The sequence below is a fragment of the Parasteatoda tepidariorum genome, chromosome 5 (assembly GCF_982258835.1).
Source record: "Parasteatoda tepidariorum strain Cologne lab strain chromosome 5, Ptep-v5.0, whole genome shotgun sequence".
NCBI classification, from domain to species: Eukaryota; Metazoa; Arthropoda; class Arachnida; order Araneae; family Theridiidae; genus Parasteatoda; species Parasteatoda tepidariorum.
Genome location: NC_141759.1, coordinates 111,821,420 through 111,893,508, shown reverse-complemented (window position 1 = coordinate 111,893,508; position 72,089 = coordinate 111,821,420). Strand labels below are relative to the sequence as shown.

The following is a 72,089-nucleotide window of genomic DNA, read 5'->3' as shown; positions in this document are numbered from 1 at the left end:
TTAAGACTAAAAAAATTCTTTAAAAAGTGTTCATGTTGACAGACATGAAAAATTCTTCTATATACTTGTCTAGTGTCTCAACATTGAACTAAATTCGGTTCTGATGAAATCTTAATGTGCTTTGATAACTATCCGTAAAGTATTTCTATAGTTCTAGTAACATAATATTTCCCTGATGCAAATTTCAAATAAAATCTCAAGATAAATTTCTGAGTATCACTAATATCTGTAAAGTGGCAATTTAAAACTGAACAACTTATTAATCTGGAAAAAAAGAAATTCTTATGCATAAGAAAAGTATAACTAACCAATTTGTTGATCAAATATTTTTATTAAAACATTTTATAATTACATATATTTCAAACTGCATCTAGGCATTACATGTTACTCTCATTTACAAATTAGTTTTAAACAATATCTTCCTTATTTTTACATGGAGCTCTAACAACATTTACAATGGAGTGTTTTTTAGCAGCATTTCACATTAAACTTTCGCTTTATTTACACATCAAATGAAATATTAACATGGATTTCTTAAAGTGTACAATAAGCTATCATATATACCATATATCTTTGATATTTAATTACCCAATACAAGAGTCATGAATATTTATATCTATTGAAAATTCTCCTTGTAAAAATATGTATCAGAACAAAAAGAATGAACCTGAATGCATTAAAATTTAATTCTCAATTTTGTCATTTTAAATAGTATCTAAAAATATTTAAAAAAAGTTTGGAAAAAAGATTTAAATTTTAAAATTAAGATGTCTCTATTGCACCTGAAGCCTAATTTCTGAAAAAATTAAAAATTTTATTTTTCAAAATATAATATAAAACAAATTTATATAAAAGGCAGATTTGCTCATTGAGTTTTTCACTAGACTAGATTTTAGACTGAAATTTTACATAAAATTGGCACTACCTTTTACTTTCAGTTCATAAGGCTGAAAAAAATTTAAACTGTTAATTTATAACTTTCAGAGGAGAGCACAGATAAAAAAGTAAATTTTTATAAAAATTTCGCTTCATTTTTCTAAGAACGGATTTTTTCACCTTTAAGCTGGTGTATATTAAAATCCTAGCGATTTACTGCTACTTAGTGTTTTGAGCAAAAAATGGATAAAGCTTGATTTCTGAAAACATGATCAGTATATTGTCGGAAGAAATCGGAGAACTCTCTTGCGTTCGAAAAGTCATTGTTGTATCCTATTTATTATGTTAAGAGTCACAGCTGAACGAGTACATATAAAAAAAAACTAGTTTCAAGTTCTTAAAACAAGACACTACCGTTACAAAGATTTATTAGGGTTTCTACACAGCACATGAATACTAATCCACTACAGAAGCGCACATGTGTGAATCGAGAAGTTCCGAAACGGCTGGACGAGTGTGAAATATGACGAGGAAGCAGAACGGCCGTCTACCACTTCCACGTCATATTCCACTCTCGTCTAGAACATTCCGATTCACACTTGCACACTTATGCTGCATATCGATATTCCCAAATTGCGCAGATCTGCTATATCATCAACTATAACTGAATGTTTTTCATTCAGCTGTCTTTCAATCGAAGTCTTAATATTTACGTGCGAACAGGTTTAAATTTGGATCTCGACATTTATAAAATTATACAGTTGAAATTTTGATGTAGTATCTCAAAATTTATCCCGGAGGATCAGATGTTTATAGCATCCGTAACGGCATTAACATGTGAATTTGGTTACTACGCTGTTCTTTGTTTGCTTTGAGTTAAGCGGTACTATATTAAAAGTTGAACCTACATCTAAAAGTAGATAATGAGAATTTCATAGAAATTGTACTTCAGACAATTTAACTTAATATAAGTAAAAACTATGAGCGATTCCTAAAGTTAGTTTAACGTTTTGTATTGTATGACCCTGATTTCGTATCATCTATAACATTTTATTGAATTTATATTTGCATAGAACAATTTTTCGCCAGTTTTAACAATGATCCTCTTAGGATAGAACCCATATCAATGAATTTGAAGATTAAAGACTCATTTCTTGGAATTTGCAAATCTGCATTTCATATAATAGTTCAAACACACAACATTTAATGATTAAACAAGCTTATTGTTATCTACGGCGTTAGTTTTTAAAGTATTAAACGTAATTGCAACTTACTATGAAAATATGAAAATTATTCAAAACTTTGCTGTCGGATTTAAAAATGAACACATTAAGAAAGCTTGTCTCATGGATTATTCGGGTATCTGACCCAAGAACCTATATTTGTAGCACTTTTGCACGAGATCGGTATAGTTAAAAGAAATAGTTCAGTTTAAAAATATGAGTTAGAGAACTTTTGAAACACTCATTTGAGTCGAAATCTTTTACGTAGCACCAAACTTACGATTTTTCAAATCTTAAATTGGCACCACTTAATTTCTAAGTAAATACGTTGAATCTGTTATTTTTTTTAAAAACACATACTAAATACATAGTTCATTTTATTAGAAACATATGAACGTTGAAAGATTTAAATCACTTCCTTAAAAATATATTTTGAAATTTTAATAAATTATCTTGAATTTGGGTAGGCCAAATAAATTTGGTAGTAATACTAAGTTAATATTCTCAACCCAAATGGTTTTAAATTTTCGAAGAGATATATACTTTTGGTGCAATATTAAATTTAAAATCTAATTTTCTCATCTAACTTATATTTAAACTTTGCTTTGAAGTTAATTTTATAATTTATTTGGAACTTGAAGTACCTTATAGTTTTTGTACACATTTTCGAAATGATCAATTAAAACAAGTTTCGTTTATCAGGATTATGGAATATTCTGATATCTGTTATAATTAATTTGTGTACGAACCTTTTTAAAATTAACTCTACCATTTATGCTTTGAAAACTAATTTGTCTAGTATCCACTTTTTTAGTTAGAGATTAGCTTTATGTCAAGTAAAGGATCCAGTATAGTTAGATAAAATAACAGCCTAGCAGCTGGCATGCATTATCATTTCTAATAGCTATAAAAGTTTTAAAGTACTTTCCAGAACCTGGTTTATGATGTGGATCGACGGCTCTATGTGTAAAACCTATAATTTTGAGTCATACTTAATCAAAAACAGCGAAACTAGTTTAATACACAAGGTTTTTGAAGTCTACCCGTATTACAGCCACGACAGACTGCAACGAGGAAGATTAGGATTTTATCTTAACATTGACGACCAATACAGCATATGAATAGTGGCTGACATAGCGAGAATTAAAACTATAGTTATAATTTGTCAAAAATGAGTATTCTCCATCCCGAATTAAAGTTTATCCAGATACACAAATACATCGTTCAGTTCGAAAACGGTATTAGCCAAACAGTACAAATCACTAGAACTTAAATAGGCAGAGACTTTTATGCTTTATACGCAATATAAGAACAAGCGAACCGAGAAGTTCCGAAACGGCTGAACGAGTGTGAAACACCACGAAGAAGCGGAACGGCCGTCTACCAGCTCCTCGCAGGGTTTCATACTTGCCCAGATGTTACGGAACTCAATTACACTCCACTTTCTGAACAATGTCCCAATATTACGTAGAAAATGTAACTATTTCAGCATAGTCATTTGACTCAAGTCTGCGAATACCTTTGCGTTTTGACAACTACAATTAACAAAAATTCAACGATATTTTGGCTTAAATACCTGCCGATTCAAAATTAATCTACGCATTAAACTAAGATTTGCTTTATTAATTTATGCACTAAACGCATAACAATTCCACATACCCGCCTATCAATTCTGCATTGGTACGCACTCTGCCAACGTGTTAAATTGTGAATTTAGATTTAGTGCGTCACTTTGTAAAGCTAAAATATTACTCAACTAGGGAATAGCCCCTCAAGCTCGAGAATTTAACATTTGGAGCCGTGCATCCACTCTGCGAATTTTATGGTTTGTGATAAATCCGGGAAAAATTTCAACCATGCGCCATTTTAACATGTTTCTATTTTTGATCGAATTTTGCAACCAATTAACATTTTTTCCTGAATTGCGCACCATTATTTAACACTTCACTTTTAATAAAGTATTGACTAAATAAACATTTAATAAAGTATAAAATTTTAGACGCTTATTTATTCTTCAAAAATCTGACGGCAAGAAAACAATTCAGAAATGTGGATGGACAAGACTATGCATTTAAAAACTATGCATGAACTGTTTCAGGGTATTTGTTGTTTATGTTACTTAATAGACATCTTCAAAATTAAAGTTAAAAAGTTTAATTTGAGTTTTGTTATTAAAATAGATGTACGTTTTTAAAGCTTTGTTGGTATTGTTAACATTGTTCTCCTTTGCTTTCTAATTAATATTAAATACTGCATTTGAAGGGGTCATTTGGCGGACACTTTAATGATTTTTTATATTTTTTGGGCTCACAGGAAAACTTTCGAATTAATTTTAAATCATTGCACGGGTGTCAAAATTTCTAAAAATATATACATATGAAGAAAAATATTTATTAAACATCGATAAAAAAATATTTTTTTGTCCATACCACCCTAGATCATTACACAGGTGTTGCTAAAATCGACAGTGACGCAAATATGATATGAGAAGGGTGAGGAGTATTCTTTTTGGCATACTTTTTTAGTACACTATATGTCCATTTCAGTTATAGACCTTGTTCTCGTTTGCTTTCTAATTAATATTAAATATTGCATTTGAGGGGGTCATTTGGCGGACACTTTAATGATTTTTTATATTTTTTGGGCTCACAGGAGAACATTCCTATTAATTTTAAATCATTGCATAGGTGTCAAGATTTCTGAAAATATATACATATGATGAAAAATATTTATTAAACATCGTTAAAAAAATATTTTCTTGTCCATGTCACCCTAGATCATTACACAGGTGTTGCTAAAATCGACAGTGACGCAAATATGATATGAGAAGGGTGAGGAGTATTCTTTTTGGCATACTTTTTTAGTACACTATTGTCCATTTCAGTTATAGACCTTGTTCTCCTTTGCTTTCTAATTAATATTAAATACTGCATTTGAGGGGGTCATTTGGCGGACATTTTAATGATTTTTCATATTTTTTGCGCTCACAGGAGAACATTCCTATTAATTTTAAATCATTGCATAGGTGTCAAAATTTCTGAAAATATATACATATGATGAAAAATATTTGTTAAACATCGTTAAAAAAATATATTCTTGTCCATGCCACCCTAGATCATTAGCACAGGTGTCGCTAAAATCGAGAGTGACGCAAATATGATATGAGAAGGGTTAGGAATATTCTTTTTGGCATACTTTTTTAGTACACTATTGTCCATTTCAGTTATAGACATTGTTCTCCTTTGCTTTCTAATTAATATTAAATATTGCATTTGAGGGGGTCATTTGGCGGACACTTTAATGATTTTTTATATTTTTTGGGCTCACAGGAGAACATTCCTATTAATTTTAAATCATTGCATAGGTGTCAAAATTTCTGAAAATATATACATATGATGAAAAATATTTATTAAACATCGTTAAAAAAATATTTTCTTGTCCATGTCACCCTAGATCATTACACAGGTGTTGCTAAAATCGACAGTGACGCAAATACGATATGAGAAGGGTGAGGAGTATTCTTTTTGGCATACTTTTTTAGTACACTATTGTCCATTTCAGTTATAGACCTTGTTCTCCTTTGCTTTCTAATTAATATTAAATACTGCATTATTGAATACTGCATTTGAGGGGGTCATTTGGCGGACACTTTAATGATTTTTTATATTTTTTGAGCTCACAGGAAAACTTTCGGATTAATTTTAAATCATTGCATAGGTGTCAAAATTTCTAAAAATATATACATATGATGAGAAATATTTATTAAACATCGTTAAAAAATATTTTTTTTGTCCGTGTCACCCTAGATTATTAGCACAGGTGTTGCTAAAATCGATAGTGACACATGTGTGATATGAGAAGGGTTAGGAATATTCTTTTTGGCCTACTTTTTAAGTACACTATTGTCCATTTCAGTTATAGACTTTGTTCTCCTTTGCTTTCTAATTAATATTAAATACTGCATTTGAGGGGTTCATTTGGCCGACATTTTAATGATTTTTTATGTTTTTTGGTTCAAAAGATAACTTTGGTATTAATTTTAAGTTAGTGCATAGGTGTCAAAATTTCAAAAAATATATACATATGATAAAAAATAGTTATTAAGCATCGTTAAAAAAATTTTATTTTGTCCGTGTCACCCTTGATCATTAGCACAGGTGTCGCTTAAATCGATGGTAACGCAAATATGATATGAGAATGGTTAGGAATATTCTTTTTGGCCTACGTTTTAAGTGTTCCGCTGTGGACTGATTGTTAGGACACGGTTCCCTGCAGATCACCGAAGTAAAGTATCACTGGCTGCGGTCAGTGTGCGAGTGGGTGACCACTTGGATCAGTCTGCGTAGGGACCGAGGTTGTGCGGTATTGGCCCTCGTTAAACTCGATGATCGATTGACGGAAAACCGATTTTGTAAGTAAAGACTATTTGAAGTGAGTAATTAAATTTTTTTATAGTTTTAATAATAATAGTTTTAAAATTGGATGTTATGTAAGATTCATAGACTAGTTCTGAATTTGTATTTAGTTCATGCATAAACAAAAAACGAATAAAATAAATTGAATTTAAGGGAAAACAGACAAATGTTACAATCATTGCAATTGGATATTACAGATTTTACACGTTTTTTTAGAAAAAAATATGTATATTTTCTTTTTATTAATAATTTGGTTAAAAATAATTAAATTGCAATTATTAAAGAAAATAATCCCAAGACTCAATCAGTCGATTTGATGCCGTTACCTGACTTACTTCATTCTCTATAACATTAGACATAACAGGAAATAACAGTCGACATCAAAATTTATTTTTTAATTTTAAAGTATATTTTTAAATTACATTTTTGATCTGTATGTAGATGAGCCCTTATTTTGATAATAGAGATTAAAAAAAAGTATAAATATATTAAATAATAAAAACAGAATTAATTTATTAAATAATTTTAAAAATATTAAATAATTTTAAATATTTTTATTTTAATCATAATGTGTGGTGTTGTATGTGATATTACCTCTTCCCTTCTCTCCAAACATAGAGGTTTTGGAACATTTTTAACCTATACTGATTTAAAATTATATTTCATTTCAAAGCAGTGAATGATCTTTAAAGCCTTTTTTTTTCTAGACTCTTTTTAAATCCCCCTATATCACGAAAGTTTTATCTTTCTTTAAAATTAGCATATATATTCTTTAAGCTTTGAACAGAAATTATATTGATTTTGTAACACGTTATGAATAAAAGAAAGAAATAATAAAATTGAAAACGTCTAAAAAAGATTGAATTAAAATTTGAGTTTAAATATCAAGTTATTGTTTTCAAATTCATGGTTTATTACTTCTTTGGCCGCATGCCAACTTTTTAATTTGTGAAAATGTGTGAGGAGGGAGTTTTTCTTTTTTATTTTCTCTTGTTTAAAATCAACAGATGCGATTTTTTTTTTTCGGTTTCCATATTTATGATAGAATCTTTTTTTTTATTAGTTTGGCGAAACTAACACTTCCAAGTAATAGATTTTTTCGCTATTATCCCGCCCATTCAAAATCAATTTTAATGATTCTAATAGTTTGTTAAAGTTCTAAGCGCAAAATAAAAATTATTTAAAAGTAAGATTTAGAAAGGACTGGTAAGTATGCAAATAGGACTTCAGAAATGTTAATAATAATAATAATAACAATAATAATAATAATTGTTTTCGGAAGGTGTATTTCAAGATAACAAATGTGTTTTGTTTTATTTTAAAAATGAAAAATAATAATCAATAAATTTTATACTTGATTTTAAAATAATAATTTAACTCAATATTTGTAAACAGCTTCTAAAAAAGGGTGTTTATAAATTACCGTCTTCTTAATATATATTTGAAGAATTTTTCTAAATCGGAAATAAACAAAAGGGATTGCATAAGGGATTGCAAATTAATATTCAAGTGAGGGAAAAAATCTGACGAATAATAAATTATGGTACAAAATTTTCTTTAAAAATTACGGCATAAAATTTTACCGCAGAAATAGATCTTACTGTGAGCATGATTTTACAGATAATGCACTCAGACGGTCAGTACTTTTAATCGTAATTCAATTCAAAATTTTTTACAGTGTTTTCTGGGCAAATTAGATTATATCTATAATTGGACAAAGTGACATCTTCTAAATTCTTACTTAATTTTACAGAATTATTTTTTTTTCATCCAAGAAAAATTTTTCAAACACCTAGGCATCAATATTATAACAAATGCTCAATATGAACCGCGATGGCTCAGGGGATAGAGCGTTCGACTTCTAATGAGGTGAAAAGGTTCGAATCCCAGTCGTTACGAATTCCGCATCCGGCTTACACCGACCACAGTGCTGACGTCAAATGTCCTCAGTGGTAGACAGAGCATGGGTTAGAGTCCTCTTGCAATCAGGTAAACCGTGAGAAGTTTTCGTGGTCTTCCTCTCCGTCTAACGCAAACGCGGGCTAGCTCCATCAAAAAGTACTCCACGAAGGCAAATTTCTCTCAATACTCGATCCATGAGTTCCCTTGTCTCTTGGATTGGGTTCAAAATTACAAGGCTACGGAGTTGAACATTAGTAGGCGTAAACCCATAAAATTGGGCCGACTGTTCAACGACGGTTATAAAATAAAATAAAATGCTCAATATATGTGTGATTTTTTTTGTTAAATGTTTAAGCTATTAAAAATGTGTATTATATTTTCCCTTAAAAGTAGCGCGTGGCTCAACAGCCTATTGTGAGCCAGAGGAGGGGGTCATGTAGATTAATGATCCACACTTTCGTGTCCAACAACATGATTGAAGCGATGAAGTCATCAAAATACTCTCAAGAAAAAGGTATTTTCTTCCTTGTATTTATTTATATTTTCGCATTCAATCAGAATAAGCTGTCCCTTAGTTTAGTTATATCTGTTTTTACTCATTATCAATGTATAATTAAATTAGTCACTAGGAGGTAACAGTTTGAATAAAATATGAATAAATAACTAGTATGCCTCCTTATTCTTCTAATTAGAGTGAAATCTGATAAATTTTCAGAATTGTAGCTTCTGAATTAGCTTAGAGGAAAAAATATTTTCATGCGTCTTTATTACTTCTCCCTTCTGAAGTAAGTTTATTTAATATTTTATAATTAATCATTCTTCGAAAGGTTTTTTTTTAAAAAAAACTTTGTTATTACGCCTAAATAGTTTTTGATTAAATAGTATTTTTTAAGAAAGATTTTGGCAATTTTGTCCCGGTCGCTGCTACCTCATAAAAATATGTTTTCCTTTCCTTAATTAATGTTGCGTCGGCCATTAAGGTGCCATCCAGTGGAGCCATCTACGGCCAAGAATTAGACTTCTGCTACACCCATGCGTCATACCCGTTTATAGAGCTGACCCATTCATTTATTCAAAGATAGTAATTTTGACCTGAACCAGAGAACGATCCATCTCCAATTCAGTACACCCAGAGGTATCGGTTTGTTATGGAAGAATGGAGGACTTTGTGACCCTACAGGTTTACTGTACACCAGCCACCATTTACTACACGGGGAGTCTTCGGCCGGCTGTTTCTTTAATTTATACCAAAGTTATATGATTCTTCAAATATTTGTAATGCGTTTTCATTATGGTCAGTAAAGTGTGAATTAGATTTCTTATTACTATCATTATCGAAAAAAGTACTTCATTAATCATTGTTTACTACTAATTGAATTATCACTCTTTCTCAAGATTCATACTTATATGTTCTTAGATTCCTTATAAAAAAAATTATAAAAGATTACAGATTACGATCAGCAAAATAATATTTCAGGCAAAGGAAAGCGATCGTGAAGGTGGGACTGAATGAATCACAACTTGTTTCGATTACCGGAAAAAAACACGAGAAGAAATTTTTTTTTCTTTTTTTGGTAAAATTAAGTTATGTAATGTACATTAAGTAATTTAGTAATGTCATTTCTAGTAAGGGAAAAAATGGTATTTTGGTAATATTTTAGCATATATTGTAAAACCATATTTTATAATAAATTGTCAAAATCCCCTTAGCGCTTCGGTAAAAATTATTGAGCTCTTTGGTGTTAACATGGAGCCAGGAACATAGTAAATTTTGCCAGATTCTGAAAGTTTTGACCATACCTTCTTCCAATTGTAGAGTATAGTTTAAAGATAATTATTAAAAACACCCACGAACTTTAAAGTGCAATCAAACAGGTTTTTATGTTTCTTCCTCACTCCAATTCGTTTTTCGAGATTCGTTTTTAAAATATACCGGCACCCTTGCTTTTTACCTTAGTTTGATCCGAGAATTTTCACAATGAAAGCTTAGACAAGGATAACTATCCCAAGGTCCTGGAACTCCTGAAAGCTATTTTCAACTTCCTTGCAAAAATATAATGTTTTGAAATAATTTTTATGAAAAAAAAATTGCCGAGAATTTTTTAATAAGCTTTATAAACTACAGTTTTGAGAAAGGGTTTCTAAAACTTTGTGACTCTGTTTTTAGCCCTCAATAAAATTTGTCCCGGGATTCATAAACAGGACCCGACTTTGCCTAATTATGGCCCGGGGCAAAAACTTCTTGAGGGGCCCCCCGCTGCTTCACTTTTTCAGTAATGAAGAACCGAACTTTATGGAGGTATTTAAATTTTTCACCTCATTATAGATAACATAACAAGAAAATTGATTAGAACCTATTAATAGCTATAAAGTCTCCCCCCCCCCGTTCATTGGTTAGACGAAATATCGTTCCATCTATTTTATTGATTGACAATTTCATGTTTATCATGCAGAATGCAGTTTCCTGATTGTCATCAAGCTTCGAAAATTTTTTATCCTTGCTGACATTAAGACGGAATAAAAAGTGACTCTCCTTTGTCACAATAGCCCCTCCCCCCTCCATCTCACCATACTGCACAAACAAACACTTTTTTATTTCAATTATCACAGTATTTCCACTTCCTTACCCGCTTCTAAACGTTACGCCAGTTTGGAGAATGAATGGAAAGAAATGAGGCAAATTAGAATTTTGCAAAATTCTACTTTTCTACGTAAAACAAAAGTTGTATTTCGTAATAAACACACAAACCTGCTTATGCATGTGTAACAATAAATAAATATGATTCATTTTAAAAAGAACGAGGATTTAAATAATTCATTTAAAAATGTCTTGTTGAAAATTTCGATTCCCTTTCCCGCCATTGACATGGCGATTTGCCTTCCTTAATCTGTAAGAAATTAACTTAAAGCAACCCTTAAAACAGTAGAAGAGTTTTCACTTCGCTCTGCAGAAATTTGGCAGATGCAAATTTTCTTTTAATCGTTCTTCGATTTGATTGGTTATCAACTAAGTGGAGAAAATGAAATGAAATCATCATGTGATGGAACAATTTATAGAACGGTGATCGTGCTACATTTAAGACGGTGATTGTTCGTGATTGGCAATTCTCCTGATAGAGGTAATAAAGAATTTTAATATACTTTATATTCATGATACATTTTATTTGATAAATAATTTCCCTTTACTAATATTTATATTAAAATCTTTGTATTTTATGGATTTCTTTCCACATCGAAAGAGAAATGTTGGTGTATAGCTTAAGACGCTTTTACCAAACAGTTCTTTCGGAATGGAGCTCTTTTTACGTTCGAGACGCTTTTAAATTGTATTTTAGATTCAATATTTAAATTTAATGTGATCAGAATCTATTGTTTATATGAAAGCTATACGACAGAAATTTGTTGAATAAACAAAATTAACGTTTTTAATTATTTATATAATTATAAATGAATAAATTGGAATTAACTGGAGGAAATTCTAATTTCTTTTAAATGTTACATTAATTCAAAACTTACTATTTCCTATTTATGTAAAGTTCTTACCATATATACATACTCTATAAACAAAAAGAAAAGAACGAAAATAAATCTTACAGATAAAATTTAACAAAAATACACGTATTGAAAAATATTGATGTTTTTTTTTTCTCAGTTGATTTAATTCATATTTTTCGTGATGCATTAAACATATGTGAATTTACAGATTATTTAATTTTTCTTATCTGAGTCTTTAGCATTACATTAAAAACATACTAAGAATTTAAAAAATATTATGAAATTTTTTTGAAGTAATTAGCTGTTAGACCATAAAGCTAAATTTTAGTTATTGTCTATAAAATCAAAATAATTTTTAAAAAAAAGTATTAATTTTTAGAACTTTGAGTATTTGATAGTATTTAATTATGCAATATAGTGAAAAGATAAGTTTAAAAAATATTTAATTTCAAAGAGAAATTTATAAAAAAAATTTTTAGGTTGATCAATTATGGTCAAAAGTTTCATTGTTTGTATTTATGTCTGTATACTCACAAACTGTAATTCAAAGTAATGTATCGGATATATATGTGTAAAAATTTTCGAAAAGAAAGTACCAGGAAAAAGAACCAAATCATTACACCTCCTTTATTTTTGTATATAAATGTAAAGTCCCATTCGTTTAGGATCATTCAACCCGAATTTAATGAGATTAAATTAGATTTCGAAGCATTTTAAAATTAATTACAAAATTATTGTTTTTAAATTTGAAAAAAAATATATAAACTGTGCAAGATATGAGTATTCAATGCATCTCGTTATATTGCACATGCACAAAAAATTAAATTTTTCATAATTTTTCATAATTTTTTCATAATTTTCATAATTTTGTAGTGAATTATAATTGACTAATGAAAAAAGTTTTAATTTTCACATTGCAAAAATTTTAAAAGTTTTAGGCACTTTACCAAATAGTTTTTGTATTTCTTTTTTTTTATTATTTTTTTTAAAAAAAAAACTCAAAACGATTGAGGGTTTTCTACAAATTTAATTTAGTATGTTTTGTATCATGATTTGTATTATGTAATTTGCAATGCTAGAAAATGACATTTGTGGATCAGATTGTGTTAATTCCTGATAATTTTCAGCTTTCTTTTAAAAAGTACACGAACTACTTAGAAAATTGCTTCAAACTTAATAAAATTTTTATGATATTAGAATAATACTTTTTTTATTTATTTGACAAAAATATTTTTTAATTGAGGTAATTTTTCTGGACATGCGCAGCATGAAAAACTACTTAAAATGCTCATAGCTTGTGAAGTTTTTAATTTTTTTTCTCCAAATTTTTCTTTAATTTTTATTAAATATTTTTTTAGATTATAGTTGAAAAAAATAATAAAATAAAACAAAAAAAACTGTCTATATTTCCATGTCGAAAATTGAAAGAGCATTGACATTTCATATATATGGTAGAGCAAACAATTTAGATTTATCCGTAATTATTACGATGTCATGACATGACTGAAATTACGGTCTGACGTTGAGTAATAAGAATTATGGATTTTGATAATTTCCATACTAATTTCCTAAACATAAGTTGTTTCTCATAACTACCTAGAACTATGAAACTTCGTTGTCCCCAACTCATTTACTTATCTTTTTTTTTTACTCTTCTAACAAATATAAATACAATAAATGATTAAATATTGTAAATGATTTTATAGAAATATAAAATTTAATAAAAAAAGCTAAGAAATCTTATAAATCACAGTCAAATGGACTGTTCTAAAATTTTATCTTCACTCCTTATCAAAAAAGCTAGAAAACATAAACCCAAATAAATGCTGTAAGCAGAAATTTCTATTGCTTCAAATGCAAAATGATAAAGAATTCTAGTGTTAATTTTCCCCCAAAACTAGAACATTGATTTCTAAAAATCACACTTATTTCATCATTTTACATAGAAGTATAAAATTTCAGTGTAGGTTAATCTTTAATTTAGATATATCTAAATCCTATATCTATATATAGATTTAGGATTAAGTAAGGATATCTCTATATCGTTTATCTAAATATTATGTTTTTATTCAATAGTAAATATATGCATAGTCTTATGAATGTTATATTCCAATATAAAATGAAGTAGTATATACTGCTTAAAATTGAGTTAATATGAATTTTGTTAAGGTTAACTGAATATATTTCTATGTTATTGTACTTTTGATTATTGATCTCTGGGGTACAGGGGATAAAGCACTTGCCTCCCAGTAAGGTAACCTAGTTCGAATCCCAGCAATGGCGGGTCGAAATAAATTTCGCAACTACTAGAGTGCTGGAGTAAAATATCCTCTGTGTTTTTCGAATCATGGGATAGAGATTCTTCGCCGTCAGTTTAACTGTGGAAGGTTTTCGGGGTTTTTCTCCTAATGTAACGCAAATGCGTGTTAGTTCTATCTAAATGTCCTCCACAAAGGCAAATTTCTCTCAATCCAGGAGTTTCCTTGTCTTTTGGTTTGGATTCAAAGTTACAAATCTATGGAGTTGAACGTTAGTTTCATAAACAGAATAATTGGGTCTGCTGTTCAACTACGATTATAAAATGAAACAACCGCTATCAGCATTTTTATGCCTCCAAATTTTGTACAATTTGATACAAGGATAGAAATTACTAAAATCAGGCGCTATATAGTGAGTAATAATCTCTTTACATTTTCACTGGTCTGTTTATGTCCCGATTAAATTTTTGTGAACAAAAAAGTACTAAAGTAATTTTAAATAAAAATTAAAGTACAAAGAATGTGTAATGTTCGCAATTATGATGAAATAAAAGTTTCAAAATATCAGGTCGTCACCCAACTGCCGCAAAAAGAAATCAAATATACAGGATATATAATATTGATCGCCATTTCTCAGAACCCTCAAAACTTAAGTGAAAACAGTATGAGCATTAAGGTTTGAAAATTAATAGTGAAACATTGGAAAAAAAATGAATAAAAAGTTTTAAGAAAAAGTTATTGAAATTTAAGAAATCTAGAGAAGGAGGGACAAAGAATCAAAACCTGTTTAGTTGCCGGAGAAAAAAGGAGTTCAACTGCGATCATTGGAAAGTTATTATCAGGCTATCAAACTGGTTTTGTTATTTTTTATCCAGTCTTTTTCGCTAGTGATTCAACTCTCTGCTTTTAATTAATTTCAATATAATATTTTTTGGTCACTTTAGCTTGCCAATTTAGAATTTATTGGGCTTATATTAACTGTTTTATGTCTTTTTTTCAAAAAAAGTTTACGAAGCCAGCTAATTAGACTGCTTAAAAGGAAACTGATTAGCATGTTAGTCAACTTTTATACAAAAACGTATAAAGTTGAGAAAAATGAAAGGGCTACCAGATATACTCGTATATTTAGAATCATATTTACTTGTCAATATTTATTTTTCACACCTCTCGTCATTTATTAGATTTTAATAAACCAAAAATATTTTTCTTTACTGAACTTAATGAAAGAAGTTGGCTTTTGTACAAACTGATTCACTTTTTAACTTGTCTTTAAATGCCTCTTTTCATTAAAAAATCCGAAGTATTTAAACTCGCAAAGGTAGAGATTAAATCTAAATTTTACTGTATTTATTGATTGTTTAAAAAATTCTATCTGTGGTAAATTTTTTATACTTTACACAATGGATTTATTATTTCATAAAATGTAATTTTTTTCTCTCCTTACTGTTTGTCAGTCATAGTACGAATGCACAGTATTTAACCGTTTCCCTCTAGTAGAGTTGAAATCGTTCATAATGAACCCAGATTTAATGAGAAGCCGGATTTAACGAAGAAAGCAAAAATACTTGGTTGGTAGACCCAATTGGAACTTAGTTCGCTTTTAAAGAGCAAACCCCGGTTTCAGCAAACAATATTTTTGTGATTCATAGAAGAAATTACGGACCCTTCACAAAATATTTTTTCATAAAAACGGACCCTTCACAAAATATTTTTTCATAAAAACGGACCCTTCACAAAATAATTTCTTTTAATCGGACCCTTCACAAATTTGTTTATCTTCATTACTGTTTTATATGTTGCGTCGCTAAATCAGTAGCTGTAATTGCTGTTTATTTTATAAAATTTAATTTTTTTAATTATATATTTACAGTATTGAGCATAATCATGTATGTCTTTACAATTTAAAAACACATTGAAAAGTTTTGCAATAACGGATCCTATTTGCACAAATTCACAAAAGCGAACCCTGGTTGAAAGAATGTGTGACTTAACGTTTATTTTATATTCACAAATTACGAGTAATTTTTTCACAATTTTACGAACACGGACCTTTCACAATATGTCTGGACAGACCCCTGATAAGAATTACATTTAATTCCAAATCTCCAGCTCAGTTAATCCCTTCTTAGAAAAATTCTTTCTTGATATTGATAAAAAAATTTTTAACGTTTTTTTTTTTATTATTATTTTATTTTTATTTTTTACTATTTGAGCCATGAAGCTTATCCGAAGAACTGTAACGCTATAATAAGAATAGTTCAAATCAATTTAATTACTTTTTTCATATTCTACACAGAAATAAAAAAACAAAATAAATAAATACTGTATTTCTAATTTAGTAAGTAACATTGAACGTTTTTGATTTTTTTACAACCGCTCGATTAAACAGCATATATACAGTCCCTTCGTGCCGCTTGCTGATTGCCATCTCCTATAGATTATATGCTTGCTATTTTGATGTGTGAAATATTGATATTAATATTATCTAATTTCTCTTTCAAGGTCATGAAACTAAGGAAATCGGAGTATAAGCTCGAAGAATTTTGATGAAAAAAATGATAAGTACCGATTTTATTGCTCGATTTCAGTTCTCTTTCTCTCATTTATATATATATATATATTTGTTTTTTGCTATTCCATTTTAAAGGTAATAAGTTATCTTTTATAATCTGTTCTATTGTTTTGAAAAAATAAACTTCATAATTCAAAACTTCAGATGATTCAAAAATGTTAATCAGTTTTTTAGCATTATTTTTTTGCTATAGTTTTTACATATAATATAAATATTTTCATTTAAAGGCATTGACCAGTTATTCATTTATTTCGATCAATTGCTTGTGCTCATTATAAATGTGCAAAGAATATCTATATTTTTTTTAAATATTCGTATATATATTCTATATTCTTTATACACTATAATCTCTATCCTTTCCCTGTACAAACAAATTCTTAATTGTAATTATACAAATTTTAAATTTGAAATACTTAATATATTCTCAATTCAAAATTGGTTTTGCTATCACAATCCAAGGAATGATAATGCACTAATTTTGCAAATCATAATATTTAAGTTAAACATTTTCGAAAAACTCGTTTAATATTCTTAGAAAAACTCGCACGCAATTCATTCGAAAGTGAGACACATATTCGAATATTAGAACTAATTTCTTTTTTTAAAACAAAATTTTATAAAATCATACTATTATTATCATTCAAAACTGGTCAATTGCCCTACATTTAACTGTTCCATAACAATAACAGTAATATTGTATCGGATGTGACATTTTAAACCCCTGTAGCAGAATTTACAGAGAGAATCCATAACACTATCTTCAAAAATCGGATATTTCTGTAACCTCAGTGTGGTCAGTTAGAGATTGTCGTTACCTTAATACATGTTGCAAAATTTGCAAATATATAAACCTTAGAAATTATATTTAAAAAATTTACATTGTTTAAATTTCAGTTGAAACTTTATACGAAGATACTACAAAATTGGATTTAATCCCAATGAAATTAAACCTCAAATTAAATCACAGAAAGAAAAAAAATTTACTTTTTTTTTCTTTGCGAAGAAAGTGTTTTCTTTGCTCAAATTTTTAGTATTTATTTTACATCATATTTTAATTTTTAGTATTTATTTTACTTTATTTTACTAATATTTATTTTACTTCATTTATAAATATAATTGTATATAAGCACAATAAAAACAAAAAGAGAAAAAAGAGAATGCTTTTATAAATTTGGAAAAACAAAGCCTTTATTTCACAGTTAAATATTAAATTAGTTTAGAACATGCAACATTAAGAAAACACTATTCTGCATTTTTCTTCACAACAAGCATTGATTTCTTATTTATATACCAAGACATGAGTGTTTTTGAAGAATTTGCATTTGCAAAACAGGGAAGGTGGATATAGTAGCGAAAGGTTTATTAACTATCAAATTATTTTGCACGCAGCTTATAGAATGCTTAAAAGTCTTATAATATTACTTTAATCCACATTTTTTTAAATTATTTAAATTTTGAATATGGAAACTAATTTACATACAATAACTTTGACCTTCTGATCAAGAGAAATAATGATAATCTAAATTAATTAATAATACTCTCGATATAAATTATATTATGTCCTGATTATGATTCAGAAATTATGTGTCGTTATCGGCACGGCTGCTATCGTGATAGTAAATATTTTTTTAATAACTATTCTCCTTTGTTTTTCTTTTTTTCTACTAATATTTTTATAAACGATTATGTACCTGCCAGTTCGATAACTTTTCATTTTCTTTTGAGTCATTATGCCCCAACCAGTTCGAGTGATGAACTGGTTGATGATGGGGTATGTCTTCCATGAAGTCCGGAATATGATTGAGTAATTCTGTATCGCTAGCGGTAAAAGAATTACTTGATCTATGTGCTTGTATTGCCGGGGCCGTAGTAACGATTTAGAAATTCATCTGCAGAGTGTAGTTGCAATGAATTTCTTAATCTAGGACCTGTCCGCCTTCCGGAAACTGGAAGCTTACTTGCTGTCGAGGTAATAATGCTTACTTTTTTCTAACATTTTTCTTTGTTTTGCTTTTTTTTTTTCTTTTCTATGATATTTCTAGTTATTATGCCCCAACCAGTTCGAGTGATGAACTGGTTGATGATGGGGTATGTCTTCCAGAAAGTCCGGAATATGATTTAGTAATTCTGTATCGCTAGCGGTAAAAGAATTACTTGATCTATGTGCTTGTATTGCCGGGGCCGTAGTAACGATTTAGAAATTCATCTGCAGAGTGTAGTTGCAATGAATTTCTTAATCTAGGACCTGTCCGCCTTCCGGGCACTGGAAGCTTACTTGCTGTCGAGGTAATAATGCTTACTTTTTTCTAACATTTTTCTTTGTTTTGCTTTTTTTTTTCTTTTCTATGATATTTCTAGTTATTATGCCCCAACCAGTTCGAGTGATGAACTGGTTGATGATGGGGTATGTCTTCCAGAAAGTCCGGAATATGATTTAGTAATTCTGTATCGCTAGCGGTAAAAGAATTACTTGATCTATGTGCTTGTATTGCCGGGGCCGTAGTAACGATTTAGAAATTCATCTGCAGAGTGTAGTTGCAATGAATTTCTTAATCTAGGACCTGTCCGCCTTCCGGGCACTGGAAGCTTACTTGCTGTCGAGGTAATAATGCTTACTTTTTTCTAGCATTTTTCTTTGTTTTGCTTTTTTTTTTCTTTTCTATGATATTTCTAGTTATTATGCCCCAACCAGTTCGAGTGATGAACTGGTTGATGATGCGGTATGTCTTCCAGAAAGTCCGGAATATGATTTAGTAATTCTGTATCGCTAGCGGTAAAAGAATTACTTGATCTATGTGCTTGTATTGCCGGGGCCGTAGTAACGATTTAGAAATTCATCTGCAGAGTGTAGTTGCAATGAATTTCTTAATCTAGGACCTGTCCGCCTTCCGGAAACTGGAAGCTTACTTGCTGTCGAGGTAATAATGCTTACTTTTTTCTAACATTTTTCTTTGTTTTGCTTTTTTTTTTCTTTTCTATGATATTTCTAGTTATTATGCCCCAACCAGTTCGAGTGATGAACTGGTTGATGATGGGGTATGTCTTCCAGAAAGTCCGGAATATGATTTAGTAATTCTGTATCGCTAGCGGTAAAAGAATTACTTGATCTATGTGCTTGTATTGCCGGGGCCGTAGTAACGATTTAGAAATTCATCTGCAGAGTGTAGTTGCAATGAATTTCTTAATCTAGGACCTGTCCGCCTTCCGGAAACTGGAAGCTTACTTGCTGTCGAGGTAATAATGCTTACTTTTTTCTAACATTTTTCTTTGTTTTGCTTTTTTTTTCTTTTCTATGATATTTCTAGTTATTATGCCCCAACCAGTTCGAGTGATGAACTGGTTGATGATGGGGTATGTCTTCCAGAAAGTCCGGAATATGATTTAGTAATTCTGTATCGCTAGCGGTAAAAGAATTGCTTGATCTATGTGCTTGTATTGCCGGGGCCGTAGTAACGATTTAGAAATTCATCTGCAGAGTGTAGTTGCAATGAATTTCTTAATCTAGGACCTGTCCGCCTTCCGGAAACTGGAAGCTTACTTGCTGTCGAGGTAATAATGCTTACTTTTTTCTAACATTTTTCTTTGTTTTGCTTTTTTTTTTCTTTTCTATGATATTTCTAGTTATTATGCCCCAACCAGTTCGAGTGATGAACTGGTTGATGATGGGGTATGTCTTCCAGAAAGTCCGGAATATGATTTAGTAATTCTGTATCGCTAGCGGTAAAAGAATTACTTGATCTATGTGCTTGTATTGCCGGGGCCGTAGTAACGATTTAGAAATTCATCTGCAGAGTGTAGTTGCAATGAATTTCTTAATCTAGGACCTGTCCGCCTTCCGGAAACTGGAAGCTTACTTGCTGTCGAGATAATAATGCTTACTTTTTTCTAGCATTTTTCTTTGTTTTGCTTTTTTTTTTCTTTTCTATGATATTTCTAGTTATTATGCCCCAACCAGTTCGAGTGATGAACTGGTTGATGATGGGGTATGTCTTCCAGAAAGTCCGGAATATGATTGAGTAATTCTGTATCGCTAGCGGTAAAAGAATTACTTGATCTATGTGCTTGTATTGCCGGGGCCGTAGTAACGATTTAGAAATTCATCTGCAGAGTGTAGTTGCAATGAATTTCTTAATCTAGGACCTGTCCGCCTTCCGGAAACTGGAAGCTTACTTGCTGTCGAGATAATAATGCTTACTTTTTTCTAGCATTTTTCTTTGTTTTGCTTTTTTTTTTCTTTTCTATGATATTTCTAGTTATTATGCCCCAACCAGTTCGAGTGATGAACTGGTTGATGATGGGGTATGTCTTCCAGAAAGTCCGGAATATGATTTAGTAATTCTGTATCGCTAGCGGTAAAAGAATTACTTGATCTATGTGCTTGTATTGCCGGGGCCGTAGTAACGATTTAGAAATTCATCTGCAGAGTGTAGTTGCAATGAATTTCTTAATCTAGGACCTGTCCGCCTTCCGGAAACTGGAAGCTTACTTGCTGTCGAGGTAATAATGCTTACTTTTTTCTAACATTTTTCTTTGTTTTGCTTTTTTTTTCTTTTCTATGATATTTCTAGTTATTATGCCCCAACCAGTTCGAGTGATGAACTGGTTGATGATGGGGTATGTCTTCCAGAAAGTCCGGAATATGATTGAGTAATTCTGTATCGCTAGCGGTAAAAGAATTACTTGATCTATGTGCTTGTATTGCCGGGGCCGTAGTAACGATTTAGAAATTCATCTGCAGAGTGTAGTTGCAATGAATTTCTTAATCTAGGACCTGTCCGCCTTCCGGGCACTGGAAGCTTACTTGCTGTCGAGGTAATAATGCTTACTTTTTTCTAACATTTTTCTTTGTTTTGCTTTTTTTTTCTTTTCTATGATATTTCTAGTTATTATGCCCCAACCAGTTCGAGTGATGAACTGGTTGATGATGGGGTATGTCTTCCAGAAAGTCCGGAATATGATTGAGTAATTCTGTATCGCTCGCGGTAAAAGAATTACTTGATCTATGTGCTTGTATTGCCGGGGCCGTAGTAACGATTTAGAAATTCATCTGCAGAGTGTAGTTGCAATGAATTTCTTAATCTAGGACCTGTCCGCCTTCCGGGCACTGGAAGCTTACTTGCTGTCGAGGTAATAATGCTTACTTTTTCTAACATTTTTCTTTGTTTTTTTTTTTTTTTGTTTTTTTTCGTTTCTATGATTTTTCTAGTTATTATGCCCCAACCAGTTCGAGTGATGAACTGGTTGATGATGGGGTATGTCTTCCAGAAAGTCCGGAATATGATTGAGTAATTCTGTATCGCTCGCGGTAAAAGAATTACTTGATCTATGTGCTTGTATTGCCGGGGCCGTAGTAACGATTTAGAAATTCATCTGCAGAGTGTAGTTGCAATGAATTTCTTAATCTAGGACCTGTCCGCCTTCCGGGCACTGGAAGCTTACTTGCTGTCGAGGTAATAATGCTTACTTTTTCTAACATTTTTTTTTTTCTTTTCTATGATTTTTCTAGTTATTATGCCCCAACCAGTTCGAGTGATGAACTGGTTGATGATGGGGTATGTCTTCCAGAAAGTCCGGAATATGATTGAGTAATTCTGTATCGCTAGCGGTAAAAGAATTACTTGATCTATGTGCTTGTATTGCCGGGGCCGTAGTAACGATTTAGAAATTCATCTGCAGAGTGTAGTTGCAATGAATTTCTTAATCTAGGACCTGTCCGCCTTCCGGGCACTGGAAGCTTACTTGCTGTCGAGGTAATAATGCTTACTTTTTCTAACATTTTTTTTTTTCTTTTCTATGATTTTTCTAGTTATTATGCCCCAACCAGTTCGAGTGATGAACTGGTTGATGATGGGGTATGTCTTCCAGAAAGTCCGGAATATGATTGAGTAATTCTGTATCGCTAGCGGTAAAAGAATTACTTGATCTATGTGCTTGTATTGCCGGGGCCGTAGTAACGATTTAGAAATTCATCTGCAGAGTGTAGTTGCAATGAATTTCTTAATCTAGGACCTGTCCGCCTTCCGGGCACTGGAAGCTTACTTGCTGTCGAGGTAATAATGCTTACTTTTTCTAACATTTTTCTTTGTTTTTTTTTTTTTTTTGTTTTTTTTCGTTTCTATGATTTTTCTAGTTATTATGCCCCAACCAGTTCGAGTGATGAACTGGTTGATGATGGGGTATGTCTTCCAGAAAGTCCGGAATATGATTGAGTAATTCTGTATCGCTAGCGGTAAAAGAATTACTTGATCTATGTGCTTGTATTGCCGGGGCCGTAGTAACGATTTAGAAATTCATCTGCAGAGTGTAGTTGCAATGAATTTCTTAATCTAGGACCTGTCCGCCTTCCGGGCACTGGAAGCTTACTTGCTGTCGAGGTAATAATGCTTACTTTTTCTAACATTTTTTTTTTTCTTTTCTATGATTTTTCTAGTTATTATGCCCCAACCAGTTCGAGTGATGAACTGGTTGATGATGGGGTATGTCTTCCAGAAAGTCCGGAATATGATTGAGTAATTCTGTATCGCTCGCGGTAAAAGAATTACTTGATCTATGTGCTTGTATTGCCGGGGCCGTAGTAACGATTTAGAAATTCATCTGCAGAGTGTAGTTGCAATGAATTTCTTAATCTAGGACCTGTCCGCCTTCCGGGCACTGGAAGCTTACTTGCTGTCGAGGTAATAATGCTTACTTTTTCTAACATTTTTTTTTTCTTTTCTATGATTTTTCTAGTTATTATGCCCCAACCAGTTCGAGTGATGAACTGGTTGATGATGGGGTATGTCTTCCAGAAAGTCCGGAATATGATTGAGTAATTCTGTATCGCTAGCGGTAAAAGAATTACTTGATCTATGTGCTTGTATTGCCGGGGCCGTAGTAACGATTTAGAAATTCATCTGCAGAGTGTAGTTGCAATGAATTTCTTAATCTAGGACCTGTCCGCCTTCCGGGCACTGGAAGCTTACTTGCTGTCGAGGAAATAATGCTTACTTTTTTCTAGCATTTTTCTTTGTTTTGCTTTTTTTTCTTCTTTTCTATGATTTTCTAGATAATGTGTGTTAAATTTAATGTGTGTAAAAGCTCTTTTTTTTGTATTTAGAATACTCTTTTGATGCTATTTCTAATATTGGTCTCAACTCTTCCTTTTTTTTATTGGAGGCCCCTTATTTTTTGTGATCACTCAAAAGCTTCTTAAAACTTACATACGTTCTTATTTTTCACAGTAATGTGAAATTTTTTTTACAAATAGGGACATTTGTTCTTTCTGGAAAACTCTTTTTTCATTTACAGAATGACACGTTCTTTTGCCACATTAAAACTATTTCACCTTTTTATATTTTAAGATTAACTATTTCACCTTTTTATATTTTAAGATTTTTAAAAGTTTTTTCTTACCTTAATTTTTAAAATAGTTTTAGGTTACGATAGTACTAGTTTTTTCTTAATTTACTTTTTTTGTTTAGTAATTTTTTTTAATGATTTTTAAAGTTTTATTTACATTAATTTTTCTATGAGTTTCAGTTTAGTATTAGTAAATGTGAAGTATAAAACATTAATATTAGTTTTTGTGTTCATTTAATTTTAGCTTCCAAGTAAATTTTTTGATGTGATTTACGAAATTCTGATTTTCTATTACTTAATCCATATTTTATTATTTTTGTTTTTATATTTCATGCCCTAAGATAATATCTTTTTGTATTTTAATATTATTTCAAAACTGTAATATCTGTTAATTAATTTGTTGTCGAGTTATTTTAATACACTTTTTTGAGTTATTTACAGAATTCTTTTTGTGTTTAATGCCTTTTCAAGTTTTTTCTTGATTTCTTTTATGCAAAAGTTTCACTTTAATCTGTGTTTCAGGAAAGATTCAGGTGGAAAAAGGGATTAGGACATTAGCTTCTGTTTTTAAATTCTTTCATGGACTGAATCCATTTATGGCTCAAGTTTGTTCCGATGCTTTGGTGGTAATTTTTTTTTCTATTTTGACAAAATGTTTTTGTATTTTTAACTTTATAAAATTCTCCAAAAATTTGTTGGTTATAATTTAATAATAAAAGATTTTATGTCGCACTTTTTTTCAGAAGGCTTTTCTACTCCCATTCAAAGAAATCTGTGAATTATTTTTTCTCAGCAAACCAACCAATCACACATTTTTTTAGAATCGCTAACAGCAATGTTTGTTGACAAATCATTACAATTGTTGCATTAATGCTAATTTTTTCTATTTCGTTTTAACATTTTATAACATATTCTAACTTTAAAAAAAGGTTTTTTTAGGAGCCAACTATATATTAATATTTAATTTTATTCTTATGTTTGTCAATATATGATTTTTGATTCAAAATTTTGTACCAAAACATTAAAAAATAAATAAAAAATCTTGCCAAATTGTCAAAATAAATTATTTTTTTCAAGATGATATGTTAAGAAAATAGCATTTTGAATAAAATATTTTATAATATAGACACTTTTCTTGCACACATCCTATATTTTATAAGAAAAAAGAAACAAAAACCTGGAAATCTTAAGATTTTTATCTGGAAAACCTGGAAAAATCAGGGAAATTTGAAATCTGATTTGAGTGGCCAACCTGTTATTGTATCAGTTTTTCTTGATTACAAAAGACAAACTAAGTCATGTGTATCTTTTTTGCATGTAAATAAATTTGGGTATAATTTGAAAAATATTTTAGTTAACTTTTCAAAAATTTGAAAAGAATTTAATAATTTAAATTATTTTGTTTTAATATAAAACATTATGATGTTTTAGAAATAAGTGATGACATTGTGGACCATGCTGAAGATACCAGAGAACGTCTTATTAAAGAAACTAGACATGTTGCCATTGTTGATCGAAAGTCTGGAGAATGTTGTGAGTTTTTAAATATGTTTATATCAGTTTCTCTTGATTTCAATGAAAGTTTCTTCTGTCTATTTTAAATTTTTATGATCTGGGAAATACTATATTGTACATACATACATAAATGAATATTTTCTATTTTCAAATTAATTCTAATATTTAGCTTTTCCCTTGAAATATTTTTACATCTATTCATTGTAACTTATTAAAAATGAGTAGCAATTATCTAAAAATGAATAAAATTCTTAATTTTATTCAAACTTTTAAATTTAATTGTATTATAATAAATTTATATTCAAGTATGTTTAATGTCTATTACAAATGGGAAATGTTAACCAGCAGCTATATATGTAAATTAATATTTAGGTATTCAAGTTTTATTATCTTTTACTGAATTTAAAAAAAAAAAACTTAAAATTCCCTACTTTTTGAATTGCATATTGTGCAATATTTTGCTCTAAATTTTTATTATTTTTTAACTTTTGCTGTCCTTTTGTGTTGCATAGCTGCTAAATATTAGGATTTTTTTTAAAGATTTTTGATATTGGTTGTTATAGTCATATTGGTTCATATAGTAAAAGCATTAAAGTTAGAAGCAATTTTTTACATTTTTTATGGCTTTTACACACATACGACATAATTTTCAGGGTTTCATTAGATTTCTTATTTTAAAATCATCTTTAGATATTAATTTAGTTTAACGATATACAGGGTATCTGCCCACCTGGAAAGTCATGAGTTTCGGTACTGAACCAAATTTGTGATGAAATGTCATGATTTTAACTATTTTTTTTTTAAAAAAAATCATGAAAAGTCATGGATTTAAGTAGCTGTAAAATATAATTTTTGAAATAGAATTTACCCCCCCCCCCATTTCATGGTGTTCCGAATATCTGAATTTGTAACAAAATCCCCTCTCACAGTCACATTTTATAAAAAATAGAAAATGTTTTTATCATGTTTTTTAAAAATTATGGTGTTCTTTCAAAAAATGAAAGAAAAAACATCATTTCTAGAATCAAATTATCTTTTAAGCTGTTTCTTTATCCCCCCCCCCAACAAAATGCGAGAATATCACTCATAATATTAGAATAAAAATGTTCAATTTAAAAATATAGAGAGACAGATTTTTGTAAACCCAGTGCTATTGTTATTTTATTCTACTAACATATACGTTTGTTATTATTAAAATATCTTGCAAAAAGATATTAGTGCAAGAGAGTTTTGTCTTTGATAGTTCGGAAAATTCTGCTACAGGATCACATCAAAGTTAATAAGTTAGTTAATTAGAATTCAAGTTTTTACTACTCATTTAAGTCCTGACTCATTTGAGATGAATACCCTAAGGAAATTGTTACTATTTTCATTATGACAGATGATTAAAGTCTAATAGAATCACAATATAAAATGATCAGTATGAAATGGGGTAAACGTAAAGGCAAAATTAAAAATAAATTTAATTTGGTACTTTTCAAAATTTTGTTTTTATTGGATGTCAATGAATTTAACATTCAAAAGATTAGGAGTTTTATTTTTAGTATTAAAAGTTCAGTGTTAAAAAGAATGATTAAAGAACAATTAAATTTTCTACCCCTGAATTTAAATATATTGCTTTAGATCTTATTAAATTTAAGCTTGCTATCAACAATTTTGATTTATTAAATGTTTCAAAAATTAAAAAAGAATTTGGTGTTATTTATTTTCTTGGTAAAGATTTTGAAAGGGGTTTACTACCTTCTATGACTGTTAATAAACTTTCTGAATATTTCCCAATTAAAGAGAAGATCAGAGTTTCTGTTTGTTTTAGATATTGTAAAACTTTAAAGAAAAGAATTTGTAATTATAATTTCTATTATAAAAATTTTAATAATTTAAAAGATATTTATTTGAGTTGTTAATAATTATTTTATGCACATTGTCACGGGTGACCTTAACTTTATTAATAGTATAGATTTAAGATTTCTCATGGGACTTGGGACTAAGTTTAGACAAACAAAAAAAATTATCACTTAAATTTTATTCTTGCTTCAATCAGTAAGAGTTTAGATTGTTTTATTGCGAAAATGCTCAAAAAAATTTAATTGGCCTGTAGAAGGATTTAGTGAGTGGAAATTTTATGTATTGTATAATTTCAAATTGAATTTTTTGAATAATAGTATGAAAAACCAGGGTTATTATTTGTGTTGTTGATAAAGCCTCTAATAATTATTGCTTGATTTGCAGAAATTTTTTTTAATTAGTTAATGTGTAAAGAATGTGAAAACAATAATACTTTTCTCAAAATTAATAATTCTAAAAAAGAAATTGATAATAGAATTTTTACTTTTTCCAAGAATATAGGATTACCCTTATTTATTTCTACAATTAAGTTTCACAAAACACCAGTTAAATTTAGATATGTAACTTGCAGTATTGGCTATTATAATTCTTTTTTTGGTAAAAGAATTTTTAATTTTTCTTATCTAATCGAATATCTAAATATAAAATGCTCTTAATAAAAAAATAACCCTTTTTTTCAATTTGAACTTTCCTAAAAGAACCACCACAAAAAACTATTTACTATTCATATGAAAAAACAGAAAATATCTAAAACCTTATCTGTATGTTTGCGTTTTTTAAATTGTATTTTTTTTTTAAAAAAAATTGTCTCTGAGTCACAATGCATGTTGTTTAAACAGTTATATTTTGTAAAATCTACTGGATTTTTTTTCTATCTAAGTTGGCAACTATGTATATACCTAAAATTGCTAAAAGTACCCCACCGTTGGAGTACATTCACCCACACTTAAAGGCTTTTTCGTAAAAAAAAATTACATTATTTTTTTATTATTATTTTTTTAAATCATGAATGTTGTGCAGAGATTGTCTTGTAGGGAAAAAAATATTCAAAATTTATTGATAATTTTTTAATGAAATAAAAAAAATTAGAAGCTAGAGAATGTGTAACTAACTCCTGTTTCTCCAAATAGTTTTTATCAGGGTCACCACCCACTTGGAATTATCAGGGAATTTTTTTACACTGGAAAAAAACCTGGAAAAGTCAGGGTGGGAAATTTGGACGAAAACTTGAAAAAATCAGGGAATTTTAAGGAAAAGCTGGGATTTTTTTCTTCATTTAAATTATTTTACCATCCGTTATATCCACTTTATTTAGACAGAAATTTGTCGTGAAACAGTTGAAATATCATCAACTTGGTAATACTTTGCTTGCATTAAAATTCTCTCCATTATTACCTTGCTGAACTAGAATGCCATATTAAACTCACCCATGGTTGCTAAATGAATGGAGAAACCTTTGACCTCTTTGGAGGTTATGGGACTATGCAGTTTAGGAAAGACAAGAATTGTGGAGGAGGTGGAAGATATTAGCTCTTTAGTTAGGATATTTGCTTCTGTTTTTAAAATTATTTATTTATTTATTTATTTTATCTTCTAGTCTGTGGGCTTATTTCATTTATTGTTCAAGTTTGTTTCATTGCTTTGAGGGTATTTTTTGTTTTTAACAAAATTATTAAAATTGTTTTAGTATTTTTTACTGTATAAAATTCTCCAAAAAATAATTTTTTATAACTTAATAATAGATTTTTTCTTGAATTCTTTTTCTGAAAGCTTTTGTTCTCTTATCCAATAAATTATTTTTCCTCAGCAAAGACAACTAGTCACTCATTTTCTTGAATCACTAACACTAAAATTTCATTGATGCTAATTTTCTGGATTTCATTTTAACTTTTTATAACATATTTTATTTCTTTTATGAACCAACTAGATGTTTACATTAAATTTGACTGTTTTGTTGTTAAATATTTTATTTTTGATTCAAAATTAGAATTGTGTGTTAATCACAATGTTGAAAGTTTGTAAATGTTGCTTATATTCCAGAGATAATATTTCCAAAGTTTCTTCTTTTACTCTGAAAAACCAAGGAATGTATGGAAAACATGTTTAATGATGTAAAAACTTAGAATATGGAATTAATTTATTTATATTTGTTTATTAGAAAGAAGAAAAATTAAACTTTTTTTCTTTCTTCTGCACTGTACAGGTACAGGTTTTAAGTTGCGCATCCAGTTGACCAAAATTTTAAACTTAATATTAAGTAAAGAAGGTATCATTTTCAAGGTAAAAAATTAAAGATTTAGAAATAATGACTTTAACTTATAAATATCAGTTATCAATAAGTTATAGGCTGTTAAATGATTACATCATTTGAAATTTTTTACCTTGATTAGTGAATCTCAATCAAAGTGTAACTTTTTTTTAAAAAAAATTCAAAAAAATTGAAACAATAGTAATTGAAATGAATTGTTAAAATACATGTTATCTTGAACAAATGTATAGAATCATTTCAAATTACGATATACAAAAAAAATTCTCAAGATAGACTTTTATAATTATGTAGACAAGATAATTATGTATAAAAATCGTCATTGTTGTAAAAAATTGTTTTTCTTTTTCCTTTTTAATATACAGTGACAATTTTTTCAATAGTTTTTTTTTATTGTGCATAAAAATAATGAAACTTTTTGCATCTTTTTCTGATATTTTTTTAAAAAAAGAAAAATATTCAGCAACTGTTTTTTTATTCTAGGATTTTTAAAATTACTAAATTTAAGGTAATATTGCTTAGATATGAGTTTTATTTACATTGTTGTTAATATATGTTGCACAGTTAAAATTAAAAGGAGTGATTTTTCGACAAACTTTTTTCACAAGATGTTATGAAACACATTCCAACAATAAATAGAAGACAATTTAAATTCAATGAAGCTAATAAATTGTAAAATAATGTTTATAGTATTAAGATTAAAGTAATTTTCAGTCATTATAAATAGAAGACAATTTAAATTTAAAGAAGCTATTCAAGTGAAAAATATTGTTTATAGTATTAAGATTGAAATTAAAGTAACTTTCAGACATTATAATGGTTACCATTAACTTATATTTATGTCCAACTTGAAAAATTGCATCTGACATGGAAGTAAAGAAGTTCAAATTAATTATATATCATATTTTAGTTAAGAACTGCATAGAACTTTTTATTCAAATGTCAGCTTCAAAGTTCAGTCAAGTTTACATTTAAATTACAAACAAATTCACAGAGTTTAGACAATTTGTAAATGAGTAATAATTTTTTGCTTTTGTGCAATTTACATCTAACACCAACAATTTAATCCATTTAATTTGAACTTATTGCTATTAATTTCTATGAAACAAATTGTTTTTTGATAGGTTATGATGTACTAAATATTTAATATAAAAATTTGATGATTATAAACCTATGTTTTATTAGATAGTTCTGAAAAATTTATGTTAATTTTTTACGTCCAGCACCATGGAATTGTCCTGTTGTAAAAACAATTAACTAATCTAAGCTAAGAAACCATGTCGTTAGCAAATTCTTTAGATATTCTAATTTCTAATAAGAAAAAAAAATAATGAAATTTAAGGAATTTTATCTAGTTTTTTTTCTATGGAATATGCAACAAGAAATTTGACAGTTTTGCCTTTTTGAATACTGAATATCTCCTACAATAATAATGCTAATTCAAAACAAACAACATTATTTAAACATTTGACTTTAGGTATTGGTTTAAAGAAAATTATATCAATGAATTTTATTAAGAACACTGTTTGGATAAAATATAGTATAAAATGGTTCTATGTTGAAATGTAAATAACTATAAAAATTTATTAGTGCATAATCAGCTGGAATTATTTGCTTTTGATTAAGGAAAATATATTAAACAATACTTATCCATGGTTTTTTTGGGGGTTACTCTGTATTTGATATTTGGTACAGTTTGTACTTAAACTACTCAACACTTTAAAATATTTTTCTATTCATTAAAAGCAAAGTATTCTACTAGCTAACTATATTTTCTCCACATCTTTTCAAGGTGATTCATTAAAAATAACATTATAAATAAAATACTTCATAATATATGCTCTTTTCTTGTACATCCACCTTTACTTTATGAGGTAAAAGAAAAACACGCTGACCTGGAAATGCTAAGATTTTTACTGGAAAACCTTGAAAAATCAGGGAAATTTGAAACCTGATTTGAGTGGCCACCCTGATAATATATATTTTTATATTAGACTTTAATTTGTTAACTTCGTTTTTTTATAATTAATTACTTTTATTTTAGTATAAGTTATTATCAATCAATGTTTTTATTTGTAAATTGCATTTTTTTTATAAAGTTTAAGCATAAATTTATATTAATACTTTTCTCCTTTTTACTGTTTAATTAATTTTATTTTGTATATATATATATATATATATATATATATATATATATATATATATATATATATATATATATATATATATATATATATATATATATATATATTGTAAATTGTAGAATTTGATCTATATTGTTTAATGAATGGTAATACTCGTATACCTTCATTTTTGTATGTTATGCATTTACAGCATTTTTTTGATTTATGAATAATATGTTAATGTTTTTTTTGCATGTAAAAGTTTTTTCTTACATAACTTATATATAAATTTAATCTAAGTATTAGTGCACTTCACATAAGTTTATATTATTACTTTATAGTATTACTTTATTTACATTTTAGTTTTTTAGTATGTTTACTTGTGTAATTTTCAGAGTTCGATTTAATTGAATTTAAATAATATATTTAAGTTTCTGCATTCTACGTATTAGCAACTCTTTTTTTTTTATTTCATAAATTTATGTATTAAATTTAGCTTACTTGTTAAAACATTTAATATTAGTTTCCATTAATATTAGTGTACATTAATATTAGTCTCCATTAATATAAGTTTCCATTAATATTAATTTATCTTTATAAACTGTTTAGTTTCTATAAAATTTTATTTCTTGATTTACAAGATTATACATTTAAATTTTTTTGACATATTTTTCACTCGTTTTTAAAATAATTATTACTTATTAATAATTATTTTTTCTGCGTTTTTTTCTTTAATTTACTAAATCTCATTTTATTTTGCCAATTAAATAATATAATAAATAATTTGTGCTTTATGTGTTTACAATTTATCCTTTCCACTATTTTTCAGTGTCAAATTTAGACTACCCTTTACTTCGTGTTTTGAAAATTAAAAATACAAATCTGTCATATTTTTACTTAGAGAAAACACACTTTGGTGTCTAATGACATATTTTAGAAATAGATATACTAATTATTTGGCTTATTTAAAGCATTCATTGAAACAAAAGTTACTTAGGGTGATATCCCTTTTTCCCAAATCACTGTAAGCAGTTTACATTAATAGAACTATTATTATTTCCATCTATTGTTATCGTATTTTTGTTTAAGTTTCAAAATTTGTTATTTATATTTTTTCAAAATAAATTTTAATCTGATTTTTAAATTATTTTAACTTTAGAATTACATTGGTATTCCGAATTGTACACAGTTTTATTTAACGTCATTTAAAGGTAGAATTGAATTGCTTAACTTTCGGAATTTGGTTTCCTCTTACTTTATAGGTTGAAAGTTTTCTAAACTTATGTTTGTAGATGAAAAAAAAATATATATACATTTTTATGATGTTTAATTGAATATTACTACAATTAATATTTGTCACCAATTATTAGTTCTATCAAAATGTTACTACCCTTGTAATGTTTTACTGAAGAATTACTTTAGTTGTAGTCTGAATATATTGTTAAAATTTTCAGTTAATCTTGTTTGATTGCAAAATTAAATTATTTTGCTTGTAGATTTTAGATTTGTATGCTATTGTTTAATTCAAAAAATTTAATTTTATTTTGAATTGTAAATGATATTTTGAGCTAGAGTATTTTGTGTACTTTTTTCTTTAAATACTTTTAATTACTTTACGCTTAGCTTTAGTAAACTAAAAGTGTGGCCCTAGCTAGATCTCGGGGGGTTTAAAATAAGGGAAAAAGCTTAGTGCCAAATATTTTTATTAGTACATATATAGCACACGGCCAAACAAACATAAATTTAATTAATTAAGAAAAGGAGAAATAAGTGTCCATTCAGTTCGATGTCTGAGCATCTACTGCCTTGTATATGGTGGCGCTGTTGTAGCTTAGCTATGTGGTTGCTACAAAAGTAGTTACTATGTAGTTGCTACAAAAGTAGTAGTTTTACAGTTAGCCACATGTGACATATTCAATAAGTTTTTTTTAACAGTGCCCTGATTAATTTTTATTTTAATGTGATATTTGAAATTTTGAATATTCTTTTTTTTTTTTTTTTTTTTTTTTTTTTTTGGTATTTTACAGGATTAACTGCAGCCTCTATAGCTCTATGAAAGAGAAGAATTTGTGTTCTACACCACTTTTCTGGTAAGAATTTTATTTTCAAGCTTTAACCATCTTTAAATTGAATAAAATGTTTTAATATTTCCTAGGTTATTTATGAAATTCTAATCACTTTATTAGAAACAAATTTTATTATCCAGTTTAATAATTTTCAAACGAAATATTAAGAAAAAATACTTTTCAAATTATTTCCGTTTCCACTTAACACTTTAAAAACAAAATCAAACTACTAATATTATGTATAAAAGAAATTAGATTAAAATAAGCATGTTTTTTGTACGCATGCTATTTGAAAAAATTATTTTGTACAAGTTAGTACAAAATATAATAAAAAATAAACATTGCTTTTTTGAAATAAAAATAAATTGATCCTTTCGGCCTTCCCTTCCCTGTTTTCGAATTGTATATTTTTTTTCTGGCTATGGGACTCTTAGGTAATAAAAATTCTCTAGACGGAGATTTAAGAACAGTAATTAGCATTCGTGAAAATATTAATCAACGAAAGACTATAAATTATATTTTTCGAAAATATTAATTGAATGTAAAGAAAGTATTAGTGTGGTATATCATTAGTGTATTCATAAACTAAAAGTAACTCTTGCTATGCAAATTTTTATCAAGGAATATATTATATTTATGATTCATACGCAGTGTTTAAGTACGAAAAAAAAGATATCTCCCTAAATGACTTCCGTTCTTATAATCGAATTTCCAAGTACTAGCGATAAGTACTCTGATTCACTAATTTTAAACAATTTCTTTAAAAAAAATTATGAAACATAATCTCTTAATTACCTGCCCGTGCGTGTTTTTGCAGCTAACTATTTTACTAACTATTTAATTATATTCTTAATTTTCAAGGTATTATTCTCTACACAGGGGTGAGATTTTTCCGTTTTTTAGCTGATTTCCGCTTTTTTCACCTTCGTCTCTCGAATTTCAGCCTTTTTATCAAAAACTCTGATTATCCAAAAGTTAAACTTTTTAAAAAAAAATAAATATTCCGCTTTTTCAGAGAATTCAGCCATAGAAATAAAATAATTATATTTATTTCTGATTTTCAAAGATAAACAGAAAATTCAAACTATATAGCAGCCAACCTTTCGCATTTTTACTTATTTTAGCTATTTTCTCCGCTTTTACGCGCCGAAGATAAGATTTTCCTCACTTCTGCCCGCCTGCCAGATAGCTCGTATTTTCGTAATTCAGACGTCCCTGCGTCAAACAAACCTTTTAGAAGTCCCGGAATCTGCTATCATTTCGATTCTTATTCACGCGATTTTAATATCAAACATAACTTTTCGTATTTACGTGATTCAAAAGTTGCGCGCTGGGATTGTTATTCACGCGATTTGAATATTGTACATTGCGATTCTTATTTACGAGATTTAAAAATCTAATATCACGATTTGTATTTACTCGTTTTTAAAAACCTATGTCGTGATTTGTTCCTGCGGCTATAATATCACACAACGATTTTCGTATTTATACATGATTTTAAAGTAAGGCGTTTTAGGATTCGCATTCACGCTATCTAAAAATTATGAATCGTAATTTGTATTTACGCGATTTAAAAATTCTATAACGCAGAATGTATTTTCTCATTCATATTCACGTGATTTCAAAATCCATTATCGCTATTCATATTCACGCGATTTTAAAATCAATTATCGCGATTCTTGTAAAAAGAAAGTTTTTTTTCTTGTATTAGTTACTATAAAGGTGCCTGTTTTTCTATCGACAACGTAAAATTTACTCACTTGGAAATTCAGCTTTTTTGCCCTTTGGCACCAATCTCATCCCTGTCTACACTACTGCGTATGTTATATTTCCAATAATGTACTAATATAATGTTTTAGCAATTTAATTTAGCTTTTTTTTTAACCCTCGTTCGTTTTTAAATTATTTTATATTATAACCGTTGGTGAACAGCCGACCCGATTTTTAGGCTTACGACTACTAACGCACAACTCCGTAGCTTTGAAATTTTGAAACCAATCCAGAAGATAAGGGATCAAGTATCGGGAGAAATTTTGTCTTTGTGGAGGGCTTTTTGATGGAGCTAACCTGCATATGCGTAACATCGAGAGTAAAGCCATTAAACTTTTTTAAAAATTATTATCAAGTTTTTAATAAAAGAAAGCTTAGAATTATTGCCAGTTAGTTGAAAATTAAACCTTATTAAAAAATTATACAGATTCTGCTGCTTTAAAATTACTCAATCTATTACTCGATCTAAATCAGCAGTCTATATTTTCGAAAAAGGAATTTCAATTATTGTTTTTTTTTATATTGTTTCCTATTTAAGTAATAAAAAGTAAATGCATGTATGCGCAACTCAAAGTGTGTATACTTTGTTTTTTAAATGGATAAAAAATTACGGAGCTACAATTTTTTTTTTTTTTTTTTTTGACGTTCAGACTTACTTTTGCCCGTTAACTTTAAGAAGGTTGCCTTTTTAAAAAAATAATGAGGAAGAAATTTGTTAAAAGAAGCTTTTAATCAACTTTTAACTAAACAATTCTCAATTTTAGCATAATTCATAAAGTTTTGTTATAGCAGGAAAATGATGCTCGGTAGGCTTGATTTTGTATAACAGCAAATACTAAAAATAAAAAATTGTTAAAAAAAAAAAAAAAAAAAAAGAATTCCAACCCCATGCTAACTTTAGAATCATCTCAAAAAAATTGCTCTTTTTTTATAACTTTAAGTTTTTCTTTATACTTAAATAAGTTATATTAATACATTTTAGGATTTTAAATTATATTAAAGCTGTATTTAGTATGTCCAGAAAATTGTTTCAATATACTTTTTTTCATAAATTATGAATAAAATTTGTTCCTATTTCGCAGTAAAGGAGACAATAATGTTAATGTTTCATTAATGTTCAATTGAACTGTGACTGATTTTATTATCCCTAAAATTGGCATCAGTTTGGGCTAATTAATTTATTGCTTGAAACAAATAGAAACAATTAAATGTATTAAAATTATTTCTTTATTTTGTTAAGTCGGCAGGAAAAATGAGGGTAAGCAGTGAAAACCATCATACTGTTCTTGCATTTAATCATATGACTTGAGTAATTTTAAGTAAAATAAAATGTAATAATAGATGTATAATAAAACTCTATCGAAATATGCCCTTAAATATACCCTAATATGTGTCTAGAATAGTTTTTAGATTGATTAGTAAAAAATATATTTTTAAACTTTTCTTTTTTAAGTTGATCGAAGTAATTGACGTTGTGGTTATTTAACTTTGATTCATGGGAAGAGTTATTACACTGTCTCATTCGACATTTGAAATTTCAACTGCAAACGGAATTGTTTAACTTCCTAAGAAATGTTTTTTCCGAGTAGCACTAAGAAATAATAATAAATGAATAAATACAATTACAAAAATAAGTAAATTGCACTATTTTTTTTTTAGAAAGTTCCGATGAATTATAAGTCATTATTTTTTTCAAATTAAGAGCGAAAACGATTATCTTACGTAAAACTTATTTTAATATCGCGAAAATTTATTTTAATTCAATATACTTTGTTACTAAGTGAATAAGGCCAAGACTCTGAAGTGAACAAATGAAAAATTTCAGTTATATTAAAAAAATATGAAGATGTAAATAAAAGTCGACATATTTTCAGAGAGCCAAAATTCAAGCCACGTCTTTCACGTTTAGCCAGTTCTGTGTTGGGCAGTGTTTGAAGCAAATGTTTAGCTCGCTAAAATAGTGTAGCACCCATTTTCAAGACTTGCCAGACGTGAATGAGGAAAACGAAACTGTTTTCAAACAAAAAGTGTTTTTTTTTTTTTTTTTTTTTTTTTTTTTTTTTTTTTACCAATGGAAAGTAAAAGTAAAATACAAAATGAGAAGCACCGTGTTAGCCGAGAGTAAAACAAAGAATGCCAGTGCAACTCTTGCTCAACCAGACGCGTTTTGAAAATTTAAATAAATGAAAACAGTTATCAAAAATGAGATAAATCACCTTTTGCCGCACATGTTTTCAATATTGGGGATACATTGAATTTCGATAATGCCAAATTTTTAACCACCCGTGTCACATCAGCGTATTTTGATACTCACAAATCTTATTTTATTTATACGAATGCTTAATTTCCCTCTCAACATTTCTCTCACACGTCAAAATGCATTTTGCCTTGTTATACCACTCTCGGCCACTGCGTATTTTTTTCTTCTTTTTTTTTTTTGTCTTTATTCAATTTTTTGTTGACTATGTCACTCTCGGGTACTGTGATTTTTCCTTTTCATATTTTGCTGGCAACTTCACGTTTTCTGTTTAGAATCGCTTCGGTTTTCTTCATTCACGTACGGCGATTCTTTAGAATGAGCTTCTATTTCTGAGTGCTCCAAACATGTCCACTTTTATTACCATTTTCATATTTTTAAGGCCAATGAAGTTTATACTTTTACAGGGTTGTTACAGGCGACTAAAATGCAACTATTTTCAGCATGAGGGGACTATGGCAACTTTTTTTGCCTGAAAAGGCTAAAAAAGCAAGTATTTTCAGGAAAAGGAGACTATTAGGAGACTTTTCTGTACTCCTAGCAATGTTTTTTTAGCATAAATTGGGTTGAAAACCTGCGACCCACAAAATCTTCTGAACACACTGAATTTCTTTTCTTGAAAAATAAAAAATGTAAAATGAAAATAAAAAAATTAATAAGAAATAAATAAATAATTAAAAAATTGAATAAATAAACAATTAAAGAATAATTAAATTTGAGTCATCACTTTTTAATGCTTTCAATTTGCACAGATTCTATTGTAAGTCTTTCGTTTCTCGATCGCCATTTCAACGGTTATTGCTATGAAATTCTGCATGATTTAAAAAAAAAACAATTTTTAATATGATATTACAATGCATGAATTTTAAATCTGAGAAATCCCTTTTTTCAATATACAAAATTTGCTAAATCAATTATTGATAAAGGGGAAAATTTCTTGGAAAAAGTGTTTTTTTTTTTTAACGAAAAAGTATTCTTTGAATGAATTCTAGTAATTACAAGCATTCAATTTTCTGCAGATATGCAAATTTTTTTTATATAAAAATTTTAGCGATTGAACACTAACGTTTAAAAAAAAATTATCATATTTGCCACCAACTTGACTAAACGGATCATGGTATATGACAATTAAGTCATTTAATAACATTTTAGTCTTATTTTTGCTGAATTTTAGTTCTTATTTAGGCAACTATTTTCATAGTTTTCGGCAACTATTTTCATGCTTTAGGCTACTAAAAGCAACTATTTTGTTCATTTTTTTTCTGTGGCAACCCTGTTTTAGTATACTACATTTGAGTTTCAATCGTTATTTTGATAATAATTTTATGCTGACTAAAACAAACATTTGTATTATTTTAACAGTTCCTTAAAACATTAAAAAAAATTGCATCTATATTAAAATTAAGAAGTTATTTGAAGTAATCTTTTACGTTATCTTAAGTAATCTTTTATTTCAAATTAAAGTTTCAAAATTTTATATTCAGATATTTGGAATTATTGAAATTGATAATTGAATGTTGTGGAGAATATAAACGTAATAAAATACATTTGCTGCCACGATTCACTTTCTTAAAGACCTTACGAACTCAACTTTAAAAGGAGACTATCATATTAGATATGTGTATGTAAGAATCATAATGTAAGTTCACATAATGAAAAGAACTAAGCAAAGAAATTATAGTAGCAATATTCGATGATAAATACAGCAGATCGTAATTAAAGAACATGCTCTGCAAAATTTTATGGAAAATTTACGAAAATTCGTTTTAGAATGTATAGAAACATTACTATGCTCTTTGCAAATTGTCTTTACCCCCAAAAAAAAGACACGTAGCTCACATATTTGGCAAAATAAAACGATTTTAAAAAAAATGAATCATACAATATTCTTAAACATTCATATTTCAATACTTTTGAAATGCCATGAATAATGAACTAATTTTTTCAATAATAGAAAAAAGAAATATCGTGAATTATGTAAAACCTTAATAATGTGAATTATAATCTCTTCCAGATGCTCTACATGTTTACGGAATCTTGTTAATGATTTTCCATACAATTACGTAAATAATATAAAGAACTAATGCAAATTTGGTACAACGAAAAATTTAAAAAAGTTGAAAACAACTTATAATATATACTCATAATATACAACTTGCCACATAAAAAGTTCAGATGTTCAAATCTTGTAAAATTATAAAAAATTTATGTATCGATTAAAATTTTTTAAAAGGAAAGCAGTCTTTGCTTTTTAGACAGAAATAAGTCCAAAAATTGCCTGTTGCCTAGAAACTTCGAGATATTTTTGTATTAACTACTAAAAAAAGTGTTGTCGATCTCAGCGAACACAATACAATAAATGATAAGGTTTCCTTTTTTTATTATCTCAACTTCCTTGTTCAGCAACCGAGAAATACTGAGTAATTCTATCTTGTCTATCAGACAGTTAGTTTATGGTTATTAAATGACTCCTCCTAATTGCTTTCCCTTATTTTAGGACTACACTAAATGTAGCTTCCTAGCTCCCCAATTTTTTGAAATTTTGTCTACACTCCTATATTGCGGGTCACGAATTAAAATATTTTATTTCATTTCGGTTGTTGAACAGCCGACCCAATTTTTTTGTTTACTACTACTAATGTTCAAATCCGCAGCCTCGTAATAGTGAACCCAATCCAGAAGACGAGGAAACTCCTGGATTAAGTATAGGGAGAAATATGCTTTCGTGGAGGACTTTTTCTAGGAACTAACCCACATTTGCCTTACACGGAGAGGAAGACCACGAAAACCTCCGACGGTTAGCCTGACGGCAAGGGGACTCTAGCCCATGATCCGTCTACCACCGAGGATATTTCACGTCAGCACAGTGTTCAGTGCTAGCCGGATATCGACCAGCCGTCGCCGGGATCGAACCCGGTTCACCTTATCTGAAGGCGAACTCTCTATCCCCTGAGCCATCGGGCTCACGAATCAAACTATGAAAAAAATCATAGATGCGTTAATTCAGAGAAAATACGTTTTTGTGCCTGATTTTGTAAATTAATTAATAATAACAACTAAAGCCGCGATGGCTGAAAGGATAGAGCGTTCGCCTTTCATTGAGGTGAACCGGGTTCGAATCCGACGATATCTGGTCGCTACGAATTCGCATCCGGCTTGAACCAACCCCTGTGCTGACCTGAAATATCCTCAGTGGTAGACGGATTATGTGTTGGAGTCCTTTGGCAGTCAGGCTAACCGTGGGAGGTTCTCGTTTTTCTCCTCTCCATGAAACTCAAATGTGGGTTAGTATCATCAAAAAGTCCTTCACGAAGTCAAAATTTCTCTTAATACTTGATCCAGTAGTTCCCTTGTCTTGAAGATTGGATACAAAATGACAAGGCTACGGAGTTGAACATTAGTAGTCGTAAACCTAACAATTTGGCAGGCTGTTCAACGACGGTTATGAAATAAAATGGCCAGAACTAGTTAATTAACATGTTTGAAATCCTTCTCTGGAACCTTTAAGATTGACACTTAGCTCGTAAAAATCGGATCATTAGAGCAAAAATTATTCAGGATATCTTTTTTTTCCTCTTTTTTTTTTGGCGCATAGAAGCATTAACTGCAATTATTAAAAGTAAAAAAAAAAAAATCGCAAACTGAGATCGGACAATTATTGGCAACCACTTTGATTTTATTTAAGTCAAAAATCTGCCTTAATTGAGACATAAAAGAATTTAAATAAATCTTCAGATTGATGATAATTTACAACTGTTTACCTGCAATAGGAACTGAATAGTTGTAATATAGCTCGTATTATTGATTCTAAAGTATTATTGTGTCCTATTTTTAGAAAAACCAATTATGAGTTTCAATAATTTTAGCTTTATTTCATATCGATGTTGTATAATGTGAATCACATAATTATATTCGTAGTTATAATGAAATATTATGCATGATTTAACTTTGAATAAAAAGCATCGCAATTAATCAAAATAATGTATTGTAGGAATAATATGATGAGGAAAGTGAATAATCCAGAAAACTTAAGAGTTTTTAAGGAATATTTCAGTTAATTTATAGTCTCTACATCTAGGTTTCTAGGCTGTAGATAATATAAACATGAATTTTAATTATTTGTTTATGTTTACCTATAGTTGAGAAAACCATATTTAGTAATTATTTATATTTAAGGCCAAGTGATATCTAATGAGATAATGCAGGGATGCCACAGGTGACTAAAATGCGACTATTTGCAACTATTTTCGGCCTGAGGCAACTATGGCTACTTTTGTCGCCTGAAAAGGCTATAAAAGCAACTATTTTCAGGAAAAGGAGACTATTGGGAGACTTTTCTGTGCTCCTAGCAGTGTTTTATTTTAGCATAAATTGGGTTGACAACCTGCGGCATTTTCTGAATATAATGAATTTTTTTTTCTAAAAAATAAAAAAAAATATTGAATTTCAAATTTGAGTCATCACTTTTTAATGCTCTCAATTTGTACGGATTCCATTGTGAGTCTATTTTGTTTCTCAGTCGCCTTTTCAACGGTTATTGCTACTAAACTCTGCCTGATTTTAAAGAATCCAATTTTTAATACGATACTATGATGCATTAATTCTAGCATTTAAAAGTATTTAATGTTCTGCAAATATACTAATTTTTTTTTCTATAAAAATTTAGTGTTAGAGCACTAACGTTAATTTAAAAATTATCGTATTGGCCGTCAACTTGACTAAATGGATTACAATGAAGTCATTTGATAAAATTTTAGTCATATTATTGAAAAAAATTGTTTTTATTTAGGCGACTATTTTCATGCTTTAGGCTACTAGAAGTACTATTTTGTTCATTTTTTTCTGTGGCAACCCTGTAATGCAATCAAACGGGACTGGGATAGCCTGGTTAGTAGGACACCGGGTCCATGTCTAAGAGAGAGTGGGTTCGATCCCCGTCGGCCGAACACTCCCCGTGAATTAAATGGTGACCGGTGCACGTTAAATCTGTCGAGTCACAAAGTCCTCCATGCTAGATCAGTACCTCCTCTGGAGGTACTGATCTAAGAGTTACCTCGTCTTCTGGATTGGTTCAAAATAACAAGACTACAGAGTTGAGTATTAGTAGACATAAACCCAAAATTGGGTCGGCTGTTCAGCAACGGTCATAAAATAACAAAATCTAATCATATCTAATGAGATATCTAATAGTATATCTAAATGAAATGTTTATTTTATTTCATTTTATCGGGAGAAAATTCTGCCATGTAAAGGAAACAATCTAGAACTTGCAGGGAGGTCTATATTAGCAGAATTTCTTTAAAAATTTGATTTATTTTACATATTTACCTTACCTTATATATTTATCCCATTTTGTATGATGATATTGTATTGCAGGTAAGAGTAATACAATTTTTTCATTCATAAAAATTCTTTTTACAGAAATATGCATCCTTGGAGAAGAGCTCTAAGTTTAACAAGATCTGTTGAGGTAAATAAATAATTTTTAACAAGTCTTTTGTTTTGTATTTGTTTCATAATTAAATTTAATGTGTGTAAAAGCTCTTTTAAATCTATTCTAATATTGGTCTCAACTCTCCCTACTTTTAGCGGCAGACTCTTATTTTCTGTGATCACTCCACGGCTTCTTTAAACTTACATGAGTCATTATTTTTAACGGCAATGTGAAATCTTTTTTGTAAAAAGGGACATTTGTTAATTTTTCTCTGTTTGGTAAATTTTGTTTTTCATTTACAAAATATCATTATCTTTTGCCATATTAAAACTATTTCTCCTTTTCATATTTTAAGATTTTTAAATGTTTTTTCTTAAATTAATTTTTAAATTAGTTTTTTGGTATGGAAGTGCGAGTTTTTACTTAATTTAATTTTTTTGTTTTGTAATATTTTTTTAATGATTTTTGAAGTTTTATTTAAATACATTTTTCTATAAGTATCAGTTTATCATTAGTACACTTTTAGTACAAGAGTTTTTGTGTTCATTCAATTTTTAGCTTCCAATTTTATTTTCTGATGTAATTTACGAAATTCTCAATTTCTTTTACTTAATCCATATTATATTTTTTGTTTTTGTATTTCATGCCTTTAGATATTATCTTTTCGTATTTTAATATTATTTCAAAACTGTGATGGCTGTTAATTAATTTATTGTCGAGTTATTTTAATACACTTTTTTGGATTATACAGAATTCATTTTATGTTTAATGCCCATTCTATGTTTAATGTTCTTCTGTTTGTCAAGTTCTTTCTTAATTTTATTTATGCAATAGTTTCACTTAACTTAGTGTGTGTTTTGCTTTTGTAACATTGGTATTGATTTTTTATTTTTTTGGTACATTATTCTGTCTACGTAGTTTTTTTAATCTTTAGCTTAATAAATAATATATATTCTTATATTAGAGTTTGAATTGTCAACTAGTTTTTTTTTAATTACTTTTAGTTAAGTATAGGCTATTTTCAATCAATTTTGTTTTGTAAATTGTATTTTTTTGTTATAAAATTTAAGCATAAATTTATATTAATCATTTTTTTCCTTTTTACTATTTAAATTTTTATGCATAATTTTTTGTTTGCAAATTATAGAATTTGATTTATATTGTTTAATGAATGTTATACTCGTATACCTTCATTTTTACATGTAATGCTTTTGAAAAAACATTTTTTGATTTATGAATAATATGTTAATGTTTTTTTCTACTTTTTTTTGTGACTACTTCTTTTTCTTCAAAATTTACACACGACTTTTTTGATATTGCATAAAAAAGAACTTTTGATAGGAATGTTTAAAATAATTAGAAATAAAGATTGAAAACACTGACTAACAGCTATTTAAAAAGAAAAAACTAAAGTTTCATGCGTCTTTCAGAACATAAATTAACAAGTTTTAGAACTTAATAAATATGTATAAAAACTATTTCTAATTATGCATAGCAAAATATATTATTTCAGATTGTTTTTTGTCACCTTTTCTGTTTGCAAACATGACTTCGAATTTATAAGTCTTTATAATGAATTTAATCTACATCAACGCATCATAAGTAAATAACATTTGGGAAATATCAGAAGGAAACAATATTAATTAACCTTTTATTTAACCCATCCTTCTTTTTTACTATCTACGAGAGATCATTAATAGCTAAGGCAGGTGTTTAACAGTTTACTACTAAGTAGAACTTTTTTTTTATGTCCAGACATCAGTAAAGCAACAACCTTGATTTTGCTTCACTGATAAGAAACAAAGGTCTCTGTAATCAATCTATAGTTTCAAGAAGTTATAAATTTTAAAAAATTTAGTTTTAAATTAATATAAATAGAATTGTTTAATTCTGTAGAAAAATATTATTTAAAAAATATTGACTCGTTTTAGAGCAAAAAATTTTAGATTGTTTAATGATTTATAATTTCTTTTCATTTATTCAGAAAATGTATGAGAAGAAATTAGAGAAATAGTTTAGAGAATTTTAAGAAATATTTAAACTATTTTCGGTGCATAGTTTAATATATGGTAAATAAATTTACAATATGAAAACAAAAGGACCGTCTTCCTCTTTACTACTTAGAAACGAAGGATTTTGTTATCATTCTATAATTATAAAAAGAAATGTGTTATAAAGAGGTAATAATAATGAACTTTTTGTTACAGTGTCTACAACAAGGGAACTCAGACCTGTGGAACTGCTTTTGTGATGCGTTGCTTACAGCTGTAGAGTCATTCGATGAAGTAACATAATTTTAGGGGAAAATCTAGTTTAAAATAAATTGAGTAATGACCACTAACTATTACTATCCCCCTTTCCTTGAGCTAATTAGAATTTTATCCTTATACTTCAATTATAATGGAATGTGACACTCTAAGAAGTTTCATCATTAGTTCACAAAAAATGACAGCGCTAACGCTAGAATCTAGATGGTTTCTTTTGTCAAATGTTTTACAGAGTGAAAGAAAGATCTTACAGGTCTCCCAGTTCTTCAACCTCCTTTCCGGGGATTTCACAATGATCTAGGATCTACTGAATTCTCTATTTAGGATCGCTTGAATTTGATTTGCTTCATTATGAACTTGATCCTCTATGTATAAAAGGTTCGAACATTTTATTTCAGTATTATATTGAATGCAGGTATATTCATATACTGGTGGATGTAATTAAAATGATATTTCGTGTTGGTGTCATCATTTACCTCCAAAACATAAGTTTTAAAATCAAGTCTAGTCCTCGCAGATACATTTTAAATTTAGAGAAAGTCATTTATGTACTCAATATAATTTTATATTGACCTTTACCAGCACAAATACAAAATGCTGTGCTGAACATAAACTGTTGTAACGTGTTGTCTTAGCATTACTACAAATTCTAATAATGGGTAAATTAAGTGTCGGTGTTAACACTGAAAAAGTTTAATTTAATTTACCCATACAGTTTTATGAAGAACGTGTTCACTTTTAATTTGCTTGACATGAGCTGTTCGATAATATCGATTAGGGTAGGTAATTACAAAAACATTTAAAAATAATTCTAGGAAAAGGGGTCAGTGATCCAGAAATAATATACTATATGAAACGGATGCAAAACAGGCGACTCTCCAGCGGCAGCAAGATGTTTACCCCTATCGTATACTGCCCGCGATAGCCACAGAACGTAATAAAAACTTAGAGAATTTATTTTTTTTTTAAAATAAAAAGAAGACTGATATTAAGCAGTGCACCGAAGCTTTAGAAGCTTATAATCTTAATATAGTTTTTGATCACTTATCTCAATATTTTTAATGCCACAAAATAATAACGCAATACTTTAAAATTAATATAATCACTTTTAAAGTTCTAAGATATCATTTCATAGCTAATGTGAGTTGCTTTTCGTTTGTGTTTTCGAAGGTTTTTTGTTGGTTTACTACGCCTTTTAAATACAATACTATAACGATTCCTAAATTTGTGTTAGATAAAATTGAATCGATAGATCATTTTCTTCACGAGCGCAATTCGAAAATAATAAGTTTTATATTCAAATAAATTTTAATTTAATTTTGAATTATTAGCCCTTTTGATTCGTGTCTGTTCTCATTCGCTTGAACGAAATAAAGGAAACATTATTTCACTTGTATGCAAAGCAATATAAACTGTGTAATAAGTACAGGTACAAAATCGTCTCTGGGTTGGTTTTAAATACAGCAATATATATATAAAAAATCCAAAACTTCCAGTGAAGGAACGTATTTTTTTTTCCTTATTTTTGTGTTACTTACTAGACTAACATTTAAATGTTTGAATTGAGTCTTCGGTATCAACCATTCTATGTAGTTACTATATGAATCAATAGATAGAGCAATCAAAATTTTAAGCTAACTTTTTTTTTTTTTTACTTGCCACAATTAAGTATTTAACATCAGTAGATTCTGATTATTAAAATACAATTAATTATAGTGAGAAAAATTTCCAATATTGATGACAGGCATTTATATTAAATAAATAAAGTATAAAATAATTGCTTAAGAGAGGAGAACAACGTTCGCTAATTCACTTTTTCAAAGTGAGAATTTAAAGCATTTCATCATGACAGACTTCATAACACGTAAAAAAACTAATAAATTATTTTTAAAAATGGTTAATCATATTAGTAAATAAACATGCAATAAATTCAAAATAACTTGTACGTGATGGATGCATAAAATTGTTTCGTATTTTTTTTAATTAATTGAAGGATTATTAGCTATGTTTTTTTCTAATCAGAATGTTTTTTTCTAACAAATATGAAAACAATTTTGTAAAAACTTGCTCATAAATTCACGATTAATAAATATACAATTCAGTTAAGTTGATTTTTAAAACAGCCTATTCTATAAATTGTAGTGGTGCCATCTATCAATCTATAAAGTAAAACTCCGAAACGGCTTTATAATTTTATTTAATATGAACTTGATCTAATAATATCATTATTTCCTTATTATAAAAACTAAATTTAAACTAACAATATTTAAAATATGTAAATTTAGAAAAATAATTCTCATTTAAAGTAGTCATTCCTTTAATTATATTACTCATTTACTAATGATAATAAAAGTATGAGTATTTATAAGATTTTGCTGTGCAGTCACATAACAGTCATTCATCTGAAATAATTATTCATTTAAATATGTCCCTAAAAACCAAGGTTATACAATTTTTTAAACTGATTTGCTGATTTATTGCTTCGAACACAGCAAGATTATTTTTTCCTTCTCAAAATTTCCATCCGATTGTAATTAAAATTCTATTTTTTTTTTTTTTTTTTTGTTTCAATTACTTGATACTTTAAATCACAGATAGTTAAAAACTCAGATAAATCCCATTGCTTTAAGAAACTGATAACATTATTTAAGTGAATATGGTAGCTTTTGTTAATTCATTTTAGTATGGGAACTTGTTTCCTTATCAGTGGCTTAAATAAACTCGGGCGCGTCCCCTGCATGATTTTTAAATTTAAACTTCACACAAATTTTTAAAAATTATAATATGGAACAAGAAACTTTCTATTTCAATTTATCAAATTAGTTTAACATCAATTATTAAGGAATTAATAATTGGAATGGAAAGGCGAAATCAAAGCATTGTATACACTTACACTTTAAAATGAAGTTTATCTAATAGATATAAGAGAAAAGCTTATTTTTATTGTAATTCATTCAGTAGAGAACCATTTTTGACTGATGGTGATTTTAAATTAAACTTTTCTCTATTAAATTTGTTAATTAAACTTGACATTCTGTTTTAATGTCTGAATTCCAGAAAGAGCGAGACACAGTTTACCCGCTTGAATTAAATTTCAAAAGAAGTTTTCTTTTCGAAAAATAGCCTTCTAAATTGCATTTTTTTGTTGTTTTGTTCTAAAATTACCAATTTTATTTCACTTTTTTTCACGAATGTCTGAAGTTCAGAACCAAAAAAACCAAATTATTCGCCCTCTCAATTAAAAATCAGAGGTAAAATAAAGTTTTTAATTTTAAAAATAACTTCAAAGTTGACTTTTTTTTTTTTAATTATCAATTTAACTTCGCATTAATTTCATAAATGTGTAAATTTCAGAAAAAGCGATGCACATTATTCGCTTCCTTAAACAGTGGAATAAATTAAAATTATGCTAAAAAGCAAGCTAATATTGAAATAGAAAATTTATGCGAAACCAATCGTTTAGATAAAGAATTATGAACAAAAAAAATAAAATTTCTCGTCGTAACGGGTTAAACGAAGATCTGTTTGCCAGATCCCCTCAGAACAAAGAAATAGGCTAAATATTTTCTTAAAAGCGGGTCTTTGACGGAAATTCATTGTTAAGAAAAATAATAAGAGTTTTCAAATTTTAACTATCAACGCATTCAATTAAAACATATATAATATATATATATGCATTTCTTTTTAAAAAAAATATATATTTTTCTTTTGTCAAAGGGAAATTCTTTGTGCCGACAGTACGAACGTAGTGTAAACTTTCACATTCAGGAAAAACCTTTATCAAAAAATAGTTTTTATCAAATGTTAATTATTTTTATTACTTAAAAATTTGGGCAAAATGGGACAAATATTTTCTAAAATATCTCTAACTCAGTGGCGCGACAGCCCATCTCAGTTTTCTGGGGTGAAGGAGCAGATGTTCCGTTCAGGTGGTCAGCCGAACGCGGAACCCCCAGTGTTTAGTTCCCAAGCATGCTTGGTACTCATTTATCGACACTGAAGGGATGAAATTTCTAAATATCAAATTTTAGAAAAATTCGCATTTTTAAATTTGACTTCAGAAGAACACAGATTCGATGCATTCATACTGCTCTGCTGACCAATATATTCGGACGCTATTTCCTAGATTGCAGCTACTCTCAATATTTGAGCTTCAGGAATCCGAATGCTTCGAGAAAAAAAAGTATGTTTTGTTTACTCGTCTAATTCGTAACTCGTGATAATTGCTAAGAATCAATAAGTAGTATAAGAAACGACTTTTTACTCGGCCTTTCATCACGGAAACCGGCGGTTTCTTAAAGGGTATATGGAGCCCAATAATAATTACAAATTCTTTTTAAAAAAATAGAATAACCAAAAGCTTTTTTGATCTAAAGATTGGCACGTGATGCTACCTTAATAGTTTCAGCGAATTATAAATATTTTTATGAAACGCTGCAGATACCATAAAGGATATAAAATCGTAAGAAAACATATTTTCCCAATTCTTTCCGGCTACAGAACTCGAAATGATTGATGTGGCAGAACACCGATTTAATAAACACAGAATGACTACCATTAACTTTGAAATGAATAATTGATTTTTGTAATTGTTTCAACTTTAATAATATTAAAATTAAGTGTTGTGTCAGATCGACGAATTCTTCTGGACAAATCTAGTATAAACTGAAAATGAGCTGAATTTTAAGAAAAAAAAAACAAATGATACAAACATTGAAAATGGTTATTAGAGAAACACTTTTCTTTACAATTAAACTTGTTTACTTTCTCTGTAAAGTTTGTCGGAAACTACTAGTGCATTTATTTAATAAAAATCGCAAGAAGCTGAAATATTATATTATTACTTAATTAAAACTTCATTTGCTTTAAAACTACACTGATTGGGAATAACAGACGACATGTTTCAAGCGCTCAAAAATAGACGCTCATTTTCCAGACGTGTGTGACAAACGTAGACTTAATTATAAAACGTAAACGAACGAAAAATGGGAAATACAGATCAGAGACAAAACTAAAAGACTTCAGTAGCCAAGTTAATTTTTAGAAACTTTTTCTGTGCCATTTTGCTTAAATAATTTAATGGAAATAACCGACATATTAAATAATTGGATGTAAATACAATTTGAAGATTTCAAAAATTTTTACTAATTTAATTTAATTGTCTAAATTCTCGGAACCCTAGGGTACCACGAAACACGTTTTATGAGCCTCGCACGCCGAATTCAGATTTTTGACTCAACTCTTGAGAAGTAACCACAATAATATTTGAATTTTTAATATACAGTCGAACCCCGATTTAACGAATTCATAGAGACTAAAGATATTATTCGCTAAAACTGGGACAATTCGTAATATCGGGGCAAAATAAAATAAAAAAATTTTTCCAACCTTATGAAATATTCGAACATCTCTAATAAGCAAATACACGAAATAAAAAGAAATCTTAACACTTTTTATTTAGGAACTTATACTACAGCGAATGATTACACGCTGATTATTTTGAAATTTTAAAGCATTTCGTGAGTAAGGTTTGCTTATTTGTTACTTTAATAAGCTCTTTTTCGACGTCAAGAATATACTCCGACATTATAGGAGATTCGGTAAGTTTTCACTTTTTTCAAACCGTGCAAAACATCAGAAAAAGTAACAGTTTTGACTGGAGATTCAATATCATCGACTTCTGAGTCATTATCTCCTATAAATCTACTTCATAAAATTCGATAAATCGCAAAATAGGGGTTCGTTAAATTGGGATTCGGCTGTATCACAATGGTGTCAGATAGAACGGAAATTAATTCTCGTTCTGATAAATGTGAGCAAAATATAAAAATTCCGTCGAGATGGGATTGGTTAGAAAAGAAAGTGGATGGTGTCCTAGAAGTTATCAGAAAATTTGGTACAGCTTATTGAGACGTGTGCTGTAATGAGGTATCACACATGACTCTACAGTACCTGGCTAAATTATGAGATTCTATGTTAATTATCAGGTGATACATACAGCTTATTGTTTCTAGGCAATTGAAACCGGTTTGCACTTGGTTATGTTCGTCTATCAACTAACCAGTTGATTCGACGATTGGATACATGAGACAATATTTATTATATAAATAGAGAATATCAGGTATTTTATAAGTACATTATAATAATTAGACCAAATTATTAGACGTGCTGTAGTATTTCATTAATTACATGTTTTTCACGAGTTAATACGCAATATTTTCATATTTAAACATACGTGTAATGAGTTTTTATTCAGAAGATTTGGTTTATATACTTCCTATTTGTATTTATTTTGCATTAATTGATACATAAACAAGTGCAAACCAGTTTCAGCCGCGTGAAAACCATAATGCTGTCTATAGAGTATATCACGTGATCATTAAGATTTTACATAGAATCTTAGAAAGCGTCTCATAATTTGTCCAGGTACTGTAGAGTAAACGAACGAATCGATATTTTAATCAACTCTTTTGTGAATCGATTCATCAAGTTCGTTTTAAAAAAAGAATCGTTTTTTTTTTTCCCCGCCTAAATAAGGTTAATTATATAGGGTTCGGTAGGTGAAAAATATTGGGAACCGCTGACCTAGATCAACTAATTCAAATAACTAAAACAGTCTAAACTCATTATATAAGATCTCCTCTTACAACGACTCTTTACGACGAGCATTTAAAAAAAAGAATCGATTCATAAATTTGTTCAGTTTAGTAAATCGATTGGCACTACTCTAGAAAGTTTGCGGTACATGTATCAGCAACTTCTGTATGTTATCAAATTCGATTAAGATTTAAATGTAAGATATATTTAAAAATAAAATAAAACCGTTATGTTGAAAGCAACACTTAAAGTGAAACCTAAACCTTTATTTTAATTCAACTCCTGGTCCAATTCTTTCAACACTTAATATTCACTGTTTGTTTTATTTTATTTCTCTTTAAAGGAAACACTTGATTGTACAGTTTGAATCTTAAAACAAAAAGTAGAATAGCAATTATAAAGTGCTTTTTTAATAGATTTTGCTTGTCTTCTTTTTTAATTGAAATAAAAGAACATAGTTTGTAAATCATCGTCTACTCATATTTACGCAGTCTTTTTTTTTTTTCTTCTTCACATAACATAAATTTTTAAGAAAACCAACCGACAGCGAAGCATGATAAGTATATCAATAAATCTGAAAAGAAATCTTAAGTAGCCATCACTTATGCAGGTGTTCAAAGAAATAAATTAAAGGCGGTGTGGGAGTTTTCCATTAATTCTTATCTTCCCCTAACAAGGGTGACATGGGAGGGAAAGGAATTTTTAAAACTGTTTGCAAAGTCTCGTAATTTTTCCCAACAAGCTCAATATTTATTTGATTATTATGCTTTTATCATATATTAATTTGATTTAATCAAATATTAATTTTATTAAATTGATTTTTTTCGCTAGTAAAGAAGTCTTAATTTATCAACGAGTTTTCGTGGTATGTAAAAAGTCTTCAAAATTTTCGTGTCTCTTATTCGATTAAATATTGATTTAAGAATTTTAAAAAGTTCTATGTCGAATTTTTGTAGTTTAAGAGCTGTTTTTATTATTTTAATAAACGTAGACAACTCAACAATTTCTTAATTAAACTTAGTAAAGTTTAAACATAAAAATTGAGGGGTCTATTTTTAAGAAATATTTATTTTTAAACAAAAAATTTTTTTTCTCCATATCGTTAGTTTTTGTGTCTCTTATATTTATTAGATTTAATAATGATTTAGGAATTTTAAAAAATTGTGAAAGTTCCACTCCTACCGTCTATTAATTCCTTAAAACTGTTTGGTCTAAATTGTGAAAGTTCCACTCCTACCGTCTATTAATTCCTTAAAACTGTTTGGTCTAACTTACGGAATTTCTTTGTTTCGGAATTTTTTTAAAGTAGACAGTTTAACATTTTTTTAATTTCCTAAAATTGAATCTAAGAAATTGAGGGATCATTTATTTTCAAAAAATGTTATTTTGTACAAAAATACTTTGATTTAGTTCATCTCATTTGACAAAACAATTCAATAATTTATCACAGAATTTTTAAATGAAAATTATAAAATGGGATCAACCACTAATTACTTTTGCCCTGCTTTTTCATTTCTTTGATATTCTGTTTCCATACCAACGTTTATATTATATAAATTAAATTAGATTTTAATTTAAAGAATTTTTTTTCTTTTCCTTCTTATCTGATAATAATAAGATAACAATAACAACAAAAAAAAGATGTTTTTCTCAAATATACAATTGAGAGCATAACGATTCTGCTGAAAAAAATGATAATAATATGTGTTTAAATGGAAAAGAAAAGAACGAAAAGCACACACTGTTAGTTCGACCAGTGGTCAGAAAAACCAAATTACTCTTGCAGTTAACTGCAACTACCTTTTTTAAAAACTGTAGTGACTACTTTAAGAACACGAACTTTGCTGGAGAACTTAATTTACATATTATGTTCAAAATTGTTTTGAATAAGGCTGACATTAAATATGAGAGAATAACTAAGAAATAATTATTAATGTGTATATGAGCCAGTTTGTTACTCCAAAAAAAAAAACTCGAATTTGTTCATTTAACCTTCAACTTTTTATGCCTTTTTCGAATAAGAATGTTTTTTTTAAGAAATGCGAAATTATCAAATAATTGCAATTTCTTATTCTCTAAGAAATTAAGTACTACATCGAAAATACACTCCATTTTTTAAAAAGAACATCAATATTTGTGTGCATTCGCGTTTGAAGGTGTGACCGAAGTGGTTCATTATCTGTTTTTCGTAATGACTAGTTTGAAATATTAGTTATACTTGATTTTAAATACGTAATTTTTCTATTACAGCTGCATTTTCATTGCATCCATTGATGAACCTGCCTGCCAAAATTTGTACCCATCAAATTCGAAAAATTTGTTCCGATAGAGCCGTGTTTTTTTTTCTTTCTAAACTGGCATTAAAAGTAGTTGCCAGGAATCGCTACAAACTATTGTTTTTTTTTTAATCGCACTACTTACTACACTACTTTTCTTTACACTACAAACTACGAAAAGAGTAGCGACTACAGTAGTTTCATTATCTCGTAGTGTGCTACTTTCTACCTCTGAGTTCGAAGGATTTGTATACAACCTATGAAGAAAGAGCCGGGATAGCCTGGTGGGTAGGGCACTGGACCCATGTCCAAGAGGGCGTGGGTTCGATCCCCGTCTGCCGAAGACTCTCCGTGAATTCACGTTAAATCTGTCGAGTCACAAAGCCCTCCCATGAAACAAATCAATACCTCTGGGGGATCCAGGAGTTTCCTCGTCTTCTGGATTCTGGAAAGTTACGAGGCTACGGAGTTGAACATTAGTAGTCGTGGACCCAAAATTGGGTAGGCTGTTCAACAATAAAAAAACCTATTAAGAGATTTCATATATTAATTGTACTTTGTTCGAATTGAATGGAAGAGCAGTGTTCGAACCTGTTTCGCTACTAGTTTACCGAGTACAAGTAATTACAATCTATGATAAAAATTGTAATCAGTCACGAATATGATTTTATTTTATGTTCAGTGTTGAAAATTCCTAGTTTTGTAATTTTGAACCCAGACCAGAAGACAAAGAAACTCCTTGATCAAGCATTGAGATAAAATGAAAGAAATGTTATATGGAAAGGAAAACCATGAAAATCTCCTACGGAGCCTAAGGGCAAAGGAATTCTAACCCTTGATCAATTGATTTAATTATAATTGTACATGATAATGATGTTTGTTTTATTTATTATAATCGAATCTTATACCGATCAGAAAATCAGTTTGACCAAGTCTTATGCAAATCAAGAAGGCCCTATAGAAACAAAAACTGCGCATTTCGGTTATTCTTTTAATAAAACTTCATAAAAATCAGAATTTTTTTTAATTCTATCTACTGTATGGAACTAGAAATTAATATTCCAAAATATTAAGTTAATACTTTCGAACAAACTAAGTAAGAGTATTTTTAAAAAGAACTTATTAAAGTTTTCTTTCTCGGTATTTGCATTATATAAACCTTGGCGAACACTGAGCTCGTATCCTTTGGCCAAGATATAAACAAAATAACGCTGAGTTCTCATCTTTCGTTAAGGGGTGAGGCATCGAAAAGAAAAGAAAAAAAAAGGCCGAGCAGAGTCTGATTAAAGTTAAAATAATTTTTTTTGCCTCAACAGGCGTGTGATATACATATATAAATTGAACATACTAAATTCAAGAAAACTTTGGTTACACATTTTAAAAACGAACTTATAAATGTAAACGCCTTTTTTCCACATAAAGATAAAAGAATTTTTTAAACTATCAGACTTTGTTTAACATCAATAACAAACCACAAAGTGATTTTGAAAGACGCTTTTTCATTTTATCGATTTAAAATGGCAAAGTATAAAATGCCCTAATTTTAATTGCTAACACTCATTGCAAAGCTTTAAAAATAATTCTTACTCTTACCTATGAAGCGCGTTAAATTGAAGATAATTAGCGGGAAAAAAATACTTTTTAATAATTATTCGTTATTTTCAATTATTTACGGCAAAATTTAAATTACAAAATTATTTAAAATGACAAAGTACAAAATTCGAATGAAATCTGCACAGTAGTTCACAAGAAATTAAATTTTAAGTATACGACTCTCTTAAATTGGATAACTCAGAAACTGTTCAACCGATTTCGTTTAAATTTCATCATTTAAACTGAACTGCTCAACTGATTTCGTTTAAATGTCGTTATTTAAAGTTACATGCTTTAAAACGGTGTAAAAATTTACACACCTGTTAAAAGTGTTCGATAGTTACTTAACGAAATAATTAAAAAAAAATTTCTTTGGAAAAAGAAATTTTATAATTATATGTAAAAATGTTTTGGTTTGCTTGAAAGGTCCACGAAATAGTGAAATGAGCAAAAAGTAAAATTAACATTAAGGGTCCCAAACATAAGACTAAATAATTGGGCCCCTATTTTACACAATTCCGGCTGCTTTGTGCTAAAATCCCTATCAGTCAACAACAAAAAAAGTTTCATTTTATATTCGAAGAAAGTGCGCTTTTATTTTTTGCCTAATTTCGTAACTTAATAGTTAACACTAATTAATAAGCATATTTAAGTTTACTCCTTTAAACCGGTTTATAATTCGTTACAACATAACATATTCAGATTGATACTTTTTGCTGTACTATCATCATAGATGTAGGTAGATAAATGCTTGAAACAAAATGCTTTTATATTCCGATTCAAAGTACTGTTAGTTTAAACTAAGAATTAATACTTTAAGTGTGTATAAATCAACCCTTAAAGAGTAACAATTTCTACAGCGAGTGTATAATATTGTTTGTAAAGAGATTGCCCCAGAAAAGTTATAATCGCTCAAAATGGTTGATTCGATTATGATTTAGTGTTGCTTATTTATCAGATTAGCAATCTATTTAATCTGACACAACTCGTGGGTAATCATTAAAAAAAAACCAATTTAAAGTACGTTTATTTCTTTTAAGTAAGTTCGTGAAATCAGCGTTTTTCAAGTATTCACACGAAACTCGTATTTTTGATAATTCGAACATTTTTTACTTCGAATCATTTTTTCTGAGTTCGAAGTACTAAGAGTGTATGTGGTATAATCGTTAAATAAATATAAATATATTTTGATACTTTAAAATTGAGGAATATCATTACTATTTTGATTACTTTTAATTCTCTTTTTAAGCAAGCACTTTAAAAAAAACTTTGATTTAAGTATAATTATTTTTAAATGTAATGCTAAAGAAAAGTACATGTTCTTTAGAGTTATAAAATAGTTTTAAAATTGTTTCATGCAAAGAAAAAATTAAAAGAAAAGTTCTGTTGGAGAATGAAAACGATTTTTTTTTAAAAACAACTTTAAATGAGTAAGAAAAACATCTGCTAACAAAACAGGTGTTATTGTAATTACCCTTTTATAAAGAAAATGAAGACCCCGTTTTGAAATGGAACAAAACTTGATGATTCATTAAAAATTGTCGTCAAGGGTGAGAATATGGTTTCACAAACAAAAAGAAAAGAAAAGAAAACTAATTAACAAATCATTTTTCTTTCTTTGTTAAGTTAATGCAAAACTTCTTTAAATGTGTTTCAGTTGTACCACAAATAATGAATTAAAATAGATTTTAAATCATTTTGCCCGCCATGATATATAAATTCTCTTTTGCCATAATATTCTATCACCTCAAGGAATTTATCGTCAATACTGGTAGCTACTAAATTTTTTTTTAATTATGCATAATTTATAAATGCCTTATTTTATGCTCATTGAGTTTTTGAGGTGTACAAAATATTTTTAAATTAAAATTATTGCTCATCTGAAAAAAAAATTTTTTTTTTTATGTCAGTAAAATTTATATTCTCAATTTCAAACAGTATGACCATGTTATAGGGGCCCCTTCCTGCTTAGTTCAGTTCTTATCAATTAAATTCTAGGAAATAATCATCAAAAGCAATAAGTCATAGTAAATACTAGTATTTAGTATTAATAATAATTTTATTTTATAACAATCGTTGATGAGCCGATCCAATTTTTAGGGTTTAAGACTACTAATGTAACTCCGTAGCATTGTCATTTTGAACCCAATCCAGAAGACAAGGAAACTCCTGGTTCCAGTATTGGGAGAAATTTGCCTTCGTGGAGGACTTTCTGATAGAACTAACCCACATTTGGGTAGCATGGAGAGAAAGATCACGAGAACCACCCTGACGACTAGGGGACTCAAACCCATGATCCGTCTACTACTGAGGATACTTTACGTCAGCGCTGTGGTTGGTGAGAAATTCGTATTGACCAGCCATCGCTGGGATTCCTATCCGATTCTCGACATTGGAAGGCGAACGCTCTATTTTATTTTTTATATAAATATTATATAAACATTATTTCTTATCTTTTCTTTATAAGATAAGGCCTTCACATTTGTATTATATTAACAGATAATTCGGAGCTTATAGATTATGCAGACGCATTTTAGGTGCTGCAGGTTGCAGTAGAAATAACGAAGACAAACATACACTTTTTATTTTCTTCCTTTCCATATTTCAATGATAGCTAAGATTTAAGATAAGTAACACATCAATTATAATTAGGATGAAATAATTGCACTAACTAAATTTTCCTTCCAACTTAAGTCCGTTGTCGGGGAAAAATTCATTCATTTTTTCATTCGTAGTTTATTTTTAAACCGTCGTTGAACAGTCGACCCAATTTGGATTTACGAATACTAATGTTCAGCTCTGTAACTCTGAACCCAATCCAAAAGACAAGGGTTAGGAGAAATTTCTCTTCGTGGAGGACTTTTTGATGGAACTAAACCGCATTTGCGTTACACGGAGAGGAAAACCACAAGGTACCGGGGTAGTGGGGCTCTTATATATTTAACTCCATTTTCAATACACCAAGAAGCAAATTGTGCTTATTTTTTATTGTTAATTATTAATGATGTTAATTATTATTGATAATTATTAATTGCCTTATTAATAAAATAAAGCATTGAAAAATATTACTTGGGTGATTTGGTTATCTCTCTCTCTGCAGTCAGGCTACCAAAGCAGGGGAGCCTGCTTCGGACTTTCCCAGATCGTCGCCAATAGCCCACTGCGCAGCTTAGGGTGACGTCAATTAAGTACCTACCAACCATATATTTCATACTTTCACAAAATTTACGCCCTAATAAATCGCGTTTGACTAGCTTGAATAAAATTTTAAAAAAAAAAGAGGAAAAAATTAGACGTTGTCACATACAAATCCGAACATTTAAAGAGCATAACATAATTGATACCTGTTATTATTTTTTCCTGATGCTTACGAACCTTGTATGCGTCAAAATGTTACATTTCCAATGAAAAAAAATTTAATTGATGGAATTTAGCTCATATATTTTTCTCAAGACTATTGTTGTAGTTCATATACATCGCACTAAAGCTGCACAATGGGCTATTGGCGACTGTTTGAGAAACATCCCCGAGGATGATCCGAAGACATGCCATCACAATTTTTGATCCACTGCAGAGGGGATGGCACCACCGCTTCGGTAGCCCGACAACCTGCATGAGAAGTCGGGCACTTTGTGGTAGAACAGTTTAACGAGGACCCATAACGCACACCCTCGGTTTCTAGGCAGGCTAGGCAAAGTGATCAGTGATGATTGACTTTGTTGATCTGCTGGGAACCGCGTCTTAACGATCAGTCCACTGCGAGAATTCTCAAGTCTAATTTCAGTCCCCAGGACAGAAGAATGGCACCCATGCTGAAAATGTCACTTGCTTGCATCTTTCACTTTATTTATTTCCTATTTTTAGAAATGTAAGAGACTCAACAGTGGTAAAGATCGTTTCCAATCTAATACTATAAGTAAGGCGTACTTTTTGATATAATGTTAGAGCTACAGTGATGTTTGTTTGACTATTGTTGACAATTTATAACTTCACATTGAGCCACACTATTTTTTAACACATTCTATAGGTTTAATTTTATCTAAATTATGGCTGATTTTAAAAAAAAAATTTAAAAAGTAGCATTCATTTTACAATGATTAACATATCAACAAAATATTCTTACTTAAAATTATAATAGTTAAGATAATTTACTATATAAAATGTTTTTTTGAAAAATATAAAATGAAATATATGTGTTACCGGCAAAGTATAAAACGGGCATTGTATAGAATGCCTAGGCATTACATATAATGCCTGATGTTTTCCGCAAGATATGAAATAAGAGAAGTATTACATACTTTCCCTCTATTCTCGATTCTATAGAATGACAAATGGTAAATGATGTGCATATGTCAAAAATAAAAATGTTATTCTGAAAAAATAATGAGAGTGCCATTAAAAATTTTTATTCAAAATGCGTTTAAAAAAGAGAAAGTTGTACAAAACATAATTTATGCCTTTCTTACTAAGGGAAACAAAATTTTCATACAAAAAAAAAAAAAAAAAAAAAAAAAACATAAGACATTAACTTATTTGCTGCAACATGGCAGACTTGAATGACATTTTGACGAATCGGAGATTTATTTTATACTTAGCCGGTTTCTCATTTGGCATTCCATAGAATGCCTATAGGAAATGTGTGAAATAGAAATTGCTTCATACATTGTCGGTTAGTTTTAGGCATTCTATACAATGCCGGATTTCAAACTTTGTCGGTAACATATGAATTGAATGATTTAAAAAATATGAATTCAGAAAACTATGACAAATGTGAGGGAACTTAACTATACTAAATGATGAGGCTATAATGTAGAATTTTTCCTTTATTGCTCAACACACATCTTTGAAAGAACGTTATAACAGATTTCTTTTAAGTACATACTTCATTTTACTGAAAAATCACTTCTAATGAATAAAAAGGATTTTATTTTTCCTCTCTCAATGATGAGAAGTATTTAAAAAACCTTTAGGTACTTGAAAACTATAATTATTCTGCCCTGTCCTGTGTCGATGCTTGCTTCTCAATTCAAATCGTTCACGGAATTACTTACTTGAACAAAACTATTTTCTAAATGGGAAAAAAAGTGTGCCCCAACCAAAAGAGAGGGACCAACAAGGAAACTGTGAAAAATGTTACGTTTTAATTGAGTCTAAATGAAACAGTCTTGTCCTTTTACGGCGAAATGAAAGAACAATTTTTATTTATAATTTATATAAATGTATATCATAATTATTTTCCAAACACATTAATTACGGCTTTAAAATTATTTTTTAAGGAAAATTCTTTTTGAAGAATGTATATATATACTCAGTCGAACTTCCATTTTGTGAATTTTTTGGGGGGTGAACCAAGAACATTTTAGACTTCCAAATAGCGAAGTGAATTTTCTATTTAATGAACTTTTCTTTGAGATCCACTTTCTTTATTTCCTACAATATTTCAAATTTATTAACGCATTATTTGGGGGGGGGGAATGAACGAAAAACTCAAAACAAAATGAACGGATTTTAGCAGTAGCAATTTAACTTAAGAAGGCATGACGTAATGTATATGGAATCATGAGGCATGTTTAAAATTACTTCTTATAATAAATGCAACTATAATTTTATACGTAGCCTTTTTTTACTTGAAAATGCATATAGCATGATAGTGTAACACTGGATAATGTTTTGCTCTATTCTTGCTTTCCATCCTGATTTCTTTTACATTTAAGATTTATAAAATAAATAGTAGATACTAGTTTACAAGATAAAGGTGCATCAAGTGCTATTTTAATAATGTCTAGTGTTTATGAATTTATAACCTGCTTTGTGATGTTTAAGTATTCTAAAAGGTCCATTTAACGAATTTTTGATATAACGAACTTATTATCGGAATTGAACGACTTCGTTAAATAGAGATCTAACTATTAGCCTTTTCTTTTGAAGGGCTTTTTGAAAAGTGTTACTAATATGAAGGAACATTATTTTAAAAGTTATTGGAGTTTACCAACATTTGGAATGATGTCTGAAACGAAATATTAATGGTCTAAAAATAATGGCTGAATAAATAAGACAAGTTAAGGGGAATCAAAACAACCTCTGATTTATTCGCACAAAAAGGAGAAAAAGAGATCAGTAAAAAGTATAAATGCGAAACTTTTGGCGCACCCTTTAAATATTGAGTTTTGCCAAAAAATGTAACCCGGAAAATCATGGCTTTATCTCCCTCCCCTTTCACGCCTCTCTTCCAATTCCACCATTCCAGGTGTTGTCTGGTACAGAAACAGCCTTTACAGCATCCGTCAAACACCCACTAGATTTGATGGTAAAATTTCAATGTATCTCAGTGCCATCTGTTGACGATATACATCTCCACTAACTAGAAAGAAACTATTATTTATTTTAAATAACTGGTGCAGAACATCTATTAACAGAATAAACAAATATAATGCAAATACTCTGTTGCATATTCTTTAATTCCTAGCAAGGTTTTGGAATCTTATTACAATTTTTCATTTTTAGCTGTTTAACAAAATAAGGCATATCGAGCAAAAAATATTGTTATTTTTCTGAAATAACAATATTTTTTTTGAATTGGGTTCAAGTTGAGAAACATAATTAAAAACTCTTTCAAGCAAATTGTTTCAACTTACCCTTTTTAAAGGGGACGAGAAAAGTTTGAACGTCAAAATAAAATTGTATATCCGTAATTTTTTCTTTATTATATAAAAAGAAGCAATGCATTTACTTTTCAATACTGAAATAAATAAGAAACAATTTAATCTTCATCTTTCGGAGCCGTTTAGTAAATATTCAGCTGTTTAGCATCGAATAAATTTAAATAGTTTTAATTTCCAATCAAGATTTAATTCTCAGTTAGCTGGTTATCATTTTAAGTTTTCTTTTAATTAAAACGTGACAATCATTTATTTGAAAAGGAATTTTACTTTAAAAGAAAACCTAAATTAAAATAATAATAATAAAAATGAAAAAAAATAAAAATGATTAGTATATATTAATGAAAAAGAGATAAGATTTTGAGAAATGTAAAAATGTAATTAAATAGTTGGTAAAATAGTTCTGCGAAACCTGCGAGGACAGGTAATTAAAAAGTTTATTGTAAGGCGTCAATTGTAAAGTTTATTGTAAGGATATGTTTAAAAATTTTAAGATGCTTACAAATGTTGAGTACTTATTCGTTTTGATAATTGTAAGATATATATATTAAGAAATTGATAAATATATACTAATTCCAAATCTATGCATAAGTATGTATATTATTGAAATTTTATCAATTATTGATAAAAAAAAACTAAAATTTCCAAAAAAAAAAAACTGATTTATAATTATTTGTTCTTGATATATAACATTCTATCAGAAAAATGATAATTAATAATAAAATAATTTATTCAAAACTCTTCATTAAATTATGAATGAATTTTCAGACGACTAAAAACAAAACATCGTATTTTATAATTGAAGGGGAAAAAAAAAAAAAAAAAAGATTAGCAATTTCGTCTTCGGCGACAAAAAATATGAATTAAATTTTACCCTACAAGCGTAACAACTTAGTGGAAATGGATATTAGTGCGAATTAGACAAAGTGGTGAATATTAGTAACAAATTAACAAGAAAAAGGAACAATAGTTAGTTAAATTGGTACAAAGGATCAAGGTTAGGGCTGCATGTAACTCATTGGGTTTCCCTTGAGGGACGCCATCTTACACCGCCCAATGAGCTTTAGACAAAAAAGTGGATATTAGTATAAATATTAGTATCAAAATTAAAAAAAAAAATGACTTTCGGTTTCTTAGAAGAAAGACCGAATTTTTGAGAGCTCTGCTAGGATCCCTCGATCCGACCTTCTATTACGATGAAGAAAAAAGACAGCTACACCCTCATCATGAAGAGGAGCAACAATGCAAAAAAGAAAGCCCTTGCACGACATCGGAGCATCGCCGCCCCTGCTTCTGAAGTGAAGGATGATGGTGAGAGAGCATGGAGGAGAAGAACACTCGGATCCAGTTTCCCTAGGGATGCTCTTTTCAGAGCGCCTCTGCTTCCCTTCGTAAGGGGGAAAGCAGCAACTGGGGCGTTGGCCGGATCTCAACCCCCCCCCCCCCCCGCCTACACAGCCACAACACAAACAGGGGGGTGTCGAGTATTGTATGGATACTTCCTCCCTAAATGATAGCAATTCCAAAAGCGATCGCGAGTTAAATGATCTTAAAAATCAGTATATAGAATTTTATATGCTCTCAAAAAAGAATATTCCGAACTGGAGACCCAGAGATACAAAGCTTCGACGGATCTCTCTTTTGAAGATTCGGCTTTCATTGAACTTGAAGAGAAATCTCTCAGGGATAATGTCTACGCGCAGGTCAATGACATTAAATTATTTATGATCCCTGTGGACTTCGCGTCCATGGATATTATCCTAAAAGATAAAGAATCAGCCGTACTCGCTCGGTCAAAAGCCTTTCTCAAGGCAACTAAACCTACTGAAAACGACGAGTACGGTTTTAAAACCATTAACAAAAAGAAGAGAAAGAACAAACCAACAGTCCGTGGAATGTTCTCCCCCCAGAACTACTCATCTCCGGTTTCTGTGGGAGAAAACCAAGAACACTCCGTTTCGCAGGAAAATTCCTCAGCCTCCGAACCCCCTTCCCTTCTTAATTAAACCGAGGCAGGATTGGCCACTACTCCTCTCTCTTTCTCTCTCTAAAGAGAGAGTCCGTGCGTTCAAAACTCGCCGGACAATTCATCAAAATTAACGTTAATAATTCTGATGAGTCAGTCTCACCAGAGGTGTAGAGTTCAAGAGGAGCGACGACTTAAAAGTTACACTAATTGATGAAATCAAAGTCCAAGTAGAGGTAATGGGCTTTGAGGTGCATAGCCTCACTCAGCTTTCTAGACAAGGTGCCAAAAAGATCCCAATGCCCCTATTTTACCTCCAAATCAATCCTAATTCCGAGAAGATCTTTGAAATTTCAGAACTTCTTGGAACCGAAGTAAAATTTGAGTATTAGAGGTAGGAAGGGTCCCAAGCAGAGCTGGGTTACGCTCGAAATTCCAAGAATTTCGAGACTATACCCTAGATAAAACTTTGATATTATACTAATTCAAGAAACCCACTTCTCTAATAGAGGTGTCCCCCCCAAAACTCCCCAATTATTTTATCTATTTTAATAATAGAAATAATGCGCGTATCGCCTCTTGCGGAACGTGCATTTACATTAATAATAGTATCAATCACCAAAATATTCCCACCCCCTCTGTTCAAAATTTAGAGGCGACTATCATTACAATATTTATTTCAAATTCTAACAATAATATCTGCTTACCTCCCCCAAGAAAAGCAGGATACCCTTTCCGGCTGGCGATTTTTCTAAAATATTCTCCCTCTCAGCAAATATCATTCTAGCTGGAGATGCCAAACACACCTTTTGGAATAATTCTTCTAACAATGTGTATGGTAAAAATCTGTTGAAATGGGCCCAAAGCACCGGCAACAGCTCCTTTTGACCACACGCATAATTTCCTAGGTTATACACACCCTTCAATCTTGGACATTGCGTTATTCAAAAATATCTCTTATAATTATCAGATGATCTCTATCCCGTTATTTCAACATTAGACACAGTAACGCTCAATTTGAACACTCCGGGTCAGCTCAACACTGACTGGATGAAATTCACGAGCTTACTGAAAGATAAACCTCTTCCCCCAGCAGATCTTCATACACTAGAGGATGCTGAGAACTCACTTAACATTTTAAATAACATCATTAACGATACTAAAATAGAATCCTCCACTCCTAAATTCAGGAACAGTCCTAAAAAACTACCCCCTAATATTAAGGAAAATATCAAAAACAAAAACTATCTACATAAACTTTGGCAAAAAAACTAAAGACCCCAATATTTTAAGAAAATTCCAAAACGAGATCAAATCGGATATTAAGGAATTTCAAGAAGAAACCTGGATTGATTTTTGTGAAAGTTTAAATGACGATCACACTGCATTTTGGAAGGCCCTTAAGACCAAGCGTCGGCCATTTCAAAGAATGCCCTCCCTCAATAGTCCCACCGGTACTGTTTTTCTCCCTAATGAGAAAGCATTGCGGACTCGCTCCAGGAGCAATTTAAACCGCATAACATTCCCGATAATGATAATACGTACTATCATTTTCCAAAATGCAGTGAACGACTTCCTTGATTCTCCCTATGAAACAGAACCTGTACAAGTTACAGAAGACTTTATTCAAAAATTAAATATTAATATAGCCCCCGGCCTTGATAATATTTCAAACCGCATGATCAAAAATCTCCCCCTTAAATTTATTCTTCTTATTACTTTCATCATAAATTTCATGATGGAGCGGTCACATTTTCCAAATACTTGGAAGACCGCACTAGTAATATCTATTCCAAAATCAGATGAAAATCTTGAAGAGCCATCGAGTTGTCGGCCGATAACCTTACTGCCCTGCATATCTAAAATTTACGAGTTTGTCCTCCTAAAACGCATGAAATGTTTTTTGTACGGACAACATCCTTATCCCAGAGCAATTCGGTTTTCGTGCCAGACATAGTAGGGTGCACCAATTGCTCAGAGTAACAGCATCAATTCATGAAAGTTTTAGAAAAGGAGAAACCGTAGGAGGACGTAGCAAAAGCTTTCGACAGGGTTTATCACCCTCCTCTACAAGCTCATGCAACTTGGTTTTTCGGCTCATTTTATTCACATTATCAACTCCTTCATTAAAAATAGATTTTTTCGAGCAAAAGTTGATAATCACATCTCAAATCCCAAAACTATTGAGGTCGGCGTCCCACAAGGAAGTCTTACATCCCCTCTTTTATTTTGTTTATACATTAATGATATCCCCCGCCCCCCGGGCTCACAATTGCGAGCTACGCTGATGACACCGTAATATTAGCTCACTCTAGGAAACTTTCCATAATCATAAAGGATCTCCGAAATTACCTAGACGATTTGATGCTTTGGCTCGTTGATTGGAAAATCAAAATTAATGCCTCTAAATCCGTCGCAGTCATTTTTAAAAGGAAGATAAGAGCTAACTCTTTTCCCACCCCTTTAACTATCTTTAACGAACCCATTCCTCAAATATCTTGGAATCACCCTTGATCCAAAATTGCATTGGAACCCCCATATCACTAAAGCCCTCGACAAAGCGAAAGCTGAGCGAGGAGCAATTAGTTGCTATATTAATAATAATAGCAAATTATCCTAAAAATCAAAGTTATTATCTTGCACTACCATCATTTGACCTATTCTAACTTATGGTATTCCGATTTGGAATTCTCACTCTAAGGCAAATCGCAAGCGAATTCAGACATTTCAAAATAAAACCCTGCGTATTATTACGAAAGCCCCTTGGAATGTTCGGAATGAAGTCATTCACTCCGATCTTAACATGCCCACAATTTTCTCTTTCGCTAAAAAATTAACCAATAATTTAATTAAAAAGCTCCCCCAAATTCCTTATGAGGCAATTCAAAATATCCCTGTCTATGATCCATCCAAGCCCTCCTCAGCCAAAAGGCCAAGGGCGATCCTAAATTTAAATGACGATACTATCCCAATTTAAAAAATACGAAAGTAGATTATTTTCCAAATTCTTATTTTTCCTCTCAGACGAAGAGAGAACATCTTTTTCGAAAGGTCCCCTTTTTTTCGCCTCTTTAGGAAATTCATTACCATTTCAGTGCAGCTGCGAGGGAACCCTTTTTTTGGCCGCTGTTGCTCCTAGCAACGGCGCTTGTTTACAGAATGAAAGAACATTTTCTCCCAGTAGAATCCCCCCTACCTCCTCGCGGAATCCGCCCAGGGTTAAGATGCTCGCCGCCCCTCGGTGAAGAATTCCACGCCCCTGCATTAGGGATGCGATGGAAAAGAGCGAAAGGATGCGGCGAACGTGGCGCCACCCCCTCCTCCTCCTTTGATCAATTTTAAAGCGTGCTGACTTCACACTTTGTGTTTTGGTTTCTTCACTGGCTGCTTTGGCAATTCTCGCTTCATATATTATATCGAATGGGTGATTTTAATATTTAATTTAACTTTTAATCTTTTATTTAACTTTTACTTGAATATTATTTTTAATTCAATACAATCTATGATTGTATATCTGGGAATTTGTCACCTATATTAATTTACTGCTACCAATTGTTTGAATTTAAAGTTATTTTAATCTTTTAAAATTAATTTAACGTAAATTTAAATTATTCTGTTTTAAGTACTCTAATTAAGAGTACGCCATACAGCGGAAGAAAACGCAAATTTTTCTCTTTCTAGATTATTAATTTAAAAGAATGAAAAAGTTGTTTCTGAACAAATAATGTAAACCTCATTAAACAGCTGACCCATTAAAGTTTGATTTATCTCCGCAACCTTGCAGTTTTGAACCCAATTCAGAAGACAAAAGAACTCCTGTATTAAGTATTGGGAGAAATTTGCCTTCGTGGAAGACGTTTTGATGGCATTTCTCACGCATTTAAGTTACATGAGGAGGAAAACCTAACACGGTTAGCTTGACGGTAAGGGGACTGCAACCGTCTACCACTGAGGATATTTTACGTCAGCTCTGTGGTCAGTGCAAGCTGGATGCGGAATTCGTATCTACCTGCCATCGCTGGGATTCGAACCCGGTTCACCTCATTGGAAGAGCCATCACGACTCTATCTCCCCTATTTGGAAAAAGAACAACTCGCTGATGCTGCTAAGGCAATAATTGGCTACTGTAGTTGTACAGCATTTTATATTATAACTTATTTGTCCTCATTAGGATTTTCCTCTGGACTTATCCAAAGTATTCCGAAGTTTTTTTTTCGTTTTGCATTAACGTGTTTTCACGAGGAAAAATTAAGAAAGAGTGTTGAAGTACTCAAGTGTCTGGACAGGCAGCGTAGTTGAATCTTTCAACAAAAAAAGTACCTTTTAAGTACTTTTTAAGCACTGACAGAATATTTTTAAGCACTATATACATTAGCAAAATAATTTTCGAAGACTTTACACGATCATGATAAAATAACTAGTTTCTGACCAAGAGCTCTTTTCTTGATTATATTGACCATTATAAAATGATCGGGAGATTTTTCGGCCCGATTTCAGAGGGAGGAAAATGAAAGCCGGAAAGAATGTCTTGCAAAATGCAGCGGAGTTGCACATGAGAGTGCAATGATCTCACTGAACCCAGCTCAGCAAACCTGTAAAACGATTGGAGCTTTCATAAGCTATGAACCGAAAAACTCATTTTCGGAAGAAGAAAAAAAACTAATTTTCGAACCTTTTAAAAACACCCCTTGAAAAAGGCACCTTTAAGGGATATAAGAAAGCGAAAACAAGCACCTTTAAGCACTTAAAAAATAATAATAATAAACGCTAAGCGCCGTGATGAAATGAAAAATAACAAAAATGAATTAACTATTAATAATTCATTTCATTGAAAATGAATGTTTCTATAAAAAATAACAAAAATTAAAACTTTTGTCTTATTTCAATTTTCGTATTGTTCCGAAATCGTAACGACGTATGGAAAAAGATGAGTTTTTCTAATAAAGACAAAATATATGTTTTAAGATTTTTTCTTCCCTTTTTTTACGTATGGAAAAAGATGAGTCTGTCTGATACATAAGAAAATATACGTTTTTAAGATGGAACATGTAGTATGATGGTTCAACCACCATGTTATGTTGTTGAACCCATAACAACCATCAAAATAAGATGTTGCTCACCATTATGATGGTCAAACAGCAAGCTATGTTTTTTACTGTTGGATCTATCAAAATATAATAGAAGAAAGGTCATTTTGATGGTTTACCAACAATTTGATTGTTGCTTTGCATGCCGTTTATTATAGTCAGACTAGCAGCAACCATTAAATTTGATGGAGCATGTTGTGCTTCTAGTAGGATGGTTAAGATTAGCAAAGATATTTTGCGGATCATTGAATAAGATATAAAAAATATATTCTTAGGAAAGCATTAAAAATTTTCTTAATTACTTTTAGGATTATTTTATACGTAATTGTATTTCTTTTCTTTTGCAAAAAAAAGTCAAATATCTTGCAGCATTTTTTAAAAAATATTTAACATTTATTTTTAAGTATTAAGCATTTTTAAACAGGCAATGTTACTTTAATCTTATTTTATTTTTGAATACATACGTCACAGTGATGCCACATAATTCGCCAACCTTGGATCTCTTGCTCTATGCTCCTAACTGTCCGTTGGGAACAAATTCATTCTCTTTCAATTTGTGGCGTCTGGGGGTGTCCTTTTGGCCCAGTCGAATATTATTCAACATTATGGGCATTTTCAATATTTAATCAATCAATTTTTCTTAGACGATTTTATTCATTTTCTCTGAGACAATTATCATTTTATTACACCCAAATTAAGATGTTTATGTGAAAGCCAAAAGTCAATGATGATACTTCAACTACCACTAAAATATCAGTAATGGCGATAGACGTCATCATAGTCACTTTTCAAAATTTGACCTAAAAAAAGACCTTTTGGTCTTAAAAACTATTAACTGGTAAACACTAGCAGGAAAAAGGTTAGCCCGGAAAAAACTTCTTGTGAAGGCCAAGGCCTACCCAGGATTGTCGAGCCATTGATGATGATGAATACAAGAATAATTAATAAAGATGCATTTTAACAAACATTAACATTTTAATTCACAATATCATTACTATTTACATCAATAATATTAATTTTACAAATTCAAAAAAAAAACAGGGTGCGTAGCAAAATTTTCAAACAAAAAATAAGCACCTTTTAAGCACTCAAAAAATATTTTCAAGCAGTTTAAGAAAAATATTAAAATTGGGATATACGCACTAATAAATGTTTTCTTCCTATTGATGTAAGTTCTTCAAATATACAGTCAAACCCCGCTATAGTGAACACGGCTTATAGTGAACTCTCGGATATAGTGAACGAAATGCTCGGTCCCGTGCCTTGCTATACACTTATAATGTTATTTTTAGTGGATATAGTGAACCAAAAAAGTGAGGAAGTTGGATATAATGATATTTTTTCTGTCTTCGACTGATTTCCCCCCCCCCCATTTTCTTCGTAATAATTTTGAAATTTCTACTTCAAAATAAATACATATACCGATTTTTAAAACCATCTATAGAAACTACTTTTATGTGCTCGAATGGCAGGTTAGACAGGTTTAAAAAGCGGAATAACAGAAATTCAGGAAAAATTATCGGAGAGTCGGGAAGTGTTTCCATATCTGATGTTGAGGATTGCTCATCAGCTAAAGATTACTAATTTTTATTTGTACGCAAGACGAAGAGTGATGAAAAATAACACATTTTTTGCTACTACATAATATTTTTCATGAATACAATGTAATAAAAGGGAGGATTTAAGGAACCATTAGTGAAATTGCCTGCGTAACGGATATAGTGAACTCCCGGTTATAGTGAACCGAAATTTCGGTCCCTTGAAGGTTCACTATAGCGGGGTTTGACTGTATATTGAAAAAATGCAAAATACTTTTCAGACTTTTCATGATCATGATAAAAGAAATAGTTTCTGACAAAGAACTCTTTAAGTACAATTTGAAATTTCTTCACTACTGAGTGGCTCATTCTCTATCAGCCATCATAAAAAAACAACTTATGTGCAATTTTCCATATTTCTTCACAACTGAGTGGCTCATTCTCTATCAGCCATCATAAAAAACAATTTATGAGCAATTTCAAATTTCTTTACTATTAAGTGGCTCATTCTATTTTGTAAATTAATAATTACTTATGTAAAAAATTTTAAAGATTGTAAAGAAAAATTTCAAGTTGGAAAAGGAAAAATCAAAGCAGTTTTTAAAAACTTCCAATGAAAAAAAGCACATTAAAAGGCTTTTGAAAATTGAAACTAAGCATCTTTAAACACTTTTTAAAAACGCTACGTACCCTGAAAAATATATAAACAGATTCAAAGAAACAAATGTACAGATTCTAAAAACTTCAAATA

At 29.6% G+C, this 72,089-nt stretch overlaps 1 long non-coding RNA gene across 1 annotated transcript; it reads left to right on the top strand.

Moving 5' to 3' along the window:
- Positions 1–25,456: 25,456 nt before the first annotated feature.
- Positions 25,457–46,984, top strand: LOC147810007 (uncharacterized). The gene is made up of 4 exons (XR_015433560.1): positions 25,457–25,612; positions 33,856–33,918; positions 43,343–43,391; positions 45,563–46,984. It is a non-coding gene; the product is annotated as an uncharacterized LOC147810007 (long non-coding RNA).
- Positions 46,985–72,089: the final 25,105 nt, after the last annotated feature.